This window comes from Strix uralensis, chromosome 12, assembly GCF_047716275.1.
Source record: "Strix uralensis isolate ZFMK-TIS-50842 chromosome 12, bStrUra1, whole genome shotgun sequence".
NCBI lineage: Eukaryota > Metazoa > Chordata > Aves > Strigiformes > Strigidae > Strix > Strix uralensis.
Window position 1 is genome coordinate 13,460,524 of NC_133983.1, and position 72,089 is coordinate 13,532,612.

A 72,089-nucleotide genomic window follows, 5' to 3' on the forward strand; every position below is an offset into this window, starting at 1 on the left:
TGCTTTGGAGGGTACTGCTGGCTCTATCCTGCTGTTTTTCAGTAGAAGGTGGGGCCTGAATTATTTTGTGTTGACAGAGATTTACTCGCTTGGAAATCTTTGTGTGTATCGAAGAGAACTGGACAGACTTTGGTCATCCAGCTTTATCGATAGCTACGAAGGATGAGAGGGCACAGCTTGATGCAGAGGGATGATACCTCTTAACCTAGTAGAAAGAGTGTTTGCTTTGCTTCATCATGAAGTGCTGATTCAGCTGTGATGATAATGGCACAGGCAGTGATACTACAAACCATACCTTGGTGTAAGTGAGGCCGAGTATAGCCCATAAAATGGAAATGGAGCAATAAATGATACCTGTGCACTTGCAGCAGAGTTTGTAGACAGCCTCTCCAGTGTAATAGATATGACAAACCAAGGAGCTAACTTGAATAGCTTTGAGGGAATGATGTATTTTTTAATCAGACCTTTCTCTGAGAGGGAGAACTGCTTTTACTTATTTAGGATTTTTGGTCTTTGCAGGAAACTGATTTTTAATCTCGCAGGTAGGTGTTAGGATTTAAAGTCCAGTACAAATGGCTATGTGCCTGTGACCTCTACTCCTAGGTAGCAAACCTCATCTCTTGTCACTCCGTTACCCTAGCAAACTGTTCAAGAAGCCATCCTCCCCTTCTCAGATTCTGGCTCTTGTGTTCTTGGCTAGAGGGATTAAATGGTGACCCAGGCTGATGTGAGTGGTAGAGGTTTATGTTTTATTCCCTTTTCATTCTTTGTTTCATGCCTTATGATGCTGTCTAGGTCTTCCTCCCTTCTATTGCTATCTCTTACCGTAGGACTTTTAAAACAAATTTATTTTTGGCCTCTCAGCATCTCTAGACCAGTTTCTAATCCTTTTCCTTGGATTTTCCTTTTTCGTATGTCCAAGCGCAGAAGCTTCTTGCTGAAGTTAGAGCACCAGTGAAAAGTGTCAAGGAACGAGGAGGGGAGGTTTAAACAAAGAAAGAGGCTTTTCTTATATTTTCCACTGGGGACAGAGGTGGTGATCCAGGCGGGTGCATCCTTCCAAGACAGGACACACCTGTCTGAGCTCTAAAGCTTTAGAAAATGATGAATTCCAGCAAGGTTTACCCTCTGTTTTGTTTTTTACATTTTAATTTATGACATGCACTTCAATATGTCTCTTAAAACTCCCCAACAGCTGAATAATTGCTAATTTCTTGTTATTCAGTGCTTGGTATGAAGGGGCTGGAAAGCAAATGGGTTTTGGGTTTGAGGTTTCAAGAATTCACAAGTAAGAGAGTGAAAAATGAGAAATACCTTGATGAAGGCCTCTGAAAACTAAGCGTGGGACAGCATGTTTGCTGGGGGTTGTTTGTTTGTTTGTTTTCCCCTCAAAGATGAGTCATTTTATTTAGCTTCAGCTCTTTGGCGTGGAGAGGCGTGTTTGCTTTCACAGCATTAGCTTGTTCACAGGAAGGAAACGGGAGTGGGCTTTGTCCTGGGCTTCCCAACCCACCACAGTTCCTCACCAGGCGATGGTGGTGCTCTTCTGGAGCCACCAGCTCTAGTCCCATGGTCAAAGTTGTGTTTTCGGAAATGATTGAGCATGGCTAATGAAATCTTGTCTGCATATTTTTAGATAAATTTTTTTGTAAAGATGCTTCCAACTCAAATGTATTGTTAAATACACAGTGACTCATCAATCCTTTCTGAGTTGGATGAAAGCTCAGACCTAACACAGGTCTCTTACCTTGACCCTGCTGAGATCAAACTCTTCTGATTTATGTACTAATGTGAACTGAAAACAACCAATTCCTTTATTAAGTTGGTGAAAACACTTGAGAGTGGCCCAACCAGCTGCAGCAACTCTGTCTTGTTCTCCCTGTGCTTCCCATGGGTGCCCGCCCAGCTCCTACTTCCTGTTGAACATCGTCTTATTTGGGAGAGGGACTATCTTCCCACTCCCTGTTTTGCACAGCATATAGCACAGTGACATAGTGATCTGTTGCTGCTTTTCTTGATAGTGTGATAATGCAGATAAGAATAATCCAATACATCTTTTATTGACTTTGCAGGCTGTAAAACTGACCTACAGGTGATACTCTTGTTAATACTTGTATTATCTTGTTTTCCCTCTGAAATTCGCTGAATGCCAGTGCTAAAAGAGTAAACAGCACAGAGGACTTTTTTGCATTGCGGCCTCTAATGCTTTATGCTACATAAATATAATATATAGTCTTATATAGTATTGCATTGCTTTTAAAGCTTTGTTCAAACTCTTTTCTTTTGGAAACAACTTGCTTTTCTGTATCAAGTATCACAATGCTTGTCGTGTCAGCTGTCTCAGGGATTTTCTTTTTTTCAGTGGGCTTTAAAATACTAGCAATTACGTCTCCTTTGGGCCTGTTGCTTCATCTTTTGGAAAAATCACCCTTAGACAGGGTTGAGCATGTTGCTAAATTTCATTTAGCATATGAATTTCTTTCTAGTTCTGTCCCTTGATTTCTATGGTTAGAAATTGTACACATTAGGATATAACTTTTGCAAAGTCCTTTAAAAATATGTGATGTTGGGAGCGCAGATAAAGCTGTTCCTAAAAATGAAATGAGACGTTGTGGAACACCTTTTGGGGACTGGTATGTTATTTGAAGATGAGCTCTACTAAACCATCCTGTTCTAAATTCACCCTTCTGATTTAAGGCCAAATGCTGATTGTTTTAAAGCATGGCAGTATAATCAGGAAAAATTTGAGCCAAACCCAGTTAACACCTATGAGGCAATTGGTCCTTTAATTTTGCTTTTGATTTCCTTAAACAATAGCCAAGGAAAGCCTTGGTAACAGTTACAGCACATTATTATTATTATTATTATTATTATTATTACTACTACTACTACCTTTCTAATTACCATACAGACTTGTTTTCTCAAGAGCTGCAAAGTTTCTGTGCTGGCTGATTTCCATACCTTAATTATTTAAACAAACAAAAATAAAACCACACCAAAACTTAGCAGTTCTGAAAGCAATCATTATTGCTGGTGCTAGAATACATTTAGTTTGCCCACTAGATAATAAAGTTATTGAAAAAAATTAATCTGTTGGAAATTATACCACAGAAAGCGGATTTTGAACTATGGAAAATGAGATTTAGCGATGAGAGCCTCTGACACGGATTAAGTACTTGAGTACTGCTTAGCCAGAATAAATAGGGGAGGTGTACTGTGAATTAAAAAAAAAAAAAGGCAAGCTGAATATATATGATTTTCATTAGCAAACTTTATATATTCATAACATTATTTAAAATGTGGAATCTCTTTACAAGTGTGCATATGTACACACAAAACCACACCTTTCTCTAAATATATAATCTTATGATTAACAGCTTTATACAAAGAGAATAGTGTAAGTTGTGTTTCTTTCTAGTGTCTACCATCTGATCTGAAAGTCTGGAGAGAGATGGATAGATATTTAAAAATAAAAATACTTCTGAATAATGCATTGTGTTGGAAAGATACGTGCCTTGAGCTCGCTCCATATTTTGAGTCTATTCTTAAATTTTGTAGAGTGTGGTACTTGATACACTAAGAGATTAATGAATCTTAATTTTTATACCAGGGCCTGTAACACATAGAAAGATACTTTTAAAATTAAATTCACGTGGCTGTTACCAAGGCTACTGAACGTGATAGTTTTTGTTTTCAAAAGTTGCAAAAGAATAGTAGTGATTCAAAATATTGCTCAGAGCTGTTTTTGTATTTTGCATTTTCAAAAGATTCTTTGGTGTGAAAGTGGCCATATTGCTACAGCAACAAACCTCTATATATTAATTAAATACATGAACTAGATATTTTTTTCTAATGTTTGCCACAAATAAAATATGCAAAACACCTTCTAAAGAGCATCTGATGTGAGAATGATTTAGGCTTGTAACTTGGCTGAGCATAGTGGAAATGACGGATTTGTCTTTGAAGCAATGTGACATCACCTGATGCTTCAGTAAAAAGGAGGAACGTTGGGCTTTGTTGCCATGTCTCCCTCGAGTTCCCACTGCTGAGCCCACTGCAAACCCCTCCACATCCTCATCCTCCCCTGTCGGCACCCAGATCATGCTGAGCTTCGTGCAGCAGTTCCCGGGCGGTGCAATGAGCTCCAGAATCCCATCAGGGATACAGGAATCCAGCTCTGCCTTTGCAAAAATGCTTCAAAATTGAGATACTTGAGATTTTTATCGCTACTTCTGTACACTTCTTTTTTTTTGTGTCACCAAATGGTACCTGAACAGTCAGCAGACTGTTGGTTTTGTACCTTTTGCTCTGAGGTCCACCCAGGCTGGTTAGTGTTCAGCAGGATGACCCTGTCCCTGGTGGGGCTGGCCGCGCTGGTGCTTGGCTGCTCGGGCGGACGCGCTGTGCTCTTGCAGGTACGTGGAGGGATGATCTTTTGGATTGTAACTGACACCTCGTGTTACGTGGGGATTCACCCCACCCAGGGACATCAATAGGAATTTTCTTGCTGAAATAGGTGTCCCAAGGTCTCCTTGTTTTCTCTTAATTTCTCCCCATTGATTTTGCATCAGGAACTGCCCTACTTTTGAAATGCCTAAATTTGTACATCTCTGATGGACCCTCATGGCTGCTAAAATCAGTATTCCAGAGCTGTATCTGTGCTGCTTTCCCCTGCTGAGCAATTATTATGCTGCCAGAAAAAAAACAACCAGCACCTTATTTTATATTTTATTTTCTTTTTTTTCGCTCTCTCTCTTTTTTTTTTTTTTTTTTTTTTTTTTTTTAGGGAAAAACTAGAAGCTACAGATGCCATAAAGGGTGTAGCTCATTTTATGGGCTTCACTGTTGGAGCTCTAAAAACATTTTTTTTTTCCAGAAAAACTTTTTTGCAAAAATCAACATGTAAACAAGAAGCCACTTCAGCCTCGCAGGCCACGTTGTTATTTCCTCGCGGTGGTCTCGCTTGCCAGTCGTCGAGAGCGGGCCGAGGGTGCCTGCTCCTCCTCGGCAACTGCCCCCTGAGGGTAGACCACAAAACACAGCTTCTGACCCCAGCACGTCATGGACTCTGTGAAGACCAAACGTGCGGGTGGTTAATGGGGATGCTCGAGCTCTTCTAAACAAAAGCGCGATGCTGGGGCGATGCAACGTGTAAACAAACGTGCATCTTCACAGCCGGGGCTGCCCGAGCCTGCTGCACAGCCCCCTCCAGCCCTTTTCATCTCCAGCTCAGCAATAAAATAGTATTTGTGAAGCAGGGGCAGGCCGAGATGGGGCAGCTTTAGGAGTGCCCACCCACAGCCCTTCCCCGGCCTCGGGCAGAGCTGCCCGGCACTGTGCAGGGCAGGCTGGCAGGGCTGGGCTGGGGTAGCTGCCAGCCCTCCTGGCACTGCGTCGGCCCTGTGGCAGCAGTGGGGACCGCTGGTCTTGGGGAACTGCTGGCAGTGGGGCTCCGCCGCAGCCATGGAAACCCTCCAGTCAGAGCAAAGGGCGTCAGTGTGCTCATCTGAAAGTCCTCGCCTCGGAACAAACCAATTAAAAGCCAAACACAACCAAAACATGAAAGACTATGTGCAATTTTAATTTTATGTGAGTGATAATGTAAAGCTTTCTTATCTTTTGAGTACGAAATAATTCATCATGCTGTGTGGGGCTTGTGCAGCAGGATGTGCTGGTGGCACAGTGGGAGGGAAGCAGAGCAAGGGGGAGGCAAAGCTCTTGGCCATTTTTTCCTCCTTTTGTGATAGCTCATTTAGCCTTCATGTGCTTAAAGTTGCACTCCTGTGTATCTGCCCTGGGACAGGCTGCTGTGGGCAAGCTGAGTGGATGGGGAGTTGCATAGGGGCACGAACGTTGGCAAACGTGCCCAGGAATGAGCAAAGCAGCTGCCTAAAGGCAAGCACTCTCTGGCCACTTTGTACCCAGGGGCTGCCTGTGACCAAGAGTGGTGGTCAGGCTCACACGGGCAGTTCCCTGGTTGCTTTAGTGCCGATGTATCAGAGATTAGACAGATCCCATCAGACCCAAGCACAGCCAGCAGCCCTAGGAGTGCAGTGAGGCACCGCGGCGTTGGCTTACCTATTAGCCTATTTACACACTTTGGTTTATTTCTCCAGTAGATTCCAAGGAAAAACACTGGCACTCCAGTTAAAATGATAATGAGTCCAACTCCACAGACGACTGGCTCGGAGTATAAGCTGAAGATCAGCAGAAATGCCCAAAACGCCAGGTAAGTGATGGGGACGAGGAGGTTCACCTACCAGGAGAGAGCAGAGCAGAGCACAACTGTGCAGAGCAACAGCAGCAGCTGACTGGTGCCAGGGGGCTGCAGGCAGTTCTGCAGCTTCAGGACTCCCACCGTGGGTAATGCCCCCCTTCCTTCTGCCACTGTTGTCCTCTCTGCCCATCCCGGTAAAGTCACAAGGGGTGTCTGCCTGTGTATCCCGTTTTTACACTAACGGCACTTTGGGATGTGGTTTGGGACCTTGAAACATTAGCACTACGTCAAAAAATAAACCATTCTTCAAAATGGGAAAATGGATGGCTTGGTGTGCCCGTCCCATCCTTTGCATCACTATTGTAACCAAGAGATTTAGCTTTAACATTGTCACCTTGATAGGTCTGAAGATTTTGGGTTTCTTCCAGCGTAACACAATCAGACCTATAATTGTCACTCCGTAGCAGAGGTAGTTAATAAATGACACGTAGTTGATTAGTGTGTATGTGTCTCCAACAAGCATGATGATAAGAGTGGCCAAACACTGCAAAGAGAGAAGCATAGCTTTACTTGAGTCATTACTAGAAAAGGTAGCTTAAAACCGACAAAACCAAGCAAAAAACCCATTAAAGCAGTTAAACATTTGTTTATGGCCCCCACTGGGCACCTGCTGCCTCCTGTGGTTCGCTGCGTTAGCCCTGAGCTGGGCCGCTGGGGCTGAATGGGGATTTAGGGTTATTTGGGGCATGCTGAAGCCAGAGACCAGCAGGTCTGTTTATAAATACCCCAGGGTGCTGGCAGAGGTGGCTCTGCTGCCTGTGGCCAGGCAGGCAGGGCTGGGAGGAATGGCAGAGCCCTCCATTGCCCCACTCCACCCATTTCTGCTGTGTGTTTTAAAAGCTATTGAACCCTGTGGTGAGGACTTGTAATGAAAGGATTTCTTGCAGACTAACACGTTGTGGCCAGTGCACTACATTGTTGCAGGTGCCCTGTATATTATAAAGAATAAGAGCTTTGCCCTTTGCCCCCACCGGCCCACGGCTCATGCTGCAGATGACCGGCATCATTAATCTTTTGAGCATTACTTGTGTTTGGAAACTGGCAGATAGATGGTGGAAATTTCCACGTCTACGCTTGCTTGTTTGTACTGTATTTATGCATAACTCTGTAAAGCCAGGAGAACTGGCTTGGGGGCCAGGGGTTGTTTCTCAGGTTCTACACCCCTGCATGTGGGTACCCCAGGAGCTGAGCCCCTGCCTGCACCATGTACCAGAGGCTGAGGGAAATGAAGTACCCAAATCTCTCCAGTGAGTGCTCAGCATTTTGGTCTGTGTTACTCCATGCTCTCTTTTTGCTTATGTCCCTTTTTCTTAATTAGCTCTTTCAATAGCAAAGTCCTTTTGGGAGGGAGGGCTTCTGCACCACCGGCACCAGGAATTAAGCACCACCACAATCAAATAACCCTCTGATCCCTTCGTTCCCCTGTTCAAAGCCTCACAGGCTTGTCAGGGGGATTTCAACACCTTGAGCAGTCTCACCACAAAATGGATTTAAAATAAGATAGTGTTTTATATCAGTGTTCCCTGCTTTCCTCTGACAGACACACAGTGTTGTACACACATACGACCCTCTCCTGCCACTAACGGGTTTTTCAGTGACGCTGCTTGGAGCAATGAGATTTCGTGCGTAGGTGACACTGATGTGTCAGATCTGCTCGCAGCGTGGGCGTGATCCCTGAGTGGTACGAAGCTGCAGAGGGGTGTGCTGCTCCCCCCGATCGCCTGGCCACAGTTGCATGGCAGAAGGGAGAGCCAGCCACTCCCCAGGGTCTTGCAAAAAAACCCCAGTCTGTTTATTTTACAGTTAGCTTGGCCCCTTGATTTTTGAAAGGATTAGTAAAAATACAGGTCTTGGAGGTGATGTTAAAAAGGCCTTTCTCCATGTACAAAGAAACCTTTCTCCATGCAAAGTGCTAGGTGTGATTCACTAGAAGAGAAAAAGCAACCTGATGTATTAATTAGGTTTGCCTGAAGTCTGACCCAGTTTGCTATTGTAGCTGCCTACACTGTATTATTTTTATATTTCTATTTGTTAAGAAATTAATATTTCCTAGCAGCATTTGATATACCCCAAGCTGCATTAAAACACCTTCAAATTATGAATTGATATGCAGTGCTGGTTCTGTGATTTGCACTGATTCAAGGGGAATGGTTTGAGCAGAGCGGGGGGCTGGCATACACCTGATGGGTAGGTCGGACAGCTTGGCTCAGGCAGCCCACTTGTGTTGGGGCTGTTTCACACAAAACAGCCTCTGAAACTCAGCGTGTTATTTCAGCTGATGTATTTTTACAGACAAAGGAGTTCTGCTTCATGGGCACCAGCAGAGCGCAGCTGCCTGGTGGGAGCCCATGGTGGGGCCAGCGCTCTCTGGCTGCCTGGGGCAGGGCAGGCTGTGGGCAATTTACACCGAAACCCTGCATGGACAACACACGAGATATTTGTGATGGAGTACTAAGCCCTGGTAATGCCATAAAGCCTCAGCTAGACACATATTTTGTCATAAAAGTGGAATGTGCAGGAGGCTTATTTGGTGAAATTTGGTCTGGGTGTATTGTGCCAGAATTGCTGTTAGAGCCAGGAGATGCATAAATGTGCACCTTCCTAGCGCATCTGGGGTCAAACCCTCGCTGTTTTGATATCAGTGGCAAATCTGCAGTTGGCAGCAGTTGATGCAGCTGGGATTTCAAGCAAATGCCCTTTAGGGAATTCCCTTGCTTGGGCCATGCAGCCGGGGAGGCAGCATCATGATTCATTTTCCTCTTTAATGTCTTCTGTGCTACAGTAAAACCCATTACATATTCTAGCTTCACTATTGGTAAAAGTGTATGAAGCTCTTTGTTTCAAATAGTAACTTCTGTAAGTCATTACTATCGTGGAAATTTATGTATATAAGAAGTGAGAGAAATCTTCTTGCAGGAGCACACCAGAAACATGACCAGCCCCAAACCTTCCCAACACTTGGCCCGTTGGTTTCTGATCTTTGCAGGTGACCTCTTGTCTGCTTGACATACCATTCAACAGATGTGTTATTCAGGGCTGCTGTAATCATTGTCCCTACTTAATTTTTTGGCCCACAAAAAAGCAATACTGGTCCTCAGAGCACTGCCCAATCATCCCTCATAAGACGTCTTGCTCGTTGAGAGTAAGTAACTTCAGGAGCACTTTGTCCTCTCCATGAGACCTACCATGTCTCTGGCTTTGGTGGCAGGATCTAAACCAGCCCTGCCCGAGTGTGATTAGCAGTGACCATGGGGATTTCCATATGTTTGTGGATAGCAGGCAAAATTGGTCAAAAGAGTCATCTTTTCTTAAATGAAGCATCTCTGTTTCAAAAGCCAGTCTCTATCTCTGCTGCGGGTAGGACAAGTGGTAATTGGCTTTAATTGCAGCTCACGTTACACCTGGAGGGAAACCCTCCAGGTGTCAAGGGTAGTTGGCAGTAGGAGGGATCATTTCTGAGGCTGAAATATTTCTGAGACTCCTCTCTGAGTCTGTCAGAGCTGCTCAGCCAGCACCCTCCAGCAGCACTCCAGGCCGACTCGCTTCTCCTCCTCTGGGGTGAAATGGCCTCTCAAGGATTTTTCCAGCTATCCTCTCCATGATACAGTATTTCTAAAAGCAGATTACAGGGTGACAGGGCAGGGTTGGTCAAACTTACGCAGACAAGCAGGGCAGGGATGGGTGTGCAGTGCTTGACGTGGATCATGGCAAGCAAACTCGGCAAGTGGCCTTCTCGGGCACCGGAGAAACATAACCTGGAAATAAGAATAGTAATGCTAAATCCACTGGGTGTACAACAGCCTCTTCAATATCTAGCTGTTTAATGTCTCTAATCTCAACTGACCGCATTGGTCTTGCTGTGGAAGGGAGCTGCGCCCTGCGGCTGCTGGGCTGTGACTAGGGAGATGACTAGAGACTGCCTGCATAACCTGGCATAAGTTATTTAAACAAGGCCCTTCAGTACACAAGGCCTTTAATGGCTAATGTCATCTGTGAAATGACCTGCTCAGAGGTGCTGAATTACCTCTGAGAAGGAGGACCACAATCCGTCCAGTCCCTGTCTGCTGGCCAGCGTTGCCTCCTGGCCCAGGGTGGGATGAATACTGGAAGGTTGTGTGGTGATCAGCCATACACAGCCAAGGCATAAAAACCCTCATAGATAATTCCAGTGTCAAAAGGATTTTGGATAAGGTTTAACATGCCTTAAGATTTCACTTTTAAGTGCATAACCTATTACATATGCACTCAGATTTGTTGCATCTCATTATACTCATGAAAGTGCTGAGATAAATAAATTTCCCAAGGTACTTAAGACTTGAGTCATTTCCTCAAAAAAAAAAAAAATTATAACTTTTTAATTAAGTTCAGAGAGGTCAATTAATATAAATAGACTTTATAGACTACAATATAATAGACTTTACAGATTCTGTCCTCACTATCAGCAGTGTGCATGCAAAGCATCTTGCCTGAAAGGAGGTTTTCCAGCATGAGAATGAAAATGTCTGTAACTGGGAACAGCACCAGGCCCTAAAACTCCTTGTTGAGCAAAGCACAATTTAGCTTGTAGCTACTGGAACTTTACTGATAAAATGACTTTGGTTCCATGCTAAAGCCGTTTGGCTCTTACTGTGAGTTATTCCACATCTGCAGACACTTTCAGTAGCTCATAAGGATTATTTTGCAAGAGATTCCACGATTCAATATTACGTTTGCTGATTCAAAACAGAGTAATTCATAACTGAATGTATCCAATATGCCCAATGACGACCTCATGCTCTACAACAGCCAAAATGTCTAGCTAGCATTTCTTTAGCAAATGAAGTTAAAACAGCCCCTCCCCAAATGAGATAATGTTCATAAAATTGTACTCCATCTAACCTTGATGAGGTAAAAAGGTATCCATTTATTCCTCCAAATGTAGATAGGGCCACTGAGACTGGCATAACCCAGGAAAAATAGCCCAGTAACTTTTCACCAAATGTCTAAAGCAACAGAAGGCAGAGAAACTGAAATAAACTGCAAAGCACAGAACCAAAATCAAAGTGTATTTTAGACATCCAGGGAATGGTTTACTTACTACCGCCACAGCGTTGGAGGACAAGAGCTCTTGGGGTGACATGGCAGTGAAATATGCAATGTTGGTGAACGTATACACAAATGTCACCAATGGGATGGATATGAATATGGCACGAGGTAGGTTCCTAATAAAAGAATTAGGAGGGTAGATAAGAAATTACAGTCATGCACAGCAAGACCACGACAACCGTGTACGGCCTGGCAGAGGTCACCCAGCTGGGTGGGTTCATTGGCTGTTTCTCTAGAGGGGAGCCACGTCAGCTCTTTGACCCACTGCAGGTTGGAGAAGGCTAACAGTGCTATGAAATGCCATGTCTGCAGGGGAGCTCCCCAGGGCAAAAGTATCATGTGCTCCCTTTGGGCTGTTGTTTGGGACTGAGGCAGTGTGTTGCTGAAAAATGAAATAGTCATTTCTCAAAAGCCTGGTGGTGGAATAAAATGCTTGTTTTGCTTTACTTTCATCTGCTCTGAAGGAACGGGATACTGTTGTCCAGGTGACTGCCTTGGCCCATCCCATACCATAAACCTGGTCTGGTCGTCTGGTCATACAACACTGTGGCAACTTAGAGTAGTACAGATGTACTTGACCCCTGATCCTTAGAGGTGGACACCTGAACCATTCTGTATACAACACAATAATGCATTTTTCTTTGTGTGTCAGATTTGGAAAAAGTTTTTAAAAAACGTATTTAACCTTTGCGATTTTGAACAGATTTAGTAAAAATGGGAAGTGTTTTTCATTATCCAAGTATTTTTTTATAGTTTAGTTTCCCCTCAGAGGCTGTAAAAATAATAGGGAAAAAGGCCATTCACTCCTTTTTCTCTTTATTTCTCAACTAAGGCCATATTTGCCTTATTTAAGTCATAACTTTTCATTATTCAGCTTTGAAATTGTGGCAGTCCATTAAAATGTTGATGTTTTATTGAGGGAACATATTACCACACTTTATTCCTGCCAAGATCACTGGACATGCACTTTGCTACTCACTAGTGTGAATGTGTGTGCAGAGCCGCTTGTAAGGCTGCAGCTTTAATTCATTCCCATCTAGGCTGTGTAATAGCTTAAATTTCTCCTTGTTTAATTGCTATGTGCATTGGATGCCCAGAAATAACTATTGCTCCGAGAGCTGCTCTTGGCATTTGTCATTCCACTTCATCAACTCAGAAATGTTGAAACATTTGAGCTTTGCTTTACTAAACTAAAATTCACTTTCCCTCCAGCTTTCCCAGCCTGCTTGTGATAAATAATTTCCAAGCCCCTTCCCATAGCCAGGACCAGCAGCAACCTGATGTCAGTTGCCCCAGCAGGCAGGTGCTCGCAGCCACAGTGGGGCAGGGAGCGCTGCCTTCACCGCGCAACGACTTTCTAAACTTCTCTTTCAGGTGTCTGTGGAAGATCCCCTTTGGGTGGAAAGGCAAAGTGACTTCCAGAATAATTCAACATTTTTCTAACAGAAGTGATTCTCCCTATAGATAATTGTGTGGTATTTCATCAATGGTTAATTTTCTGCTATAGAAGCACTGTATGATTGAATAGTGCCATAAAGATACTGCTTTGTCTATAGGCTGGTTTGCCAGCCTTGTTAATGCCTTGTGCAATATATTTTTAATTTCAGTGTTTCTTTAACTTGCCTGCTATCCATTCTAAACAAAAAACCTCTCTCTCCTTTAGAAAGACCAGTCCCATAGACATGGAAGGACATCGCTGCAGCTTATTAAACGGATAATATTACCAGATGGCTCCAATGTTTCAGCACTTCAGGAAAATGTGGATGACGTGGAAATGGATACTTGCCTGCGGGGATCAACCAGTTCTTCTGTTACATAGTTCAAGAAGTTCCAGCCACTGAACGCAAATGACCCTTGAAGAAAAGCTAATGCTAAATGCCCCACGGATGGAGTCATCCAAAAATTGAATGCTTTGCTTGGTGTCAGCTCTTCGTAGTTTCCTGCACAGAGAGCGCAAGCAAGAGGTTAAGCCACCTCTACCTACCAGAGACACCAGAAAATAGGTAAACTTTTGCTTTTTATTCCTTATTCCTTATTGGATTTGGGACTTCAAGTTCTTCATGTCACCATGGGCTGGCATTGCACTTGCAGTGCTTTCTGTGGGGCGACGTCCTGGGGAGGCAGCTCAGGCTGTAGGCACCGGCAGCCCTCACTGCCATCTGTGCCGCAGCACTGGTGTCACCGCTGCCACTCGGGGGACCTTTTGCCAACCTGCACTGTCTGAGAGATGGCCCTTGTCGGGGTAAATTCCTACCTGTGCTTTATGCAGTTTTCTTTTACAAGAGTTTGGTGGTGTTTAGTACAAATACTGAAAAATAAATTGTCTATGGGGATGGAAGATTTGTCAAGATTGTGGGACTATTACCACTGAGAAAAAAAGTTTTCTGCTCTCTGTAAATTTCGTATTTCATCTTCCTTTATATGACTCATCATATACAGGATAAAAACATTGTGAGTCTTTTGTGTTTTCTGTTTTCCATTAAGTTGGTGAATCAGTGAGACTTATTTTTAATCTTATAAGTGACTTTTTGTGGGAAACTGGACTAGTGCCCAGGGCAAGCCATTGCTTATTCATTTTACACCCAGAGCACTTCAAATTTAAGGAACATACAACAGATTAAAAAATTGCAGTAACTATTTCAAAACATCCTCAGCTGCTCTCCTTTATTCTATCAAAACCGACAAGGCGGGCCTGAAAGGGACTTGTTTAAGGGGAGATAGCTGATTTCTCTGTTATGCCTTCCTTTCCACAGCTGTGTGAATATACAGCCCCACAGCTTGGCTAAACCCAGCACTACTTCGGGCTGGTTTGTAAGGAGGAAACAGTGCAGTAAGTGGGAAAAATCAAATCTATCAACAGTACCATACCCGAGTTAGAGCTGTCTCACAGAGTACCTTTAAAGATCTGTATGAAGCCCACAATAATGATAAGGGCCAGGGCTAAGAGTTTTCCTGCTGTAAATATATCCTGAATGCGTGTTGCCCATCGAACGCTGGAGCTGTTCACCCAGGTCAGGAGGACTGGAGAGCGAAAGACTGAATTCAGTGAAATGAAATTATGTTTATTTAAGAACACACAGTCAAAGCATTGGAAAACACAGACTGACGTACATTTCTGTGGGGAGCTCTAGTGTGGCTGGGAGTGAGGGTGAGGAGGAGCGTTGACTCCCGGCTGCAGGGACATCCCTGGCAGCCAGCAGCCTTCCCCCCTCAGGCACTGCTGGTCAGGGCTCCCCTTAACTCTAGTAACTGTGCCTGAGTAGTGCTCAATGTGCAGGGATCGCTGCCTCCTCACAGAAATGGTGAATGTCTTCAGGCCCTGGAGCTCTGTTTTGCTTTTGCCGGCTCTGTAAGTAATTAATGCAGAGCTGTTGGCATGCTGTGCTTCCTACAAGCTCGCATTTGTGAATGTAAAAGAAGACTAGGAGGGGCTCAAATGGTGGTGGGTAACATGTGTCAGTGGGTAACCCGTGCTGGTGAGTAATCTGTGCTGGTGGATAACCTGTGCCAGGTGCCCATGGCTCTGCAAGGAGCACAGCACTGCCCCATCCCACAAACTCACTTGCTGCCACTCTCCCCGGGACTCGCAGGGATTTGGGCATCAATGTGCCCTGCTCCCGCCCACTGTGCTTGCTGTGGGCAAGTGGGAAGGGACTGAATATCCTGCACCTGTCACAGGGCCTGTCCTGGGACCTCTCTGCTTGCCTTTTGGGTTGTGGCCATGACCCTAGCCTGGCTGGAGCGACCCCTTGAGTGGTCCCATGTAAAACCGAGGCAAGCTTTGTGTGTGCGCGAGAAGCAAATACTCACGTAAACACACCATGGAGAGGATCCTGGAGGCATTATAGGGGGGGATACAGTTAGGGAAGACGGGCTGCAGGACATAGTTTGAGAATGTCAGCGCAATGACAGCCAGACTGGTCGGGTACATGATAAGCACCGCACTCCACAGCAGCAGAAACCTGAAAAGACAAGAAAAAGCACAAGAAAGCAGCGCTGGGAATGTGCTGGAGGAGGTAACACATGCACACTGTGCAGTGCTTCAGGATGGCTCCCGAGGCATCAGGACTGAGCACCTTCATGCCGGTCACACCTAATAGTTACCTACTTGTGCCTCTCCTCATACCTTTTCCGACGTTCCTGGTGCAATCTGGATTTTAAATTAAACATTTTTAAGCAAAGCACAGTTTAGGGACATACAGAAGAGTGAGGATTATGCCCAGTGGGCATGCTTTGATTTAGCTCTGTATGTCAAAGTGAAAGCATCTCTGCAGCAGACAGCAGTCCCTACACTGAAGGGTTTCAGCAGAGCTCCCAGCTGTGGGCCAGCTGCACACTTGGGGCTGCTACCTGCTCCCTGCTGGTTATTGGGGGGTTTCTTGTCACCATTTGGGTTGGCTCCATGACCTGGGCAAGGGCAGTTTAGTGCTGCAGTAGCCTGCAATCACTCAGCTGGGGTTCACCCGGGCTGGTTGTCTGCCTCAGCTGCAGCTGAAGTACCCTTGCAAATATGAAGTGTGAGATATTTTGGTTTCTCACTCTGGGAAAAGGAAAAAAAAACTTATCTTATAGAAGCAGCAGTGGATCTGGTTAGTATTTTAAAATATTTGAAGTATTATTATTTCTGTAGTAAGACATAGTCATTGCATGCAAGTGAAATCCTTCTTGCCATGTATATACACACACAGATATATACACATTAATTCATTCATATACATGCACAAATGTAATATGCAGGGATGCCCAGCACAAAGGAGGATTGGAAATGATGTTTTCAAATAAGACACTATAATTTCTAGATTAAATGGGTTGCTCTTTTAAAGGCTGCTCCCTCCCAGCATGCTGCCTGTTGCCAGCCCTTCAATCTGGCACAGCTGGGGGAGTCCCTCCTGCTGCCATTTACCCGGAGGGAGGGAAGGAAGGAGTGTGTGCTGTTTGCTCCTTGGGCTGAGGTGGTGAGTGTCTTTCAGTCACATCCTTTACCTTGCCTTGTTGTTTCTGAGAAGTATGGGGTGATCTGATGCTTCCTTTTTCTTATTAACTACCAGAGAGTTTATTTGGTAAACTGGTATGATGTAAGAGCTGGTTACTGTCCCAAATAGCACTATTGTTTTTAAAACTCAGGTGTTTTTTCCTTTCTCAGTTTTGTTGTGTGATTTTTTTAATTTTTTTTTTTTTTTTAATTTCTAATGTCTTTCATCATGGTTCAGAGCAGTTTTGTCCAGTAACTGCTTTGTGCTATTTGGTGCTGTGGGTGGTGTACCCAGTTTGGGGTAGCTCTGCAGACCCTGCTTGCTGGGTGGGTTAACACAGCTGGTCCCTACTGAAGAATAAAAAGACTGCAGTAATAATTTGCTGATAGGTTTAGGATGCTGGCAGTGCTGAGCAAGGTCAAGTTCAGCCCTCCTTGCCCCTGCACGAGCCCCAGCTGTGTGTGCCTGACAGCACTGTCTGGGCTCAGGTAGAACCACACCCGTGGGGCCATGGGGTTTGGTGGGCAGAGACCACCAGCTCTTCCCTATCAATCACGTTTATATTAGCCCACACAATTTATGTAGGCCAAGAACTGTTTGCAGCTACAACCATTCAGTGGGGAGAATGACTCTGAAAACAGTATTTCAAACAAAATTGGCCCTTGATTCTATGTTGTAATACAGAGTGCATTACAGTTGATAGTGGGTAGAATACGGTTTAATGGGAATGTGAATAATTCAATAGATTTTTGACAGTCAATTTGTTTCATGCTGAATTGAAATACACGCAGGACTGATAACAGAAATGAAAGTAAATGCAGAATTTTAGCAGAGGGTGGCAAAGTTGTACTGTCAAAAGGGAAGCTCAAACGAGTGATGGCATTAAAATAAGAAGGAAGCTTGCCTAAGATGTAGGCCCACTTTTATCTTGTTCTTCCCAGCAAGTTTTAACCAAAGCCTGGTTCTGAGAAAGATATCCACACTCGTCACTCAGATCATGTTAATGTCCTGAACATCCAGCTGTTGGGGCTGGGGCGGCACTGCTGAGCACTTGCTTTGCTCAGACAGTGCTGTCAGAGGCTGCCAGGGGCAGGTTCAGGAGGCCCAGCCAGCTGGGGATGGCTGTTCTCCAGTTAAATTTCTTGTGGGGGGGTGGTGTTTGCTGTGGCTGGCAGGCAGGAGTTAAGCCCAATATGATTACCCAACACTCTGAATCTTCTAGGAAGTTTTTGCTTTTAAAGCACCACCTTTTTATCATCTGTTGTGTAGGAAGACTTAAGAGTACAATTTTCTTAGCAAAGAACGACTGTTCCAGATCAGCCGTAATTACTTTAAGTGACACAGGGCTGAAATTTCCTGCAGACATAACTGAGTTTCAGATGTCCTTGCTAGCACACTGCACACAATTTGACAAATTGAGGTGCAAGCCAAAGGGCTGGAGGTGCACTTTCTGCCCTGGGCAGTCATGTGGAGGAAACATAACCAGCGCTGGGAGCCCAAAGTCCAGCTGGAAGCAGGAAGATGTCATTGTGGTACACCTGGAGATACTTTGCCAGCCTCTTCAAATGAAAAGTGGGGGAATTACTGCCCTGAGGGATGAGTTGTGGCACTGGGGGTGTCAGGAGCTGATATCTGATATCTATCTGATAGATTTTCACAGTTACTCATTAATTTACAGCACTACAAGAACTTCTCTCTTTGCTGACTAAGAAGTGATCAGACCTTTAGAAACAGGCTCAAGACAGCTGAATGTAGAGAAAAAGGAAGATATAGCTTCTCTTGTGATTTTTTTTTTTTTTCTTTTTTTTTTTTTCCCCCGAGCATTGGCGTTTGCATGTGCTGATGGTGAAAGGGCTGGTAAAATAACCTCCCTGCCTGTATTCTGAGCAAACCATGGTTGTGTGTAACGAGTGTCAATAGCTACTAGCTGGATGGCCTCTGATGTGTTTTTGTTGTTGAATCTGATCCAAAGTCCATTGAAGTTAACAGCTATCTTCCCATCAATGTGCATTAGGTAATGTCTCTAATTAGATTCCTCCCCCCTCTCCCCCCCCCTCCATTTTAGAAACATGGAATAAGTGACAGCCTGTGGTGGGACATGTTGCTTTTGGGAAGGTGTGTGGCATTCGTGTGAAAGTGCCAGTCATCCCTGGATCAAAACTGATATTTTTTGCAGATATCTTTGCATACTAGTTTCCTCACCTGTGGAAAAAAATGAACAGCATGGTTTGATCTGGGTCTCTAATAGTCTAGTGGACTTGGTGAAATTGGTTCTCAAACATTTATTTGGGATGTGCCTGTACTCCAAGAGGATCTCATGTTAGATATAAAATATCATGGAGTCAAAGCAGCCTGTGAAACTAGAAAATTAGAGTGTACCCTACTTGTGTGTCATTAACAAAAGAAAACAGCAGTAGATGCTGTAGTACAGATCACCTTATCTGTAAGCTGAACCTGGTTTAAGAAAGTTGGAGCTAGTTTGAATATTATTAATATTATCCTACATTGCTGGAAGAATTATTGCCTTTGGAAACTTTAGATTTTTGCAGCAACAACAAAGAAGCATAGAAGTATATTTGAAGCATGTTTTACTTGCAGTTTGGAGTGATACTTATCAAAGCTTTGGCGAAGAGCTCTCTGCTGATTTCAGTACTATTGATTTTTAGTAAGGATGTATGTCCGGTCATCAGCTGCTGGTAGAGCACCTGTGTTAGTTGCAACATTATTGCTAAGTACTCAGAAGAAGCTGTATTTATCAGAAACACACTAGTGGGTTTTTCACGAAGCTGAATTTATTCATTGTCTTCTGCAAGAATACATATTAAGCCTATTATTTACTATTTTTGGTAATGTTCTTTTTATGACTTGTACAGACATACAAGCCCATATAGGATGAGCTGTGCTCAGGTGGCTCCAGCAGCACGGGATGCAACACATTCCCTGCAGTTAGTGCGCTCATACACAAATGTTATTTAAAACTAAGATCATTTCTAGATGAAGATGAAAGTGGGAAGTCTGCTCTGTGGTACCAAACCAGAGCCCAGCGCAACAGAAGCCCTCCCTCGCCTCTTCTTTCTCCCCTGGCTGGAGCTGCCAGGAAGTGTCCCTTCTGCAGGGTCATCTCCAGCTGAGTTTTACCATCACCGCTGCTTTCAGCAGCATCTCATGCACTGTCCTTTAGCTGTACTCAGACTTGGAGCAGGGCTGCTGGTCTGCAGCCAGAGATTCTGCCCACTCAGGAGATGGCCCTGTCTTGCCTCTCTCTCTCTTATTCCATTCACCTTCTTGCATCACACCTAGCAGTGTTACATTTTTTTTTTTTTAATTGATGCAACCAACTATCAATACTGCCAGGCACAGCAGCTGGGGCATGTAGTACTCCAGTGGCTGTTAACGATCAAATAGTACTTCTTTGTTCCTTATACCTGTGCAGGAAAACATAATAAACAGGGAAGATTTGGGGGGGCAGAGACAAGACAACAGAAGTGAAGAAGAAGAAATGTTTTGGTCTGGGTGGGTATGGCACGTGCTCCTATAATAAACATCTTCATGTGAATAGACGAAACCATCCAGATTTACCACTGGGAAAATCCTTTGGCAGATGCAGTAAAGCTCTGTGTGCTGAATATGATGTTCCTTGCTGCAGAATGATTAAATCAGAAGAGAAAATTGAACTTTTGGAGAAGCAGTGTTTTTTCCCTCAGGGGAGGCTCCCGAAGGGCTCCTTTCAGCTCAGAGCACTATGTGCAAGTGCCGGGGTGAATGGGCACTCCCAAAGTGGAAAACTGAAGGTGCTTGTGAGTATCCCCAAAGCTGGAGGCTTTAGGTGGTGGCTCAGCAAAGTGCAGCAGGGTGCAAATTCCAGCTCAGCTTTACTGGAAAATATGACTGAACCCCCACCCCTTTTTACACCAAAACCTACCTGGAGGCTTCTTGCCTAAGGCAACCCTTTGTCACACTTACGAAACTGTTTATTTTTTTGGGAGAAAAGGTAAAGTCTCTTTGCAAAGCAAGAACGGAAGCACTGCTTCCCTTCATGCGACAAGGTTGTGCTTTTTGATACTGCTTGTGCATCACAAGCCTGGACACTGAGCGAGCTGCTGCCACAGCAGAGAGCTCCCTGCTTTGGGAACTGAGAGCATTGCTCTGTCCCCAGGTAAATGCTGGGTAGTGACCAATCAACGGGTGTGTGGTGCTTTCTGGTACCATGCAAATTCTCTGAACATGGCACATAGTGAGCTGAGGAACAAGTAAAGCCAGGTTTAGTTGTACCTGATTTCTAATTACTTTCTTTCTCTCACCTACAAAGCATAGTTATTTCAGTTTTGTGAAACTCTGGTGGTTTCTGGCTTCCCTCACAGTGATATTCCAGGGATAGCACTTGTGACCACTTGTGCAGTTTTACGCTCTTTCATTTTCACGGTCCTTGCTTGCAGACCCCATTCCTGGGAACAGGTGATGGAGGAAGCTGCTGACTGCCTGCTCTAGTGTCCCAGGGGAGCAGGGGCTTTGCCATGCAGCTCCTGCCCCCCATGAGAGAACAGACCTCAGTGAAGATGAGTTGAGATTTTGGTTAACCAAGCCGACGTTGTGTTACCTCAATCTGTGCTGCGGTGCCAGTGTAGCTTTCTATGCAAAGTGGGACAGTGTTCAGAGGAGCAATTCCTCTGACTGAAGAAACATGGACTTTCATGAGAATGGCTTAAGTCTGACAAGCATCAGAAAACTACCTTGTCACCTAGCATGTTTTCAGATGCTGGCTGTGCCCAGGCAGTACTCAGCTGAGGCAGGCATGAGCAGGGGGACAGCCCATGGGACAGGGTGACAGCCTGCCCTCTTTACACCTCTGCTGATTTACTCTAGCTCAGCAGCCAGCTCAACTGTTACGAGATTGTTTTCCATCTCAAATGAGAAAGAATATGTTTTTCTTTTTTTCCTTCTTCTTTCTCTAGTTTGCAGTTATGGTGCTTATTTTTCCAAATAAAACACCAACACGTGGCTTGGCCTCTTTACTCACAAATGAGCAAGTTGGCCAGAAAGTTTCAGTGCTTCTTTAGTGAGCTGTGAGTACAGGCTGATGGTTTACTTTTTCTTGTTGAATACACAAAAAAAATATACAGTCAAATATAAATGATGACCTCTTCTCACTTGTCCCTTCCTCCCTTAGCCATGCTACTCTGTTAGTGGTATTTTCAAAGAGAAATAATTCCCTGAGTTTCCCCTCTCTTTGTATTTACAATACTTGTTATTTTGTACCGTTGCAGTAAGTTAAGCAGCGCTGCAAGCAGCTTTGGTTTATGGCCAGTAGCTCCAGCCTGGCTTCCCTGGTGCATGAAGCTCCTCAATACGAGGTACTGATCGCTCATGGCTGGCACACAGGAATGTCAGTTGGACACAGCATCATTTACAGCATCGTTCTTTCCTGTCACAGACTTATATTGAGTGAGAGAGGGAAGGGAAAGCGACCGTCGCATTCCCTTGGAAGGCAGCACTGGGAGCTCTGTGTAGCAGTGATTTGGTATTTCTAATGAGAACAGAAAGAAAGATTTTGCAAAAGCATTTTATTGACAAAAGTTCCCTGTCAGACGTCTTTTCCACACAAAATACTTAATATAAACATGTTTTCAAATTACTTTATAGATATAGGGTACTTACCCAGCTAACCCACCAAAAATCTCTGTGACGTAGGAATAATCCCCTCCCGATTTGGGGATAGTGACTCCCAGTTCAGCGTAACATAGTGAGCCAAGGGCAGCCACCCCGCCGCCAAGCACCCAAATAATGAGAGCGAGTCCCACCGAGCCGGTGTGCTCCAAAACTCCTTTTGGCGAAATAAAGATCCCAGAACCAATGATATTACCTGGAAAGGACAAAAGGTTTTCAGTGAGGTAAAAGAAAGCGAGAAATTCATTTTTCTTATTTAAAAAAAAGACAAACAAACCCACAGCCCCCATCCAACCAAACAAGATACCCCATGCCCCTTCCAGATTTTGTATGATTGTATTTCATCCAATTACGCTCTGGGGAAAGCATTGCCATTTATCAGCAATCAAGGATGGTAAGCATGTGCTCAGCTCTGCTGAGGCCTGGTAAGACTCGCGTGAGCATCTGTGTCTGCAAATAGCGGTTTTGTGGCACAAACTCACACAGCTTGCACAACTGTCTGCTGTTACCTGCCATGCCCAAGTATTTTATCGAAAAGAGTTGGAAGTGTTTGTAATGAAGATTTTCGTTTCCTCCTGAGATGAATCTGAACAAATTAAGGCTCATCTTCAGGGCAGCTGATAGGTCAAAAAAAATTATGTAGTATTATCTATAATGTAGGGGCCAAGAGGTGCTCTTGTCACCAGGACAGATTTAAGATTGTGCTTGAAAAAGTAATCTGAAAGTCTGAAATACTAGAAATCTATTAACATTTTATATTTGCAATAACTGTGCTGCTTAGTCATCACCCATAGATTTTTAAAGGGATATTGTGAGGTAACGGAAATATTGGACAATGTGAATTTTGTCCTATTAATTTTGTTTGATTAGTGTGTGAGCTGAGGCAGTGCTGGGTGTAGAAAGGGAATGCTGGGTATCACAGATGCTCTTTGTTCACGTGGGACCAGGGTATGGTTGTCCTCCCAGGCCAATGGGAACCAATCTGCAAGGTGTGCTTTGCAGCTGCTCAGGGTCTCAAAGGAGAGGTTTTTTGTCAGGCTTGGGATTTTTTGAGCATTATCTAAATAGCACTTTTCCCAAAAGGATGAGAAGACCCTCCTGTTGTAGGACTCTGCTGAGGGCTTTCTTCTTCTATGAGTTGGTATTAAAATCTTCACTTACAAAGTTGACTTTATAAACATTTCTTATCAGTGCAGTTACAAAAATAAAATATTGGTTACTGGTCATTAATGAGGTATTGTCATTTAAACCAGCTTCTCCACAGCATTTGAACCTGTGTGTCATCAGATCTAAGCTTTCTTCCCCCTCTCTGCTTTATAAATGCTTTTTAGCTTGCCATGTATAGTAAGCTCCCTAAATGCATCCAGTTATGCCAAATTTTGCTGCATTTGGCTTCAATTCTGTCCTCGCATTTCTTAAAACAGCTTCTGGAAGTGTGGCTCATCCTGCCGGTCTGTCCTGGTTGTGCTCATGTGTAGCTGTGTGTTTGCAGTATGTGTGTTGAAGCAGATACTCTATCTGTGGTTTGAAATGAAATTAAATTACAAAATAGACAACTCCAGCAACTGATAAGCAGGTGGTCACTTCCCAGCAAGAGTGGAAGGGCCAGAGGCTGTGGGGACAGCCCTGAGGGTGCCAAATCCCTGCCGGATTTCCCAGATGGTTTGGGGATTCTTGGAGCAATGGGCTGCTTGTGGCATGAGGGTCTTGCCACGGGTGAAGCCATTCCCTGAGTATTAAAGTGTTGGTATAGCACTGCAATGGCAAACCAGAGACTCTGGCTAAATACAATAATATGTAATGCAATAAAGACACATTTTTGGGATGGGGTGGTGGGACGTGTGCTGGGCCTTTCCTGTTTGCTGGCATGTCAGCTTGTGAAAGGGCACTGCCGGATATGAGGGCTGTCAGTTGTAAAACCTGGCTTTTCAATATTACAACTGAGCCACATTGCAAAGTGCAGAGTCTGTGGTGTGGCAGCTTCAAGTAAGATTATCCAAGCACAGCAGTAAGGAAATATTGGTACAGATTAAAAAAACTGATGCAGGCCCGGCCCCCCCCCCGCCCCCCCCCCCCCCGCGTTGTAAAATCGGTTTTAAAAGGCATGACATTGAAAAAACATTTTTTTCAACTTTTCATTTTAATTTGAAAGCTTTGTGGCTGGCCATGCTCCCCTGTGTAGGAGTCCTTCCACAGGCACAGGCAGGCTGGAGTGATTTTCTTTTTAGATGAAAGTTGAGAGCCACAACTACCATTTTAGGAAATACACTGAATAGCACCAAAATTTTGATAATGCCTTTAAAGCAATGTTAGTAAATCTTGTATCGTCCCTGAAAGCCTCATAAAAAGAAAAAAGATTTGCTAGTGTATTGTTAAAGGGCTCAGTGAGTGACTTCTGTAGCTATCTGGTCTGGCTCTGCAACCAGTGCTTAAGCAGCTCTTCAGCGCTCTCCCACATAGGACACTTTCTGGAGCATGAGCCACAGGATGCCTCTGTACCAGTGACACGGGGGACCCTCCTGCTATGTCTGACACTATCCTCCGCAGATGGGTGCAGTGCTGTGTGAAGGCTGGGGCTGTCTCAATGGGTCCCACTTAAAAAGTGGCAAAATGCTATGAGGGGCGGGTTTGTATTCAGGAAGGAGTTGTATGTGCAAGGAAACCGATTACAGGTCGACTTGGAGGCTATTTTAAATGCTCCTTTTGGCATGGGGGACAGCCACGCAAATTCCCTCCCTCCAAAGAGAAGCCCTGGGTGCAGGGATGCCCCTTCACCGCATGGCTCACATATGGAGAAACGGGAGGGTGTAAGACGGGTGGGAGCAGGGAGATTTATGAGGGAAAGGGAACAGCCAGCCCTGTCCACCCATGCTCTTCTCTCCTTCCCTTCTGGAGCCTGTGGCCAGGTTGGACTCAGCGGCTCCCAGTCCAGAGACTGTAAAATAGAATGTAAGGGATGTGGGTTTACTCTGGAGAGGAGCTGAACAAGAGAAGATAAGTCTGCAAATATACAGACAATATGTGTAAGGAATACATTTTTTGTGTTCATGGGCTACTTTTTTTAATGTTTGTGATGCACAGATAAGGTTAAGCCAGAAATAAATGGCTTAAATGGTGATGGAGGAGGTCAAGGGTACAGCTCAGGAAAATCTTGATAGTGTTGAGATCTTTAGCCATGGAGGAAGTCCCTGGGAAAGACCAAGATGTCTCCCACCTGCGACTGCCGAGTGCAGCTGGGACGGACAGCCACCAGAACCAAAGGCACTTTCTATGCATTAAAAAAAAAAATAATCAGATGAGGCATGTAGATGTTATCAAAACTGGATCACACTAGAATAACAGTAAAATAGCTATCCCTTAGCTGAACTAGCACAGGGAGCCCTAAGCCCTGCTACAGCATTAATCACAGCAGCTTGCGCTGAAGGAATGGGTTTTGATGTGGACGAGTCGCATAGTATTATTCATAGCACTAATAGATTTGTTCTGGGTCTTCCCTACTGGGAAGCTACACAGCTGGAGTGGAGTGGTGAAATCTTTCAAGAAGATAGACGAGGAGTTAATGTATGGCTAAAGCATACATAATATCTGATAAAATTTATGGGGCTTTTTGGTCATAGCTTCTCCTGCTCACTCAAGCATTGCAACATATTTAAAACAAACAAGCTTTTCTGGAAGACTGCTTGTGCCCTGCTCAGGAACTGTAACAAATCTTGAATTTAAGCTGAAAAAGAAATACCTGCCTTAGGAGTTTAAAAATGGTCTTTATAAAGTCTCTGGCACTCCTGTGTGCTGCAGTTCTAACAGTTATGGATATGGAGGAAGGCCTTAAGTTATAAAGGACCCTTAAAAATGATCTGCTACCTGCCAGAATAGATACCTGTGTGTCTCTATTTTTCACAGATCAATGTACCTGAAAATACTGCAATTTTCAGAGGAGATGGTATTTTGGGGAGCATGCTGAAATTCAGACATACTGCTTTTCACAATAGATCTGTAGGTTTTAATTGCCTCTTTGGGATGGGACAGTATTCCTTTCTAGCAACCCCAGTACTGAACAAACAGGAATTGCCCAAAGACAGAATAACCAGTAGAAGAGTCCCCTGGCTCCTCTCACACCATCTCCTCCTGCTCAGTGCTCTCTTTCACCTTAGCTCAGGTTTGCTGCTATTTTTGGCAGCAAACAGCAGATGCAAATACCTATCCTTCAGCAAGCTCTCAGCGAGAGCTTCCACCCCCACGCTTTGTGTCACCTTTTCATTGTGTCAATATGTGGAGAAAGGATAAAATCCAAACACAGCATGGCATCCCTCAAACTGATAACAGATGAGAAATCCGGAAAATCTCCAAGCTGGTGTGCAATGTTACAGTGCAGTGTCCCTGCAGACCTGTGCTGCATGGGGCTGATAGGGTGATCTCGGAGAGCTGCTATGGTTTTCACGCTGGCGAGGGGGTGAGAGCTGACAGCGTGCCTGGCTTTCTGTACCTGCTCAGCTGCTTTCATGTGATGGGCAGACCTGCTGGCAGGCTGGGAAGGGTGGGGAAATGGGGAGATAAGCAGCAGCAGTGCCGTGGGAAGCAGTGTGATCAGGCCATGCTGTGATGGACTCCAGGAAAAGAGACAAGTCCCAGTGAGGTATAATCGCAGAGGTAAAGTGGCAGCAGTCTGGCATGGCAGTGATAAAGTGCAGTCTAAATGCATAGACAGATAGTCTATGGTGTGTTTTTTAAATGCCTGTGCTTGGCATTGTCAAAGCCCTGAATCTCTCTGTGCTTCAGGTTTCTGCCTCATCCCTGGCTGCCCAGGTGATGGGCAGCGAGGGGCAACTGCAGTGGGGCTGTTACTCAAATCCGAATTGCTGCAGGGAGGAGGTGTCTGTGGCACAGCATGGCTTAGAGTGATGCCCTCCTGTTATGGCAAGACTGCCAAAGCAGTCCTCCCCGTGTGCAAGTCTGTATTGAGCTGGAAATAGCCAGTACTTTTTTTTTATTTAAGGATAATGCTTTCTGGGTGCACCTACCTGAAGGAACAGGACAAGAAGGAACAGGCAACCTTCTGGACGGTCCTTTTATACAAACATTCACAGGATTTTTTTTGTTAAATTAAGTAGCTGTCATATATTAAAAAATCTAATGTCCTTCATGAATGAATATGTGATAAGGCAAAATTCTCTTCCAAACTCATTATGGATTTCCTATTATTTTGCTCTTGCAACATGCGCAAAAGCCATATCAGCAGAAGTGGAAGTGCTACGCCCCTTCCAATAACAAAATGTTCTTATGGAAACCTGCCATGAATGTGGTAAATGTGCCTGGGAAGTACCTTTGCTTCACTTGGCGTAGGATGTGTTTAAAAATAGATATAGTAGAGATGCTGAAAAGCTCCAAGAAAATGAGATGTCAGAAACTGCCTGATGAGAAGCAGAGTTTTCAGAAGGTCTCATGTTCCTTAGCAGAAGTTCTTAGGCCAGAAGGCTTAGCAGTAAGGCAGATACTTTGCCTACAAATAGGTATTTCAAAGCAAGCCTCAGTCAGCAGGAACTGTAAGGAATTCGGTAAGCAACTCTGGGGCAAGAAAGAAATTGGCTGTGCAGTTCAGGGAGACTGTCATTATTGTGCTCACCATGTCGGGGATAATTTGTTTCAGCTTTACTAGTGCTGGTGCTCCTGATACTCACTGCACTTATTTTTTTCTTCTAAGATGTGAAGAAATGGAAAAAATGAATTACTTCCTGTCAAACAGCCACTTTCTCTGCTCCTTCATGGTCTCTACTAGAATTTCTTGCTACAAAAGTATCTCTTTGAACCAAAAGGAAACTAATGTTTGAATTTCATATGTTCATGCCACAGACATATCTTACAAATAAAATACAGAATAGGCTGTCTCAAGTCTCAAACTGTGTGTGTGTATATATCCTTGTTGGTAATAATACAGCCTTAACCCTGCCTGGGAGGTATGAGCCAGTTACTGGAAGTTGTGTCCCAACAAATCAGTACTGAGTAATCACAGTAAACAGCACCTCATCTAAAAATGCTAAATGAGCTTCCCCTGTGGGAGATGTTCTCATCCCCTAATCAAGGCTAAGGAAGTACTGATGCATTCACACAGCACAATTGCTTGAGCAAGGTAGATCCATACTCATGTTGTGGTGCTGTGCGCTCCAAGCCCACTGCAGATGCTGAATGCGTTGCGCTAGCCACAGAAGCGGAGGATGGAAAGCGATGGAGCCATGTGAAATGGGGCACGTGAACTGTGCCAAGGCATGGAGAGCAGGATGATGAGCCTGAGTTTGTCTGCCAGCCCAAGCCTGCTTCCTTAGCATGTGAAAATGTTTCTGCTAATAATAATAGTTAAAGCTACTCACTTGCTCAGGCCTCTCATATTTCTAACCTTAAACAAGTATCAGTTTTCTGCAGGACAGAAGCTGTCTTCAACCCAGTACTGTATTGTGTAGCACTGATGAGCCTTGAACAGACATCCTTCAAAAATACTGACCTCTGGAACAAAATCCTTTCTGCTCTAGTCAGTCAAGAGTTTGTAAAAGAGATATTTGAAAGCCTTGAACTTGACAAATTCTGGGAATTTAGTTATTTATTTGCTTATTCACAATAACAATGGTCTGTGATGGAGGTGAGGAGAAAGACAGAGTTCACAGCTACATCTACTTGATGTTAAAGAAAAGCATTTTTGCTCTTAACTTAGGGAAACTGGCCCATAAAATTGCTCAGGAGCTGCTCGTTGCTGTGAAAAGATGACCCCGGCAGGACTGCCAGAGTCAGTGAGACCAGCTGATCTGCTCCCACACTGCTAGTTGCACACATTTGCTGAGATCCTGGGATGCTCTCAGCCACGCAGTGCTGCTGGATGTATTACTTGACTGGAGAGGTGAAAAGACATAGCCATTTCTTCCCTTTTTTTTCTTTTCTCAATGCCCCCCTGCATTTTTCTAGGATGTGGAAATCACTATCAATACTGTCCAAAAAAAAAAAAAAAAAAAAAATCATGACACTGGATAAGACCTTAGAAGTGATATATTTCAGGCTATTTTACTTGCCTTCTGTGTTTTGTAATTATTTTTTTTTTAAGGCTTCATGGTTCAGATTTTGACAATTTTCTAAAACAACTCATGAGGGTTAGGAACACAATTTTTAAACAGAAGTTGAGGTTCTCATGGAATAATATCACTTCAAGAGTTATTGTGAAGGGGGAAAAAAAGGCAACAGACACTTAGATATGACAAAACATCGTGCTGTATATGGGAAAGAGTGCATATTGCATCAGCTGACTACGGTGAGACTATAGGATGCAGATAATAAACGAAAAAAGGTTCTCTGTTATAGGAATTTATGCTTTTTACATTTTTTTAATACTGAACAAATCTTCTCCCAGCTGCACTTCGTACGCCATGCTGTAACCTGCTGCTGGGGAGTTTCATCCAAGACTGGAGCTCAGCCTGTCCTCTGTGAGCCACACTCACAGCCCGAACAGCCGGGGCAGCTGGAGACCAGGCAGACTCAAAACAGCTATTATAACATGGCAGTGAACTGGGTGTGAAGCAAGTTCAGACTCTCCCATCAGCCATGCTCTCTGTCTCCACTGACTTAGTGGCAGTGGGTCCCACACCAACATTTTGCTGAACAGAATGCCAAACCCCCCACCCTTTCCAGTTTCCAGTCCTTTATCTAATTACATTTGGGTCCTTTTGTGTTTGTAATTTTGACACCAAGACCTGGCCCTGGGACGGGTGTCCCAGACCAGTTGCTCACACATGCAACATATGGTTTTGCTCGTAGGTCAGCGCCTCGTGTAGAGCTAAACCATTCAGGAATCATGTACTGACCTGAAAATTAGGGCATGGGGCTTTACTGAAAAATCCAGTGTTTTCAGGTCACCTCTGGCTTTTGAACTATGAGAGTGCGTTTGGGGTCAGGTTTTGATGTTTTTCAATATAACCATGGGAGTTGAAACTCATCTTTTAAACAAAAGCTGAATTCTTATTAAAACACTTCAAGAACTGCACTTTGAAGGAAAACACTGAATATCACTGTGCTTGTGAGAAAATAAAGGGACCTGGTAATACTCTGCGTATTCACTTAGCATGCAAAGTCCTTAGGGCATCTTTTATTTAGCTGCAGCACACAATCCATGCGGACTGTAAAAATAATGGATCTTGCAGCCTGCTGAAAGTATTTGACAGTTCTTTAGGAATGGCCTTACTGATTGTATTTAGGGAACAAATTTCTGATAAAACTATGCAATTTCCTGTGTGGTTAGGAAAGAAAAATATCACTCATGCCTTTTTACTGGTTGTGCATTTCTTTAAAGATCTGTTGTACATCTGAAATTCTGAATGGGTCTGTAATATGGACTAGAAATTTGTCTAAGCAGGTCTTTCCCCTACAAAGTGAAATATTGACAACAAAGAAATTCTGTGCTTTTTTTGCTGCTCTCATGTAAATCACTTTGACTAGTTGTTCAGTGAAGGATTACACCAGGCAACATTCCTGAAAAACTGTGTATGGTTTATGAGCATAAATCCTGCCAGACTCCTGCTTTCATCGAGTGCTGTTTATTGTCCTCGGGAGATGGCACTCCAAAGCTCAACGCGGGTCACGCAGCACTGGGTGGCTGCAGGTAATGATGCGGGGAGATGCGATGTTCAAAGGCAGCCTGTGGCAGGTAGCGCTGGCAGAGGGAAAGCCTGCATCACCTGGGTGTCCTGCTTCCTTCAGCACCATTAGGGAGGTGCATCCCATGTTTATTTGATCAGAGTAGGAATTAGTAAAACAGTAGTCAAACACAGTAGTCAGCATCATCAAGGAGTATATCCCCAACAGTATATTGGGTGTTTCATTGCTACAGTTGTAACAGATGGTCTGAATATGTGTCTGGGTATCTCGGCTATGAAGGGCAAGTTCAGCATCATTTCTTGATGTCAATGTGGGGAACATAAGCCATTGCTTCTCACTTTTTTATGAAGCTGTAAGAAATGAGATTTTAATTTGTTTTTTAAATGAAATGTTTGAGACCAGCCTGGTTTCAGTTACAATATACCAATATATCAAAAGAAAACTGTATCCTCAATAGCAGACACAAACAGTTTTCACTGATAGCTGTGAACAGAAGAATAATCAAATGGCTACCCATCCTCTCAGGACTCCCACATCTAAGTAGACATTGTTCAGGCCAACAGGATGACAGTCTGTGTCACTGCTTAAAATAGCTTTCTTATAAACAAATGCTGAAACTTTGCATCTTGACTTGGAGTTAATAAATAAATATATCGTATTTGAGTATGAAATATTGTAAAGATTCGAGGTCACTGTTTGACTAAACTTTTTATATTATTGTTAAAAGGAATCATGTTTTACAAATTGTTTAAATCCAAATTAAATATGAGGTGGATTATGTCAATAATAGTGATGATGTAACTCACTGTGGATACTTATTTATATATTTACTAGGCAGAAAACTGCTAAATTAAGCAGCCTCCAGTCCAGCTGTCTAATTGGTTCTCAGGAGTTAAGCACTCCTAATTGAGGACATTAGTGACCAGTTGTGATTGTCACTGCCTGTTTGTGAACTCAGGGCATGACACGCCTACAAAACCAGCCAAGAAGTAACATGCGTAGCTTGTAATTTTGGTGCTAACCAGAAATCTTGTGGCAGCACAGGCAGTCCCAATGGCTCTATTTATTTACAGTAAATAAACCTGTCACTCTCTGCCCTGGCTGACCTCGGGCTCTGCCCTGGCCCACGTGCCAGCAGGTCCGGCAGCGTGATGGCTGCTGCGCACCAAAGTTGTGCCATGGCACTTAACGGGATGGAGGGGCACAAAGTGCTGCTCAGCCTTTGCTCTGCTCCTCTCTAGCCTATTAACAGAAGTGTAGCATTTAATACAAGAGATTATAAGTGCCTCCCTTCCAATAATATACAAAGTGTAAATGAAGTTCTGAATCAACAAAGCACTCAGGCCTGAAAAATTACTAGGCTATAGGGACTGTGCTGAATTAAAATCAGCAAACACTCCAACTGTGTTTTCTTAACCTCTAGTCAAGCATGAATTTAGGCTAAGTAGCAGTGTTTTAGATATTTCATGTAGTGGTCTTGAATTTCTTTGCTTTTAAATAGCATTCAGAAAACTCTTAATGAAGAATGGATGAAGAATAAAAGAATCTATAGAGCTTGGCATTAAAATAATAGCCATTTAACTTCATAAGTGAGTAAAAAAGGTAACTACTGTAGCAGTGGAAAATGAATTATGGTTCCTCTGCTAATACACTTGCAAAAGAAAAACTGAAAAATGCCTATAAAAGTAACAGTGACAATTTAATGTCTACAGGGATTGGTATTTAACAAAATTAAATGATCTTAAAATCTGACTTCAGTTCAAATATTTATGTTAAAATTCCTAGCAAGTAAGAACATGACCAGTCATTATAAACTGCAATTCCAGCATTCCAAGTGGATTTTACTGGGTTAAGAATTTATAATCTGATTATGCTACACTCAACTTTAAAGATTTTAAAAATCAGGCTACTTAAAATACTGACAAAAGCGTTTTCTTTAACTTGTCATAGATTTATAAAGAAGATATTTGCCTTTTGAGCACTAAAATACAGGTGTAGTCCATGAAGACTTGAGGAACCAAGTTTTTCTAACAGTGAAGGCGTGAGTAGCACAGAATACTGAGTATAGAAAAGTAAATATGTCAGGCATACTTCATATTTAACAACTGATGCGGCCTTACAGAGGGCTAGATAATCTGTTTTAGTACTAGGGTTAGATTTTGCTATTGCATAAGGCACTACCGAGATTTGTCAATCATTTTAATATTTCTATATTAAAAATGTAATACCTATATATAAAAATGAGCTGCAGCATCCTCCAAAGGATGTTTGCAGTTTCTCATATTGCCTTTTACTGACTAGAATATTTAATAAGCCAGGCTCATTTTCCTGCAAAACTGTTTCACTTGAGAAAAACAAAACTCCTTTAGTGAATATAGAACCCCAGAGAAACACGGTCGGTTTTCCCTTCCCTTCTCCCTGGTAAGCGGGGTGTAGGGGTGCGGGGGGCAGCCCCGCCCCTCCCGGCCAGGCCCCGCCCCTCCCGGCCGCCCCCTCCGCCCTGGCCTCCCCACCCGCCACGCCCCGGCTGGTCCTCGCTGGACCGAGCTCACAAATGGCAGCAAAAAGGTGAAATTAAGCAGTGCCATCCGTTGGGAAACCAGGGACTGATTGAAAGCGACTCTTATTGGGCTAACTTGGGGAGCTGCAGCGAGGACGGGATATCATTCTTAACCCGAATTTTGGGTAATATTATTGTGGCTGTCACATTTCTGGCTTGCAGTTTTCCTCAGTGTTACTGTAATCATCCTGTTTTTAAGACGATTGCATGTATCCTTCCCTTGAGAGAAAAGAACCTCTGTTTTCTTGTCTTTGGTATTTCAAGAAAACGTTGAGAGTGATCTAATTGCAAAGAGCACTGATGAGCAGAACTAGCAAATGGATATTACTTGTACGTGCAGGCTGCATGGTGGTGATTTTGTGGTGTTAGGCAGCTGTGTTGCAATCAGATGAAAAACTCACAATCTAGAGAAGAGCAATCAAAGCAAATTGCAAATTGCTAACCTTAGTCTTCCTGGGACCTTTAATATATCCAGGGCCACTTGAAAAGTTCTTTAAAAGTAGTAAACCGCACATCTGGGTCTGGCTTAAGGTGTATAAACTGTGTAGTAACGACTGTTGGTTTGTAATCACTTTCCACTAGCAGTGGAAAGCAGCCTTAGAGGAAAGCAGTACTTGCAAAAACCTGCAAGGTGTGTTTATGGGACTGCACTACTTTGCTGTTTAGCTGAAGCCTGCTGCTTGTCTTATGAGGCTGACCATGCTCAGACTGTAGCCCAGCCTCTGCCAACATACCCAGCAGCTTAAAACCAGAAAATGTGGTGGTTTAAAACTTCTACCTTTCTGAAAGGGGATGTTCTTTTACCTCCTCTTTGTAAACTTAGTGATAATTTATCACTTGCTTTTCTTCTACAGAAGGCAGCTAACCAAGAGAAGCTTCATCAAGAAAGCTTTTAAGCCTCTGTTTTGGTAACGTGATCATCACGAGATGATCTGCCACTTGAATAGCATTCAAAGGAAGTTACATTGGCAGGTGCTGACTGTACTTGTAGGAAGTGCACATCTGTACTGTAGAGACCTCACTGCAACAGATATGACGTGGGATATTATCAATGTAGTACTTAAGAGTTAAAATGAAAACGCTTGCTTAACCAAAAACAGCACTGGAAACTGATCCGATGCTACGGCTTGCAGGCATCGTTCAAGATGTCTCCTGAGTACGCACATGGGCATACACTGGGTATGACAGATTAATTTACAAATCTGTGTTCAAAATTGCAGGGCCCAGTTGAGCACCTGGAAGGAGGCCTGGTCCCTGTGCTGGAGACCAAACATTTAGATGATGTGGAGGACAGACCTACAGTAAGGTAGATAAATGGTGAGTAATAAATGGTGAGTAAATAATAAATAGATAAATGGTCACTTTATTATCTACAGTAAGGTAGATAAATGGTGGGGAGATGCTGGGCATCAGGCCTCTTTGGAGCATGTGAAATAATAAAGGAGAAGTCGGATGTCTGCTAGTGCATGGTTTTATTCTGTTTTATTTGAGTAATGCTGCTGCAATGTGTTTATATCAAAGGAGAAGTTAAAGCCTGTATGATAGCATTTTTGTTGTTGCTCTAAACTGAAAACTCCTCTTTTATTCTGCTAATCCTTTCACCGGCTGCAGGCTCTTTTCAGGCACACAGTCCACTGCTTTATTTCCTGCTCCTCTGTTCTGACTCTTGTACTTGGTCTGATTTCTCTACTTCCTCAACTTCTGACTTGTTCTCCTCTTCTCTTGCCAGTGTTGGGATATGTGGGCTGCATTTCATTACCACAGAGACCAAACCTCAGCCTCCTGTACCCTTCTCTATATGCTACAATGAATACCACAGATAAGGCAAAAATATTGGGAAAGGCCTTCTCCTAGGGACTAGGAGGCATTTTCCTTGGGATTTTCTCAAAGGAGTAACACTAAGTGAGCTCTAGCACACTGCCACACTGAAAGCAGCATATGTAGTGGTAGTAAGGCTGTGTGTCCAGGTGGGGATTACTACCAGTCACCTTTGCTGAGCTTCATATTGCACCTTCCTTTTCTGCTTTCTTCCCTGGCAGCAGGGACCTTGAGTAGGGTTTATGACAGGGCAGTGCTGCCAGGTGAAGATGAGGGGGTCCTACAGAGAGCTGTGGAGCAGTCCTTTTTGGTGGGTCCCACTGCATCGCCACTGACAGTGGCACAAGGGGCTGTGGGGAACAGGGGCTCAAACTACCCTCTCAACTGTGGGACTTCAGCACATAAAGGAGCTATTGTGACCCTTGAAGCCAAGCTCTCCTGTGGTGTTAGAAAGCTTTGATCCTTCCACTAATTTCCAAAGAGAAATTGAATGCCAAACCTACCTTGGTGCTGTAAGAGGGATGTAGATGAAACCCCTCTAATGTTCCTAAAAACCCTGGGTTGCCCTGGTAAGAAAGTGCAGCACTGCACACTGCTCTCTATAAATAGTGCAGCTTTATGCTGTATTAGCCCTAGTTATCTGTATGACATTTGTTTTCTGTGCTCTCTGGACCTCAGTATCCTGACTTGGAATTTTACCTGCAAACAGCAGAAATGTGTCGTTAAATCCCCTGATGTAGAAACGGGCAGTTCCTAATGCCTTGCCCTGCATGCATGCTGGAGGAGGTAGGGGTCTTCTCTAGGGCTCTGTGTGACTTATTACTACCATATAAATCCTGAAAAGCAACTGATAGTGGAGCAAGGTCCCCCCCACAGTGGCTTAAGAAGCAAATGCCAGCCCATGCAGCTGATTTAATGTTTGTCCTTTGGCTGAGAAATCCCACAAGTGACAGCTGTGCCTCTGGGATGGCTCTCATGGTGCCCACTGCACCTGCAATGGTTTTCAGTATTTATCAAGGAGAAAAGCAATTACAAAACACTGCTCTAAAGCTCCCCAACCTCGCTTTAATAACAGCCAAAGAGTTCAGCTGTGTTGGGGAATGCTGTGGGTCAGACAAGGACAGTATGACAGATACAGCTTTATGCCAGCCCAGACTCTTCAGTCCTACTCATTCCAGTGGCAGGGACACTTGCACCACCTCTGAAGCATAATTTGTTTCATGGAAAATGCTGTGGGTTTTTTTTCTTTTTTTGTTTTCTCCCCCTACCTCTATTCTTTTTGTGACTGAGCATGGTAAACAGATTACTTGAATAGTCTGGAAAGTTTATCAGCAACTGCTGTCCAGTCAGAAAGCCTCTTGTCCATTCCTGAAAGCTGTCAGTCCTCATGGAAGTATCATCGTTTGTCTAATTAGAAAGATGCAATAAAAGGGCAGTATGCAATTTCAAAAGTCACACAGTACACTAATACAAGTGCACAGAAGGATCTTTTCTGTTAGACGAATAGGCTCTAGCAGAAGAAACCAGCCTGGAAGCTGGCACCATCTCCCTGACCCCCACCCTACTTCCCAGCCTCTGCAGCACCTCCCTGCTTACCTTACACAGCATCATCCTGCAGCTTTTTGCTGGGAAAAATGTTCCTCCTTGAGAATTAAAAACTTTGCATGCATTGGAGCCCTTTCAACTCTCAGCTGTGGCCACCAGAACCCACACATGAGCTGTGTTTGCCCCAGGGCTCCGCAGCAGCAAAGGGACATGAAGGGACTACAGGGCAGCATTACAGGAATGAGCAGGTCTGGAGAAAAGACACAGCTTGAACCGATTTGCTCAACTGTCAATAAGGCAAAACTTAATTCCCACTCTCATCCCTGGTTTTCTCTCAAATTATTGAGTTTTTACACCTCCTGCTCTGACCCACAAAGATGAGCCCTGCAAAAGTGTGCTCAAACTCAGGCCAATTGGTCAATTTTTTGGCTGTGCTTATGTAGCTTCTTCAAACCTGTGACAACATTGTAACCTTGGATCCATTAAGAAAAGCATCTCTAAACTAGACATCACTTGATCCTTAATCTCTGAATGGGTATCATGGGAATTTAAGCATGTTAAACTTTATGGTAAAGCTTAGTTTTCAATATTGTCCTGAACGGTAAAGGAGTTAAATGCTGACAGTGCCTTCCTGAATTGAAATTCCGGGCCATACTTATTTAAAACAAAGCAATATGAAACTATAAGTTCTACTGCCACTGACTGGGATCCTACACAAACCTTACTTTGGATGTAGACGTAAACAAGACATGAGCTCTTTAGCAAAGTTTGCTGCTCTTGCAGGTTTCACAGCTCCTTGATCGGAAATCATTCAGGCTCTCAAGTTTACATTCTGATTGTAAATCTGTGTGTTAGCAAATTCTGGTGTAGTTTGTTTTACCTGTATCAGCATGGTGTCATTACATCTCTACATGGCTCTGTCTCTTTTTTAGCAAGAATACAAAGATATGCTTATGGTTCGCTATGGTCAAAAAACTGAGGTGGAATTTAAAAGCAAAAAAGGATATTTATGCTTTCTGGGGTGTGCACAACTATTGCACAATGATATTTGATTTAAAGCTCACATCTGATTTTAAGTGCACTTTAATAACTATCTCAACCTGAGTTTAAATGAGATTTACAAATATTTACCAGCTTAGTATACACTTCTACAGGCATCACTTACAATGCTGTGTTGCTATTCTCATGGATTTAGAAATTGATGCTGACCTATATCTTGACTTTATTTATTTTAAAATACTTTATCTTTTTAAAGAATACATTTAGATAATTTTACCAACAAGAACTAGAAACGTCTTTATTTCCAAAAGAAATGGCAGCTTTTCTTGAAACTCTTAAATATCTATGATCTGGGAATTTAAGGCAAATGCCAGACATGTTGTAATACAATCTCAAGATTTAGCAATATTACTATATAATTTTCTTTTGTGTATATGAACCCTGTATTAGCAAATACCACAACTACTTCTTGAAATTAAGTATCTTTGGAATTAGCAGACTTCATGTTGTTCACTGATGTCTTGATATATCAGGTTTGTCTAAGCAGTTGACCAGTTGTATAAAAATTTAATCCAAAAAATGTCACTCCTTCCTCTCAGATGGAAAAACTTGTTTATGGAGTATCTTGAGTACACAGAAACATGGAGTTAAATTAGCTAATCCTGCAAAATACAGATTAACGCAGACCTGAACATCCCTGCCATCACAATGTATAGGGCTCTAATGATACACTCTCTATTCCACTCCTGCCACAGATTGGAGATGTTTGATTTGTCTTGGTTTTCTTCTTTCTCAGTTACCTGAAACAATAGACTTCTGCTTGAAGTAGGTTCTTTATAAATGTCACTTTACAGAAGTTTTGTCATTGGTTTGAGTGTTTTTCAGTTCTGGTGCTTTTGAGCAGCTAAATCTCAGCTGAGAAGTCCTCAGACTATCTCAGAAGGCCACAAAGGGAAAGGTAGATTTCAAATGGTGTTTTAAGAGACCTGTCTTCAGGGAGGTCTTGTGAGTTGCTGGCTGGAATTGAATTTACTCCTCTTGGCCTCTGTGTGCCATTTTTCCTGTCTCTGAAATTGAGAGGACAATCCCCACCCCTCTGCAAGGGGCAGCTGGTCTGCCCGAGAAGCTTCTGTGCCTTGACCACGTTTGGTCAATGACAAGTGTTTTTGTTATTAGATTTGTATTAAAAGGAGCATGTGAGACAGGTGCCTGTAACTTTAAATAATGAGAACAGATTACACTTGTCCCCATCACTCTCTACTGCGCTGTACAGCCTGAACACAGTACAGTCCACTCACACCCAACTTCCCTGTGGTACGACTGCCAGCCTCACTGTGTTATGTGGGTAATAACAGACTAATGTGCTTCATACCTAGCTGCTTTAATGTAATTTAGGGCCTGATCCTATGAGGCAGTGAAGTCCTCTGCTCCTGTTGACTTCAGTAGGAAGTGGGACCGGTTAAGAAAACGATCTTTAATGTTCTGTTGGGAGCCCAAGCGTGCGAAGGGGAGCTATTCCTTCTGTACGCACTTGTAATATGTACAGGATTTGGGTACCTTTTGTAATAGTCCGCTTAAATCTTAATGCGTTGCTAGGGAACTGACCGTGTCCACAACCAACAAACATGTAGACCTTGTGTCCTACTGGTCTCTGGCAGAGTTTACTGTAAGAAATGGCTTTATTGCAACAAGATCTACTAGCAGTAGTTTGTCAGCTTTTTTTAATTACAAATATTTTAATTCTATCATACAAATAGAAATCCCTTCCAAGCTGAAGGCTAGGCATGTGAGGATACCACCCAGAATCAAATACTTCTTTCCCTTATTCTTTAACATATTGATTCAGCTATTTTTTAATTTACTTGAGTCTAAGTACAGTGTTTGGAAGCTTAACAAGCTTGGAAACTTTCTGCTCTCTTGTACTAACTAATGCTATTACTATTTTCAAGACACTTATAAAAAGAGCCGATTATTTATGTTTCCAAAGTGTATGGCTTTTCAAGTTTTCAGACTGCATTTAAGAGTATCAGAAACAATGAAACTTTTGTCTTTATGGAGTCCTAGATGCTGTTTCTGAAATGGTTTCATCTCCTTTTCATGGACATCAAAATTGTTTGCATTGTTTTAAATTAGTGATAAAACAAGGCTTGAAACCCCAACTACCAAAGATGTAAGTCTGCCATCAAAACACAACAAAATCTGGGCAGAGAAAAAAAGTCACAGGGAAATGAAAATGAAATATAGTCTGAGATGACCTCCCTAAAAAGCAAACACTGTTCTATTAAGCTCTCAGGAGAGCTGCTAAAGAATTTTAAAATAATCCAGAGAAGGAACTCAACCCCTCATTTTCATTCTTCTCAGTCCATTCCTTGCAACTCCCTAAGAAAAACTGATCCCTTGGGTGTTTTGTACAAAAGTATGATTTTTTATGATATAAAAGCACACAGCTTAAAGCTGTAAGTTCTCAAATTCCTTGGCAGTCTTCATCTTCAGGTTTATGGAGAACCACACATTGATCCTTTCCAAGGCATGGGTTGGCAGGCAAGGAACACTCTTCTGGATTCATCAACTTTCCTCATGGGGCCTGAGCAGGAGCGACCTCACAGCACAATATGGGACCATTAAAAACCCATAATATATGACAACTGCTAATAGTTTTTTCTCCTTGCATCATTGTGGTTGCTCAATGTAACAGCAAAAAGATGGAAGACACTTAGGAACTACAAGAGACCAGCCAACTAATGATGCTTTTTCTTGTCAGACCTGTAGCTTATTATGTCATGCACATGTATTCAAGTGCACTGACCTTTTTGCAAAACTGATTAAGTTATAGAGAAAGTGTTTCAGCATTCAGAGCTCAACTTCTGTCCTCTCGTGTCTGAATACATCTCTATACTTAGCAACTTGTTCTAGCCTGACTGCTCATCCCTATGTGATTAGCTGACCCAGAGTTAATGTAGCACAATTAACTCATCTGTGAGTTGTCCAGTGCCACAGGTGAACTAGAGGGTTTATGATGGGCAGCCTTGTGACATTCACTGTCATAGATCATACAATATTGTGGATTTTAGTTCTCTGTGTATTCAATAGAATGAGATTTTTCCTTAACTCGATTTTTCCTGGCTTTTGTGACTCTAAATAAGGTCCTTATATTGTTCAAACATAATTTTCATGGTATATTATATTAAGATGTTTGGCCTGATCTAGATTATATGGCTTCATGTAACTGATGAAAGAGCTATTGTTTTTCACAGCAGAAAAACTGCCACCCATCCAGATCACTGACCTATTTTTTGGAGTCAAAAGTAACCTTTCTGAAATCTTACTAATTTTTAATGCTATGTTTTACGCTATTGATATTGATGTATTGCCCCGTGTTTGAAGTGTGATTACAACAGTATTTAAGGATCAGATAAAAATTTTCAACTTAATTTTCAGATGCAGAAAGATTTTATTTTTCCATAAGTTTTGGTACTATTCTAAAGAAAGCATTAAATGAATTGGATCAATTCAGCCATGGGGGTTATTCCATTACTCAATGATACAAAAATTCCTCAGGCTTAAATATCACCATATATTCCTCTCCCCCTTTCCTTCTCTGAGATCCAGTAGAATTTGTGTCTATTGTCTGAAAGAGATGATGAACCATATCCAGGATCAAGAATTTAACTGACTCACCCTAACAGTAGATTGGGCCGTTCATTACCCTGAAATCAGAAAAAACAGAATCTACAAGTTCCTGAAGATGGGAACAATTTGTAGACAGCGACTCCTCTAATCTTGCTTTTCAGTCCTGATTTGCAGAGGCCAGCGCCAGAACAACATATCAGGAGAATAAACTAATACTGCATAAAGAGATTTTGTGGAGGCTGGCATGTGAAGAAATGTATTTACCATTATATATGGCTTTCCCCTTCAGGAGAACAGGGCTTGCATATTGTCTATGCTTTCTCACTACACAGAGAGGGATACAGGCACATTTAAAAAGGAATTAGGATGCTGAGATGTTCAGTCCGTGCTGGATTGCTGGCTCCCTGCTCTTCGCCATGGAACATCTGCTAAAGAACTCTTTGGGAGACTTCTGGTTTTTTTCAGGACCAGGAGAAAAAACAACACTGTTAAGATGTTTTATATTTGGGGCACTTCGGTACTGACAAATGCCTTCTCATTTTATCATGCTGCAATCAAGATGACAAAAAAGTGTGGCAGCTAGTAGAAACTCCCCCCACAGCCCAACAAAAAAACGGGGTCTTGAAAGGAAAAGTTTGGCACACAAAAAGCTCCAAACACAAAAAAGCTAAACCTCTACCAAACCATTTCTGCTTGTTGTGAGCCTGCCAAAGCAGAACAGACTTTCTCAACAGAAAAGGCTACATTATGCTAGAAGGAAATGAGCTGCAAGGCACAGGAAAAGGGAACGCGAGTAGAGATTTATGGCACTACTAAAAGCAGACACTGTACTGCCAGATCAGGAGTAAGACACTACCAAAGGATGCTACCTTTGTTTTTTCATCTATCAAGGAAGGAGGAGAGTTTCTGCTGCACGCTACCTAAACTACTGATGCCCGCTGCAGAAAGCCCATTGCTTCAGCCTTCTGATCACAGACATTATGTCCCAATCAGAATTTTCTACTTTTTTAGAAGGTAAGAAGGAAAAAAAAAAACCAACTAGCAAAACCCACCCAAACTAAAACCACCCAAACCAAGACCAGGAGTCAATGAATACCTGAAAGTTAATAACCTGGAAACAGAATTGTGTTACAAATGTTGCAAGTTTTCCTCAAGTATCACTGACTTATAAACTACAAATTGAAGTTGTTTTGTAAAAGATCTTCATTATGCCCTACTGCTGTTCCTGAAGATCATATGGGAACGGTTTGTTCATGTTGACATTTTTTACTCTGGTGGTGGGGTTTTTTTGCTGCTGTTTTGGCTTTTGCTCTCTGTATTGTACATGAAGGACTTCACGTGCTGAATTCTCCTGGATACAGACTGCAGCAGAAAGGCATATCTGTGAACAAACAAAACCGTTTTCTATGTCCAGAAAGACTCAATTAAGAAAAATATAAAGTTAAGGCTTTTTTCTTTTTCTTTCTTTTTTTTTTTTTTTTTTTTCCTGCCAGGAATTTCTAATTAGAGCTCTTTTTTGCCTCCTTCTGTACATTCAGCCTCGGAGGTAAGCCGCTAGCCCAGAGAAGCTGCAGGATCTCCCTGGATTTTTACCAAGCTTAATTTGAACTTTGCCATGGTTTTTACTTGCAAGTGAAACTGCAGCTTGTTTTCAGCTCCCTAAACTCAGGTGAAAGGCTACCCCAAATAATTCTGATGGATAACTGTATGTTGGAGCAGCCTTGAAGAACATGAGAACACACTATCACCCCTAAAACATATCATGCCAGAAATGTAACTTGCATGATGCATTTCAGATGGGCATCCCTAGGTTTCTTTGTTTCAAAATTTAGGTCTGATCTTTCTCAGTAGTATGCACCTCTCTTTCATACTGGGTGTTATGGACACCTATCATCTTTAATGTACCTATGGAACCTGGATATGTAATTTTCAGTAGTTTTGAATCTGAGCCTAAGCCTCTGGACTGTATGGAAAAAACCCTTCACAAGTGACTCTAAAGTGTCTTTGTGGTTTCTCACTAGTAAGGAAGATGTGCCATTTATCTTGAAAAAAAACTGACCACTGCCTTTATTTAACCATAATTTGCATTTATAAGAGGACAAGATGTTGAATTACATTTCTTTACAGTCCAGAGCTAGATCCTGAACTATTGCCCTGAAATCAGTCATGTATGTGTAAATCCTCGTGTGTTATGTCAGCAAGTGCCATGTGGAACTGAATGCTCAAAATATTAGTTAGTAAGTGTGTAACAGAGATAAGGAAGGCTCTTTCTTTTTAGAAACACTTTTTTTTTTCAGAGAGAGAAAACCACTGAAGTAATCTGTATTACTCTCACAAGTCAGCGAACAAAAGTGTGTCCTGAAACTTAAGCTAGCTATAAAAGTGAAATGGTCTCACACAGATTCAGAAAGGGAGAAGATTCTTGCTGCAATACCACTGTTTTCTGTGATGCCACGTAGGATCACAGAAATCGGGAGAAATCACCTAGAGATGTGGGTGCTTTTCTTCTTTCTCATACATCTTTCTGCTGCAGTCCTGTAACTTGGGTGCTACGCCACTAAAGTCTGCTGGGCCTGACTAGGAATGATCTAATAATTTGATATGTTACTTGATAAAGAGATAGATCTGATGAGTGCCAGTTGATTCAATGACCAATAACCAGTCTCCTTAAGCAATGGTGGCATATGAAACATGATTGGAGAGGATTCATCAAGCACCTGGCATTTCCTATCCATTTCCACTTAAGTTCTTGTATGTTATGAAAAAGATGAGTATGAAGGTTATTCTCATTTCCATCTGTTCTCCTTCCCTGGTGTTAAGCTAGCAGCTTGATGAATCCTGTACTAGGTTTCTGCCTATAAAGACTGTCTGTGGGATTCAGGGCATGTTAGAACGGCAAGAGACATAGTGGCAAGGACAGAGCAAATTGACATGCAGGAAGCCTAGTAAATACTTTTCTGTTAATGGTAAGGAGGAAAAATCACATCCAGTGCAATTATACCTCTGAACTCGGTGTTATCTCAGAGCACTGCCCTTGGAAGTGATATTTATGCAAATGAAAACTTCCCTGTAGATGCAGTTGTTAGTAAATAAGTACAATTCCAGGCAGATATAATGACAACAAAAGAAACTTATTTGGTCATTCCCTTGGTGGATTATCATGATATGGACAGTAGTTTGCACTACATACCAGGACAACCCTTACATGAGGAAGCATCTCCAATGTAAGGGGGCTTTTCAGCTTGTATGCATTCTGCTAAGACCATCCATAAGGTACCTGACTGACATCAGCTATGGAAGGAAGCGAGTGTGTGCTGTTTTCTGGGTGATGTGGACAGATAAATTCCAGAAAGCTACATCCAGAAATAGCAACAACTGAACGTATTGCTCACTGGCCAGCTGAACAGTTTTGATAGTATCACTGGACTTGAGTTGGGAACCAGTTTATAAGTGATCTTATACCAAGCTTGTGTGTGAGTAGAATAAGCACTGCAAGCATTTTTTAAGCAACGCCAAGTCAGCTGATGCAGATAACTTGACCGCCTGTGCTCAGCAAAATAAGGAGATGTATTTAGTTTCAGCTGACATTTTATTATGGATCATTTGTAGGTCTTCTAATGGGTCTTATATAGCCTGACATAAAATCATTCATGTGTATAGAACAGACTTCACCATAATGTGAGTATGACCCTATGGCTACTTTCATGAAGTTTTACAAGCCACATAAACACATGTTTTAAGAGATGTTTATCTGTTTGTTTTATATAAAGCTACTCAACCTGTATTAAACAAACATCTCCTGTTAAATGTCTTATACATACAATTTGTGTATACAGTTAAATGTATATTTGTAATGTAAGAATTTGTTATTCAAATCAAAAGAACCAGGCTGGTATCAGACGTTAATCAGGCTGCTGTTTCTAAATCTTGTACTTTTTTAAAGAACAGTGGAATGTGGTAGAAACTACACAGGGCCAACTCATGGAGCTTCTGTCATTGAAGGCACTGAGTAAGTTTCTCTGTGCTCATAGAAAAGATACACATGCATTAATCTTAATTACACAGAGCTCTACAAATGAGATATAAAGCCAGCTATGTAGACAGTGCATAAAATAACTGTTGAATTAAACACAGCATAGATTTCTGTGTCTGCTAAATAAATACTAATTCAGGTTTCAAGCAATTATATAGAATCTGTAAATTATTATCTACTAGATAATAAAGGACATATGTTACTACCTTTTAAGCTGTATCACCTCATCTGAGTATTGGCAAGCTTAATTTGCAGTGTAATTGAGTACATTAGAAGATTATTAATAGCTGAAGCCCGTGAGAGATTTGTTTTCACTGTATGTAACCACATTTGAGAGAGTGTGGTTTGGGTACTCCTACAGCAAGTCTCAGGCACTTTCCAAAATTCTGTGGCAGAGATGAGTTGCCAGAAAGATTTGTTACAACTACTAAACTCTGTGTTCACTTTTACAGTCATTAAGTATCAGTCTCTTTTTAGTATTAAAACAAAAAGTTTTTGTATTTAGTACCTACATTTACATTAGGATACTCCAAAGAGGTGTCTTCTGCCTAAACATGAAACAACCTTTAGAAACAGCTTTCTTCTCTAATTAGGCTTGTTTGTATGCAAATTAAAATATAAATAATGCAGTAATGAAGGATAGTCTTACGTGTTGTGAGAAAGCTAGGCTCCTGGGAGAAATCAGGAGACCGTCCTATGGGGCAGATATAGGACAGACATATTATATTCCTAGTTTGATGTACTTTGTTCTGCTATTTTTCTGAATATTTTCTGTCAGATGAAGTGGTATGTCTTACAGCAAAGCCTTCCAAGCCTCCATAAAGAGAGGATGAAAATTTTGAAAGGATGAGTTTTGTGAGTGTATTAAGATAGCATAGTAATTTATTATGTTGACAAGTATCTCAGCTGTAAAAGTAGTACGAAAATTGTCCTATAATTTAAAACATGGAAAGAAGATTGAAAAGGAACACCTGTTTTGCAGGGAATCAGCACAGGCTACGGGAGCTGCAGGGCAGCTGGCAGATGAGGGCTGGCTCTGCCCTACTGTAACAGTCACTGCTCCCCACACCAGTACATGCCCGGTGTTCACTGGGCAGGCTGAGCTCTAACAGCCAGAAGCCTGTAATGTTTAAACTGAATGAAGTAATGTACTTGCATCTAGAGGTAGTTTTTATTTCCTCAGATGCAACTGTGAAATTTCATGGAGTCCTAAAGGACTACAAAATATTTGAGAATACTCTCAAATATACCAGATAATGGTGCTCCCACCTCCAAGCCTTCTCTTTCACCTCATTTCATTGTGCTAGGAAGCACTCAAAAAACAATCTCATTTTTTTCCCCCTCCAATTGCAAATCATATAACGCTTTATTTTAAACAAGCAGAATTAGTGTAGAAGGCAACCACAAGCTTATTAATCACATATTTATAGGCTCATATTTACAGTATTTTCCAAATACTCCCTGATGTTTCCTCTTCCTGTTACTAATTACTAGGAGATTATAATTCTCTATAACCACCCTGCAGCTGATTAGAATTGTAGAGCAGTCAGCTAAAACAGAACATTTGCTCTAATGCTGGCAGATCATAGCATCAAACTTCTATTTTATAATGCAAAAATATCCTCTTAAATTTTCTGTATCTACAGCACTTTTATACACTATTTGAATAATCTACAAGAACATTTAAAGAATAGTTGAGAGCATAATCTTCTTCTAGATCCATGCAGAGCAAGGAGCGGTCTTTTTCAAAGGTGATTTCTTTTTTCTTGGTGTTCTCAAGCAATATGACTTTGCCACGGGACACATCAGAGTTTGATGTCTAAATCCTTGAAGAGAAAAGGGTTTCCCTCCCCCGCTCAGAAATGGGAAATTCATTATGATGGCTGACATAAGAGTCCTGGTCTGCCATCAGTTCAAAAGGCTATGACACTGACTGCACCTCTTTTTTCCCCCCACATTCAATCATTGGAAAGAAGTCTTCTCCCTACGTTAAATTTTATCATACAGTAAATTTATGAGCTAACTGGTTGCCTAATACCAATTCAGATCAAGTAGTGTAGTTTTTTGCTGAAAGAGAACTCTTAAATAAGATTTCTCTTATTTAACTCCACTAATGGCTTGCAAGCTGATCCGGTGTAATTTACAGTGTCCTCTGATTAAGAGCTGTCATGTTTTCTATAGTGACATCTACAAAGCTATACTATACTCTTACTGTATATCACTTCGTTACTGATGACTTTGTGATGCATGATGTAATTTCACACACCTGCACACAAACAACTCAAACCCAAAACCAGGATCCTAGAGTTGCTTTTCAAACTTCTTTTATCAAAATATGGGGGAATTTGCAGCAGAATTTTTAGGCTTTATTTGGCAATGCAGATAACCTTCTCTAATACTTAAACCACTTGACAGTACTAGACTTTACCATAAATGTCAATATTTTTCCCTACTCAGATGTCTTTGATTAGATGAGAGGCTGTTTCACAAGATTTATTTTGTACAAGAGTTATATATATGTATTCTGCTTGCAATGTGTTGCAAATGAGTCAGGTTGATGAAAGGTTGACTGGGAAAGGATCTGGGAGAGCAGGGGAGCAGTCTTGAGATACAATTATCTAATACTAGGACTAACAAATGACACAGATGCCATAAATCTTCCCTGTGACCAGCAGCAACTCAGGTGATATCTAACCCTGGAAGTGCCTTACAGCACTGTGCCTCGTTGAATACTCACAAGTACCCCACTCTTACGCAAGGTCATTTGTGCTCCACTGAGATCCAGAAGCTAGTTTTTTCCCCTGAAATATGCCAAGGGATTCAATGTCAAGGTAGGTCTGTATACCTGGAACACATCCTCCCACAAACTGCAGTTATAGCTGCCCATTAGATTTTAGTATTTCACTATGGGAACGGAATGAAATATTTTCCTTTTATATAATAGCCTCACCTGCAATGCAAGAGATCTTGTTCAATGGCATTAAAATGTCTTTTTTTTTTTTTGCAAGACCCAATCCACCTAAACAGGGCATAAAGGGATACAGGGCTAACAGCACAAAATTGCAGTAGGATAGTATGACAACCTATAGGAAGTATGCAGTGAAGTCCTCTTCCTCAAGCTTGGGGACATCGTTCACGCGGACACAACGGGGTGTCCCGACCAATCCTGCTACCGCACAGCGTATTCCCGCGGCTGCGGCGGCTCCCGTGGTGCCCGCTGCCATCTCGCCGTGCTGCCATGGCCCTTGCCCCAACGGGCGCTGCGAGTCTTTCCAACAGCTCCCGGTGGAGAAGGTAGGGGCTGGGTCTTCCCCCGGGGTGTTGAGGCTCACTGGGTTTGCACGGGCTCCTGTATTCGACTGGGAAACTGCTCCTTCCCCAGGCCTGCCCCCACTTCTCCAGCCCAAACGCCGCAGGGACGGAGCAAGCTGAGGGATGGTGCTGAGCACAGCCTTGCCCCGATTTCTCAGTTTTGTCTCTGTTATGGGAGAAGCAGGCTCAGCCCCGCTGGCTGGCAGCTCTGACACACGAACCAGAACGTCTGTCGGGAAAGGCGCTGTCCGGCCGCGGCTCCGCCAGCCCGCAGCCGGCGCGGGAAGCGGGACTGAGCACCGCCCGGGCCGCCAGCCCCGCACACCCACCGCGGGGCCAGGGATAAGCTGGTGGCTTTCGGAAAGCCCAAGCTGCCACCTTCATCTCTGAAAAACCCCGAGCTCAAATAAAAGCAGCAACTTTTGGTTTAGCCTTAGAAATAAGAGCCGCAGAAGCCTTAACAACTCGAAAGGCCATTGGGAAAACACTTTAGAAAATCTCACGGGTTTGCGGTCCGCTGAGCGCCTGGGGTAGAGGGGGCTTTTGCTCCTACTTTGTGGGTACCTCGGAAGGACCGTGCCTTACAGGCGACAACGAAACGCCGTCCCGACCGCCGCTCTCTCCCTCCGCCCAGCTCACCGCTGGCCGAGACGCGCTGTCACATGCAACATCGCCCGGTAACCTTCCCGGTGCCGGCAGCGGGCGGGGAGCTGGCGCCGCGGTACACCTGCCCGCGGGTGCCGCGCCGGCCGGCCCCCAGCCCCCGCCCCGGCGCGGGGCTCAGCCGAGCGGGACGCGTTGCCGCCGCTGCCCCGCGGGGCGGGGGGGGGGGGGCACGGCACCGGGCGGCGGCGGTAGCGGCGCGGGCCCTTACCGATGATGATGGCACAGGCGCTGACCAGCCCGATCTCCTTCTTCAGCGCCACCCGCTCGGGGCCGCCGGGCGCGCCGCGCTGCTCCCCGCCGGCCATCGCTGCCCGCGCCGCTCTGCCCCGCTGCCGCCGCCGCGCGCATGCGCCGCCCCCGGCCGGGGGCGGGAGGGGGTGTCCGCGCGGGGGGCGCGCGGCGGTGGCAGGAAGGTGCGGGGGGCTGCGGCCGCCGCTCTGAGGCGAGGCAGCCGCGGGGAGTGGCGGCGGTGCCCCCGGGGCTGTGCGGGACGGGCGCCACAGCCACCCCGGAGCAACCTGCAAGCAGGTCCTCCGGAGGGTGGGGGGGAACAACCGCAGTAACGCCAAAGTCAGCACAGCTCGGTGAGCACCAGGCGTCGAGCGACTGGTTTGGCCAATTGGTCTGTCAGCGGCAGGGTCTGCCCCAGCGCCCGGGCAGCCTGCGTGCCCACAGCTCCTTCTGGATGGCTTTTATGACCAGCCAACCTAACTCCGTGTAGCGCTGTCTCCACATGAATCTTTTCAGTGGTGGTCCACCTACTCTTGGTACTTTGTTAGTTGTGGTAGTGTTATAATTTAAAGGAAAAACAATTTTACTGCTTGTAATCAGTACTGACAGCGTGTGGCTAAGTTAAAATCAAGGTAATGCCCAAACGCTGACTGCTTGGTTTCTGCTTTTACTTCTCTTGTGTCTTCTCTCCTCCTTCCCACTTTGTTCCAAACCTGTCTGAAGGGAGTTAAACCCCCTCAGCCGGGCGTGCTCTGGCTCCTTTTGGACCTGTTGGTGCTGAGGGGCCTGCAGCTGCGGGCGTCCCCCCACCAGTCCTCCCAGCTGCCTTGCTGGGCAGGCAGCGAGCTGTTGGTCAGCTGCAGCTGGAGTCATCTGTTGGCAAGGTTAAGGAAATAAATATTTCCTTTCTTCACACAGGGGATGGAGCTTAAATGTTGGGGTACTTCATTGCAGCAAGAACATAGGAATACCAAGGTAAATATAAGGAAATAACATCATGTAGTAATTCACAAATCTTTTGCTCTGTGAGCAAACTGCCTTCATAAGAGTGTCAATGGATGATGTCTCCTCTGCTCTCAGATGAAATCAGTAAAGTTAAATCATAGCTTGGGAACCTGGGGTCTTCCCTCAAGCTGTAACACCCAGGGGTTAATTGACAGAAATCCCTGATTCATTCCTTTTTTGTAAGTCAAGATGGACACCTTCCTGAGAGAGGTTCTGCATTCAGAGAGGATCCTCATGTGGGTGACCTATTCTGAAAGTGCATAGGTTAGAAAATTTTCATAGAAGATGATACGGTATCTAGGAGGTGTGGGAAGGAGGTAGTATGTGTCAGTGGGGCAACCAACACAGTAATGGAAATTGGATGTGGTGGGGTGGTATCAATGGGAGAAGAAAGGTCTAGTTCTTTACCTCAGTGAAGGAAAGTCAGAAGTTTCTGTGGTGACATCAGTCTGATTTTGTTTGACTTCAGAATGAAAAGTATGACCTGAAAACTGGTGAATCGTTTGAGGAAATCAGTGGACTATTCTTACAAAGCTGATAATCGTAAGTGATTTTACTATATAAAGCTGCTTTATGCTGCTGCTGTTACAGAAAGGCTTATTGATTTTCAGAGGCTGAGACTTGTTTCCTAAATTGATCTATCACTCTGTGGAATTGTTGTTTCTAAATGAACTGCCTCACTAACTACTTCTAAAATGTCCTTTTATTGAATTACTATGTAGTTTTTATAAGGAAACATTTTACAAGAAGAATTACTTTCTGAACTATGTAAACAGTACTACTGTTCCCCTTTAAAAGACAGGGAAATGCAAAGACTAGAAATGAAGTTTCAGATGTTCAAAAGTAACCTAATGTTTTAGGTATTTCTTCTAGGTGGTTTAAATGATTGCTTCAGAGCTATGTTTTCCCCTGATAGCAACTCAAGTAATTTCTGGTGCCTCTGAAATTCTCTACATGCTAGTCTTACATGGACGTTATGATTTGCTCTGTAAAAGTTGTTGATCACAGTCTATTTATTTTGTAAAAGCTAAAAAACCAGATTGAACTTCATCAGAAAAGTACAAAAATCAAGAAATATGGAATGAATGGTGTTGCTAACTGTATTGCTGAGTTGTAAGAGCCCAATGAAGTTTAGGATCAGTTAACCTTTACAGAACAACCACAGAATCTGTTAAATGAATGATCACTTAGAAGGATAACACTGCACTTGGTTTCTTTTGCTGTGGTAGAAATGTTGGTTTGCTCTGAAATATGTGTGTAATCTTTGTGGTATTGTGTGGAAGATAAAAATCCCAGTCAGCCCTCTTATGCTGATTAGCGAGGAACAGTGCATGCTGACTGTGGGATGATGAAAACGATACTAGAATTCAATTAACTCTAATAATCTTCTTCAACTCAACTGTGCAGTGGTTGCAGGATTTTTTTTTTTTTTAAACATTCTGGCCAGTTTAGGGGGCTTTGCCAAGGAAAATGCTAAGTATTCATATGTGTGTGCACTCTGCGTGCTGATACAAATACTTTGTTCTGTAATTGTTCCTCCTTACCGAAATCCATGAGGCACAACTGGGTGACTTTACCGATATGTTTTCAAGTATTTTACTGGTAATAAGAAAGGAAAAACCTATCAGAAAAGCACCAGAAAACTCTCCTTAGGAGAGGTAGCCAACAAGCCATTAAAACTGAGAAAAGCAGGGGAATGTTAAGAGCATTGTGTCTTCCTATCCAGTTTCACATTGGGTGCATTTTGAACAAGGCTAAAAGAACAGAACTGGCACAGGAGAACCGTAGGGTGAAATCTCATTTTTGTCCCAAGAAAACCTTTTGCAGCAGAAACATTAATAAATGGGCATATCTGATGGTGGCTCAGCAAGGCCAGGATATTGTGTGTTACACCTTACAGTTTCGGCACCAGGTCCTGGTTTGTGAGTTTCATCCTTGAGGGCAGCGTCCATGCCCTTGCCTTGGTGTTGGGCTGGTCCCAGTGGGAACAGGCAGCCTTTGTGGCTGGGCAGTGTGTGCTCTCATGGCAGCTGTGCTTCCGTGGGCCATGAGAGAGGCCTCTGATAGGGGAGACCCAACCCCCTGGCTGCCCACCCAAGTAGGGATTTTACAAATGCCCGTTTGAAGGGACCTGTGCCCTTGCCCTGGGAGATGAAGATAAAGATGCACATCTTTTTCTCTAGATGCACAGCATTATTTTGGTAGGTGCTTATTTGTGGTATCTCTGCCACAATGTACTTCCTAGTGCAGGCAATAAGCTTGTAAGCAGTTTAGCCTAGTTACCCCACAGGTAGTGTGGGTGATAGGGTGGGCAAACTGGGTGCAGCTGTGTTGGTGATGGAGGAGGATGGTGATTGTGCAGCAGCAGCTCAGTTTCTCCCTGCCACATGAGACTGAGTACATGGTGTAAGGGATAAGGGTTATGGGTGAGGGCACACAGCCAGGAAATCTATGTTGGTAATTTAATTTAGGATTGTAGTCTGGACCCCTGTAGAGTACTTCATTTTCCTCATTTGTCCTTGGAAAGAAGAGAAATTATTTACCTAGATTCGTATGAAGAACATTGATTTACTGATTCTTTTCCCACTGTGTGCATAATAAATGATTTCCCTTTTTGAAGTTTTAAGTGTTTTACTATTGCTGAAGGAGTAAGCAGGTGGCTGTTTACAACAAGAGCTTTCGATATGCTCACATCCATAGCAAAACACAGGAGTGTAAAACAGCAGTGGGCCAGAAACCTGTTGGAAAAGACAGCAGTGACAAAGGTTGCCCACATTCACTGCCAAAAATGCTCTTTTTTTTTTTTTTTTAGGCTGGGTGCCTGCCTGCTTCACTGTGTTTTTTGCATGAGGGTGAAGAGAGGACTTTTCTCTTTGTGGTAGTGTTGGCTGCTTATTTAGGTTGTATATTCTGTCCTATTGTTAATGTAGTTCCAAAATGAGCAAGTCAGAGGGCATGTACATTCTAATTATTAGTTATCTGAGACAGCTCTCAGAGCAAAGACTTCTTTTAAATTGTTTTGGATCTGAACATACTGTATCTACTTGAATGACGAAATGTTAGTAAGCAAAAAAGCCAAAGTTCTTTGTAGGAAGGCAATTGCTGCATAGCAACTGCACAGAGAGGATGCAATGAAGCTTGCGTGTGTTCTCTTTTGTTGCTATTTTTGTCCTCGTTTTCTCCATGTTCTGAAATGTACAAAAATTATTAAAGTTCTTGGAATCAGTTATTTCATTCATTGCTACTTATGCTCTAAAAAAAAGAGAAGTAAACAATGCAGTTTGGGTTTTGTATTTTGGGAAGAAATAATAAAGGTGATTTAATATGTCATTTACTAAGGGATGCTGTGACTGAGTTTTCAAACGAATCTGGTCTTTAATGTATATGAAGTGTATGAAAAGAGAGCAAGGTTAAAGAAATATAAAGCCTCTCCATGACAGCAGATGTTCTTTCCAGTCTCACTCCATTTTTGTATCCATCTAAACAAATTTCTATTGTCTTAAAAGATAACCAACACTACAAACCCAAAACATACTATAGTTGTTAAAACATAATTCAACTTTGAATTTAATGGGGTCACCATAAACAGCTGGGAAATAGTTACTTGGAAGGATAAGTCATCTTGTAGTGTACCATCAAAGCAGTGGGCTGACTGGTTTAGCAAAAGGAAATTTGGGGAGTAACGGGATTGTAAAGTGATTCTTAACTGCTAATAAACTTGAGAGTAAGGTTTGCTGTATTGAATAGTGTCTGTGGAAAGCCTGTTAAGCCCATACAAAATATGGGAGGCTCTAGTCTGAACTGTCTTTATGGATGTGCCCTACACCAAGCCCACGTTAGGGGATTTCACCAGCCTCACAGCTGACTTGGGATTGTGAGGTCCCACTGCAACAGAATCGATGTTACTCTGTGCTTCATCACTTTTCCGTAGTAGGACAGACACTTGCAGGGCATTAGGATTAAGAGCAGGAATACAAGCAGGAAGGAGGCCCATTTACTGGGAGGTGACATCAGTGGGAGGGGAACCATATGAAGCCTTTCCACTTTAATGTGAATGAGTCCCAGCAGTCAACCCTAAATGTAGCCAGGTGCAGGTGGATCAGTTACTTGTTAAAAACATCCTATTCTCCATCAACTTGCTCTATCATGTTCAGTCTCTATATGATAAAGGAGGAAAAAATGGTGTTCTTTGTATTTCTAGTAACATGATACTGTACCTCCGTGTTTTCAGAAAGCTGTAGTAGAGGAAGCTGCATTAGTATGTGACTCCTCAGTAGCTAAAGAAGAAAATGGGGAATGCATATTTGAAAAGGGAAGGCAGAATCTTTTCCTCTAGTCCAATAAAGGAGGAAATTGTGCAGAGTGGCCTTTTTTGGGTAGCTACTCTTCTCTGCAGTAATGGCAACAGTAAAAAGGTTCCTCCAAGTGTTTAACAGTTCTGGAATAGGTTGAAGAGGCTAATTAGCTGGTGCAAACTAGCTAAGCATCTGAACCAGGTAAAAGTAATTCCTATGATTAAATATAATCCTAATAATTTGTTGCTTATGTTTCTGTCATCTGCCTTGATTATTACAAATTTCATTCACAACAACTGTTATTTATAAACAATGTCCTTTTACGTATGAACCTTGCCAAATGATAATGTGAGAGCTGAGTAACCAGAATGTGTGAGCTGTTATCTGTCAACGGGTATGAAGATCCTTCACACCCTCCTTGCCCTAGCAAAGCACTGCCCTCCAGGACAATTTAAACGTGGTGTGCCAAGGGGTAAATGGAGTTCTGCTTCACTGATCCATAAGGGCTGTACATTGAAATACAGCAGCCGTCTTTAACCAAAAATGTCCTGTGGCATGCAGTAAGGCAGTGAGAAGTCTGTGTTTATAATAAACCATTGGATTCTCTCTTCCTCTTGTTTCAAGTTTTTGGGAAGACTCCCTTTCATGTCATTAAGGGGCAAGAATGTAACTAAGAGCTGGGGTTAGCAAATACATGATCTTCAGGCTTACAACAGTGGCTTCTGAGTGGGCTGAGCTTCAAGAGAGTGTTCCAGGCTTGCTGAATGGGGATCTGGATGAGATAATTAGAAAAGCAGGCTGAGAAACAGGTCTTCTGCGAAGCTCTCTGATCTGAGTTATTTCTGACAATGAAGTAGATCTTTGGAATTCTGTAATGTATTGCATTCATTGGGCATTGGGAAGAGCCTTATTAGGTAAGGCTGACTGTTTGGGCTGACTGATGCCACTATTTCATGGTCCTCTGTAAGATCTGTGAACTTTAATCCCTTGATTTAGGTAGCTCAGGAGATTCTTCAGGCAGTATCACTGTGTTTTGAGCTCCTGTAGGAGGAATGTGGGTCTTGTACACAGCAGAGGCTCACCTAGTGTTCATAACTCCCTCCACAGCCTCTATAACGGGCAGTATTTTGGCGATGTACAGAAAAGTCAGGGCCAGATACTTCACTGCACTTACAGGTCCCTTTAAGCACCAGGCTTTTATCCATTTGGATGACCAGAATGTTTGCTGTTTTTTAGGTAAATTATTCATCAGGTATGAACTGTGAACACTGATATCTGTGTAAAAACTTTATTTCTAAATTTCTACCTATACGAAGTGGGCTGTTGTATGTTCAAATTGTACCACCCCTTCAAAGATATTTCATGACAGCTCATAAGTAGATGGGAGTAAGTAGGTTATGTAAAGAGCTATTTGTAAGTTGTTGATGAATGAGGTTTCTAGAGCCAGGGTTATTGAAAGAACCTAGTTTCAGTTAAGCACTGGTTCATTTGGTGTGTTATCAGAGTACACTGAAATGCAGTGGTGAAAGGAACCAGAAAGGATGATCAGTTTCAGAACAAGCATTTCTTTTACGCATTTTTTTAAAGATCTCTGACAACACTGTAGTATTTCAACATTTCACCACTATAACAACTTTTCTTAAATCACCAATCTAAATCTTCTTTGTTGTGACTAACATAATTCTATCTTTTCTTCCTCAGTAGTCACTGGGAAACTGTCTCTTTCTATACTATGCTTTGGTTTATCAGTTTGCTAGACACTTCTTTTAGTCTCCTCTTTTATAGATTGCAAACACCCCTGATTTCTTCATTTTTTTCCTCAGAGGACATGCTTTCTAAACCCTGTTTTTACTGCTGTCATCAGGACTGGCTTTAGTTTCTGAATATGGTGTCTTAAGTTGAACATAGTATTAAAGCTAATGCATCACAACTGCTAACTGGCTTGGAATAGTCGCCTCCATTTCTTACAAGCGACGTTTGTCCCAGCTTTGGACTTTTTTTTTGTGTGTGTGTGTGCGACACGGTTGTGCTGCTGACTTAGGCTTTTAGCTTGAGGTTCTCCATAACCTGTTTCACATCCTTTTCAGAAGGAAGAGTGCTACCAGATCCTTTTCCTTCTGCATTGCTACTTACTCTGTCCTTTCCTATTCTGCATCTGGGTGCTAGATCCCTTCTTCTTGCACCACTTGTTCAGCTGAATATCAGCACCCTGACTTTACACCATTTCACCAGTCAGCTGTTGTCATTCTGATTATTCCTCACTTCTGCATCTGTAATTGCTCTCAGCTTGGTGCACCCATCGATTCTTAATCACCATTTGGTCACTCAAAATGAATAATTTTGGTCCCTGGATAGATTCCAGGGATCCCACCTTGAAATTTCTTTCTGGTTTGTCAGTGCATTCTGAATAATTACCTCAAGAGGGATTAAAGCAGTTACACAGGTAACATGAAAATTGTCATTTGGCTCTCATTCGTATTATCTTGCTTATGAACATGACACGTTGGGCAGAGTTTAAAGGAAATTAGTTCATATCTACCGCTTCCCCTTTATCTACTGAAACAAGTTCCCTATCCGAGACGAAAACCACGACTCGAATCATCCTTCATTTCTGTGAACTCTTGTCATCCCCCGAGAAACCCAGTAGATGGCACCCTGGATCTGCAAGTCAGTATATTAAGGTAAAAGTGATCACAACTGCCTCCTGTGCAGATTATTTTAAGTACTTGTTTCTCAAAGTTAGACATCCAATTTTAAGATTAAAATTACCGTAGTAGTAAAAGTCTTGTTGAAGTGGGCTTGGGTTCATGTTATCATTAAAAAAATTCTAATAATCCTTCAGTGTATATTTGCAAAGCACTATTTTCTACACTATGCCGTCGAGGGAGTGAGCCATCTCTGTGAGAGTGGCTGGAACACCTTCCAGCGCTGGCCATGCAATACACTTGTGTATCGGTGCCCGATGCATGAAGAAGCAAAATAGTAAGGACAGAGGACCAGGGGTCGTTCCGCCCTGTGTTCTTTCAGTCTGAGTATGGCCCAACTGTAATTTAGATGAAGGGATGGAGGTTGTTCTCAGATCAGGCCAACCATGATTCATAGGCCATAAAAAAGGTATAGTCTGTTCTAAAGACTTCAGGTAACATTAGTTCTGCTGATGTCATTAGCTCTGGAATTCTGTTTCTGATTGTGTTTAAGTTTCCTGAAACCATACATACTGCTTCATTTTGGTAGCATCATGTGGCTGCAGTTGGGATCTGCTGGCTATGCTCTTGCTGAGTTCTCTGTAGGCTCCTGCAGTGGTTTGGGGAATGGAGCCTGGACCCTGCTTTCTCTGGGGGCCCAAGGCATGGCTGTGTGGCTGTGGCAGTGAGCTCAGGGCCTGCACTGAGGCAGAGCAGCTCTCTGCTTTTAGCGGGTAAGTCAGCTGCCAGAGGAAATCTCCAGGCTGCCAATCCAAAGATTTACCACTGAGATACAATGGAGCAGGCTGCTGCCTCCTGCCTTTTTGAATACTGTCTTCCTGATAATTGATTGTGGCAAGGCAAAATCAGTGGTGTTTAACCTAACCTGTCTTGGCTTTCCTTCAAAGGGATCAATGCTTAGAATGCCAGTTAGCTCCATTCATCCAGGATTTTGGAGCTCCTTCTCAACTCTTCCTGACCTGTGAGCACTTCTGAGTCTTTCAGGACAAAATAAAACAAGTTAGCTGAGCCACCTGGCAGTGGTTTGAACCGACTTGTTTGACTTTGCCCTAGAACTGACTAGAAGTGCTTACACAGCCAGTTACTGGGTCTCAGCTGGAAGGTGTTAGCTAACAGCTGAGAAACAGAAAGGAACAGCTTTCTAAATGGCCTGTGAACTGTATGCCCTGGGTGAGAGGCTTTATTTTAGCCTATTGGCTTTCCCTGGAAGAGGCAAGGTGTGCTCCTATGGCCTGTTCCAGTGGAGGGGTGCTGTAAGAAGCTGTCATGTCTCAGCTGCCAGCTAGTGTATTTTCCTGCAAAGGTGTGTTCCCTGCCTGTGCAGCACAGATGGGATTGCTGTGCCTGAAGGTGTCCAACTGAGCCACACAATGTTGTTTGCAGGGGTGCTGCAAGTAGCTCAGGGTGGAGACTCCGTTGTAGAACCTTATGTTGTTGTGTACTTCGGAGAATGGGGAAGCCAGTTTGGCACACCAGGTTGTCTAACAGTCTTTGAAATACAAAGCCCTTTTTTCCCTTTTCCTGTTAGGAAGCTGGTATATTTATTGTATCATGGAATAAGGAAATGATAGCATTTCTTACCTGTAGAATATTATTGTTTTTGAGAAGAATAACAAAGTTGGAACATGCATTGTGCTCTTCACTTAATGTATTTCTGAATATCTGCACAGAGAACCACAAATAAAATAGCTTATCCTATTATCATTTATATGCAAGATGAAGAGCTGTCTTACAGACAGAAATGTATATTTGGTTTAAGTGCATTGTGCTCAGAGTTCATACACATCCCCTCCAGTACTCACCTATTAAAAGAGTTCACAGAAACTACACTGTAAACCCGCTGGAATAATTTTTATTAAATAATTTTCTCTGGTAAACAGGGAAAACAGAGCTGCAAGGAGGTTAAAATCTGGGCTTGGCTTCCCCACTAATGACAAACTCAGGCCCCAAAATTTGCTGAGACAGAGATGACAGGCTCTCGCAAGTACATTGGGTCATCTACCCACCCCTCCTTTCTGGTTGCTGCAGGGTACAGGTGCACTCAGACAGAAAGGACTGGGTTGCTTTTGAGCTTTGCTCACACACAAGGCAGAGCAAGAGGCAGGTGTGAATAGTGCTGTACACCTGTCCCACTCAAATGCACCAGACCAGCAGCACCAAACCTTTCTTTCCTCTCACTGCTTGAAGAATATGGACTGCAAAAGTACTGCAGCACTATTGGTGGTTTTCTTTCAGTACTGGGTGACCATTTATAACCTGCCAGCCTTGAATGGTTCCCAGTCAAAACAATTTGTGTTTAAAGAAAAGCTACATGGGAGCAGGGATGTTACAGGTAGGTAAGATTGCCTGTGAGCCCATTCACCCACATCTGCTATGTGCCCCAGCCCAGGAAACAGTGACTGATACTCAGACAGTGGCACTTGATGTGATCTTGGACAAATTTCTTACCTCTCTGGACTTGGTCACCTATCTCTAAAAGAGATGTTTCCTTCTCAATTGTAATCTGCCTGGACACTTGTAGTCTTATGTATTGTATTATCACTGGTGGGCTTTTTCAAGTGGAGGAGGAACCAGGATGCCTTTTCCTTATGCTAGGCTTTGACGCTATCATCACAGGGGTAGGGCCTTTGCTGCGCAGTGCATCATCCTGAGCATTTTTGATGATAGCATCAGATTTTTCTCCTACTTGCCCTTTTCCCTGGAAAGGGGTTAGGCTCCTTGGGTGTTGCCTGACAAAATTCAGGAGGTGGGTGGGTGCAGTGAGATTTTCTGGCTGCACCTCTTTGTAGGGTTACTGAGAGTGCAAAGGGCCCTCAATCCAAACAGGGAACAGCCTGCACAAATGCAAGTAGAAGCAGAAGATACTCCAAGGCAGCATGTTTCTTCTTTCTGGAGAACTTGCCAATAGAAAGGAGATTATGTTGGAAAGCAGCTGGGCTATCCTCTGTGTGGGTGCATTTGGCCAATCATTCTTCATGTGAACACATCAACCTCTTGGAAAGGCGCAGTTTAAGCCAGGTGTTGGTATTCACTTGCTGTCTGCACATCACAATAAGGAAATGCAAGGGGAATTTGTAAGCTAGGGAAAGGCTGTGTCTCTAACAGGAGGACCAGAATCTAGAGCTCAGTCTTTGCTTGTAATCTCAGTGATCTCTCTTCCAGTAGTATTCTGTGTGTTCACACAACAAATGTTGCGGCAGGATGCCTTCATGTCCTGCAGCTCACCCTAACTTCAGTGGCTTCTTCCTGCCTCTCTTCAGTACTTTGCCCAATTTCCTTTCTTGACCCTCTGCATATGTGCTTACATGCTCCCTGACCATCTTCATCCTCCTTTCAAACTTGGAAGATGTGGACAGGCAGACATTCCTATAGCATGACTGCAAACCCTCATTTTCTTGGGAAATCTTGCTCAAAGGAGCAAAGCGTCCAACTGCAGCAAGTTCTAAAGCACTGAGGTGCAGAAGTCCAGCAGTACATGGCATGTAGTGTTGAAAATAGTGGTAATCTAGATATTGTATCACCTGTGGAACTATAGGACAGCAGACTGTTTGGTAAGTGCTCTTAATGAAATGTGCTTAAGTGCTTTGTTGAACTGGAACCACAGTCAGCCTGTGGCACATGGAATATTTTCAGCTGGAAAATCTCAAATTGTTGAGTCAAGTCCTTTAGTGCTTCAGGAACAGCTCAGGGAGCTGCTGACAGCTCAGACAAATTGGTGTTTTTCTACCTGAGTTGTTGGCCATTCAAGCTGAGCTCAAAGCAAATCTTTGGGGCTTTGGGGAAGCCAGTGACAAATCAAAGAATCTTGTTTAACTTGGCTATGGCTGAATGCTGCACTTCCTTATGAGGCTTGGTATACTCCTCCGATTCACAAACAACATCTGCTTCTCTTCACTGACAATTCCAAAGATGACCTCTTGAAGGAAAGGGAGCAAGCATAATTTTCTGAAATGCTGGTGATTCTCAGTGGAGCAATTGCAGGTGTGTACAGAAGGCCAGAGCCAAGCGTGCTGGATGAACACCTGCATGCTGCCATGGCTGAATACATCTGCTTTACCTATTTCTCTTTGCTTACCCAGCACTGATGGCTGATGGCACTGTGTGGATTTCAGGGTGCTCAGCCTCCTAAAGTCTAAAGGGCATGGCTAAATACTCTGCGAAGATTAAAACCCAACATATATCTAGGTCTTCTTTCTGGTACTTAATGTTAAGTACTACCAATGCTTAACAGCATCTAAAGGCTAGCACTTTCACTTCTGCTGGTCTGTAGTCACAGTATTTTCTATCCTCATATACCCATCTTCTGTCTGTTCCTTGCAGTGTACCCACCGTGCCTCATGCACGTTTTACCTTATGTGGACAAAGCATATGTGGACCTGGTTAGTAGTTTTGTTTGACTAGGGGCTTCCTGTAAATGGCAACCAGAGGGCCTAGCCCACCCCTGTGGCACAAGCTTTTAAAGTCCCATTATTCTCTGAATCACACCTTCGTCTCCACACCCTGAGTCATATATTAAAATAAAACTGTGGGAAATAATAAAACCCAGTTATATGAATGTGTTTTTTATTATAAGAGTTCTTAAATTTTTTTTTATTACTGCTTTGAGGCCAACTCATCATCTTTTGTTATGTTCATTACAAAAGGCTTTGCTCCAATCCCTGTTGACTTGAAGGGAAAGGAACACAGTGCACAGGGAGAAGAGCAGCTCCTTGCTGGCATCCATTCCCTTGTCCTCAGCATGCCTCACAGTCTTTACCACAGCTGCTCTACAAGAGCCCTCTGGGGTAGGTGGTGTTACAGGGGAGGTTGACCAGGCAAGTTTGCAGAAGACGACTCGCAGAACAGGGGGTCAGACTGAGTTCTCTTTAAGTCTCATACTTAGCACTCTAGCTCATGGCCTGTATTGTTCCAGGTACTCCTGATATGAGCTGCTGTCCTTTGTCAAGCAAATATGAAATAGTTTTCAGCTTTGCTGATGTCTTGTCTGCTTTATCCTCAGCAGGGTGAGAAGTCTTTCTCAGTCACAAAGAGGTAGAAGATGAGATTGGAGTGGAGCGGGGTGGGGGGAGAGCGAGGAGTAAGTAGGAGGTGGAAGGCTTATTTATATTTGCTAATTAGAAAAGTAGATTGTTCCCACTTAAAAAGGCATAACCTGCAAGACCATGTTTTTGTGAAGTATTTAGGCTCTGTAGATTGGGGAATGGGGGGAGCCCTTTTCTTCCTAGGACTCTTTGTAAAGGAAAGTGTTTGTGTCTTGACTGAAGCTTGGGAAGTTCCTTTCATCTTCAGTTTTAGATCATACTTGTTGACCACACCAGTACCAGAACTCCTTGTTCAAAAACTAGCACATCATCCAAGCCATTTTCTCTCACCCTAAAAAGTAGCTGAATGTACAGAAACTGAGTCTTGGACCAACGCTCCACTGGAGCCTGGCATCATACCAAAATAAAATAATTTCTCCATGCACCTCTGGCTACAGTTTCCAACCCCCCTTTTTTTTTTTCCTTTTCATGTGTCTCTGCTTTCTCAGATAGTAGCACAAGCCTTAGCCTGTGCTCTAGGAATAGTCTGATATTCAAGGTCTTCCTCTATTGCAGGGCATGCTACTTTCTGCCATCCTTGTCACGCACTTATCTAGGTCATCTGAATTTCTGTTGGCTTTTAGAAGAGCAGGTGCTTCTGAGACTACAGCCTGAAGCTCTGATGGAGCAGGTGAGTCAGAAGTTGGCTTCCTACTTACTCTATGGCGAGAGGGTGCTAAAGTCTTCATTACAGATTTGCTATAGCTTTTTTTCTGAAGCTTCTTCTCATAGAGGCACTATTCAAAAGGATTTTTTTTATGATGCGGGCTTCTGATCATCTAAAATTCTGCTGCCACTGAACTTACAGTTCATAGGGCACCCAACAACTCTCTGGTGTTGAGGACTTGCGGTGGTGAATGACTTCCCAGTACTCTTTTTATATATCTACTTCTGTCTGTTTCTGGACATGTATTAAATAATTCTCCATCATCAGAAATGCATTAAATGTTCCCTGACTGACCATCCACAAATCATTTAAATAGCATTCTTCTGGTTTATTGAATATCTTCTGTGACATGTATTATTCTCTGCTTAATAAACCATACAGGATCTAAAATTGTGGCAAGTCCACTTGATCTCTGAGGATGGCATGTATTTTAAAATGATTTTTACCTGTAGACTCATTAAATCATGAAACATTTTCTGCTTCATTGCTAGGAAATAAACAGAAATTCCTGTCAGGTAATCAGAAACCCAACAGACCAAGAAACTGGCTCTTGAAAGACACAATAGATCAACAGGATAGCCCCATGTGGACCAAATGCTTGGAAACTGGGCATAGTCTGAAAATAATGTATACAATGGTTGAAACCTCTGGGCACAGCTATGAAATCCCTGCAGTTATTTTATTCCCTGTTCTTCAGTAATTCAGGTGACTTTTGTAAGGCTAATGCCTGGAGAGCTCCCATGGAAACGAGAACTAATGATAGGTAGAAATAGAGCTGGGAGAAGCATATTACAAAGGCTTCACAAAAGCTTCTAATCCATGAGATCTAGCATATACTATTGAGGATATTGAATAATGGATTTGCTCACTGTACAAATATAAAGCTCGTTACAGGCACCTTTCACTAACTGTGGCATTCTGAAACTGTTCATCCAGGCTCTAATGTCCACCCTTTTTGGTACTGAGTTATTGTACTAGTATATATTATCAAACTGAAATACTGGCTGCTTCACTCTTTCTGTTTCTGTGGTTTTTCAGAGCTTCTGCATTTCTGAAAAGGAGTGTATTTTTAAGGGAAGAAAATGATAGCTTTGAACCTGGGTGTTTCCCCACAGGGTAGCTGTTCATGGTCCTTTTGGTTTTGTGAGTAATCAGTCTGGTCCTGGGCACTCAGTATCTAACATTTTGCATACAGTGAGTGGGTGAATGACTTATATCCATGGCATTGGTGCCTGTGGGTAGGTAGAACAACTGGGAAATTCAGTTCTTATAAATCTATAAAAATAGCTAAGAGGTGTAATGTACTGTAAAGCTGCCACATTAGCATGCACTGGGCTGTCTTTTCATTGTTTTGATATGCAGCAACAGTTTTATGGCTCTCTCAGAAGGTGTTATAAAGCTTTGTTTCAACATGGATTCCAAATCCAAATTTTGCTTCATTTTTATGTGGTTTCACAAAACTGAAATTAACTAGAGTGCATTTGCATTTACCCTGCTTGTCACAATTACAAGGCAGGTGCAGAAATAATGGGAGTTGTTTCATTTAATAGCAAAGGTTCTGCAGTGTTTGTCCTATTCAACTGTCTATTTTTTTTTCCTTGTGAGTGAACTGAGAACCAGAGCTTGAGATGTACAACTACTGGCTTCAGATGCTTGGCCTTTCTTTGCGTCTCTTTCCCCATGTCTCCACAGGGTATCTCAGGAGAGCTCATCAAAGTCAACTAGCATGGAGAAGCACACATGCAAAAGTGTGTCAATCCCCAAAGCAAATGGGAGCAAGGTGGCCAGGTGTGTGTTGTAAGGTGACAAACACCAGTGCTGCTTTACTCCTGAGACAGCACCCCAAGAGGCATTTGAGAGTCAGTGATGTCTGTGCTCTGACTCTCCCCTTTTAGTTCACCTTTGTTCCCCTGCAAACAACCTCTTGGACTGCTCCTTCCACCCCCAGGCTGTCTTTTCCTTCCTCCTCCTCCATCCCTTTCAATAGAAGGGACTCTTTTGTTGACTTCATGACTTATAGTCATTATTCTCTTCTTCATGCTTTCCATCCTCTTCCTGGAGAGGAGGAGGACATGGAAAAACCCTGAGGGGACTGAAGCCGTGATGAACTCAGGTTCAGTATGAGGAATTGCACAGCTTTTCCCCTCCTAATGGCCATGGTATGACAACTGTCAGGGCCTTTCTTGTGTTACTTGGCTATCTTGTAAAGCAATGAGCATTTTTTTGCAACAGTTCCTAGGGAAGAGGTAGCTCAGAACCGAACAGAGAAGCCCTGTGGTGTGACAGGTTCTTACTTGGACCTGTTGCTCATCTGCATGATGCCTAGACTAGAGAAAAAAGCAGCCCAAAAAGGGAGCCAAGAGCAGAACAGCATCCACTCTAATAATGACTTATTCTACTGTGTTTGCTGTCTGGAAGGTGAAACAGCTTTGAGTGATAAACTTGCCCCACGGTGTTCCCATGAGAAAGCATCCTGACCTCTCCTCCTGTGTGTTTTTTGGTGGCGTGTGTGTTCTGCTGTGGTCAGAAGAATGAAGTTCTGTTCTGTGGCCCAGAAAGCCTGACCAGCACCCAGTGGCTACGTGGCAGCTTTCTTGGATTTGTGCTGATGTCATGTGCAGTTTCTCATCTTAGGCTATCTCCATGCTAGCATCTGTCTGCCATCCTCAGCATATCACAAGGTGTCACTTGAAGGAGTGGGATTTTCAGGGTGGGGTCTCAATCCTTCCCTGGAGTTTCAGTTACTTAGTTCACATCAGTGAAGAAGGGTTTGGTTTATTTTACACTGTATAACTGAGAACTGATGACCAGATACGGCTCATGCTCTTATGAAGGAGAAGTCCCGAGAGGACAGCTATAAGGAATGTTTCCAGAAAGAATTCTTGCTATGTGTTCTGGAAATACCATATACATATCTTTCCTTAGTGGTTTAGGCTTGTGTCTGTCCAGCTGATACTGGCTGATCCTGTCCTGGGGCTCAGACCTTCAAAGCAATGAACATTCAGGTTATCATGAAGAACTCCCTAACATAGAGGTTAAGAGAATATAGGTTCCAGCAGACAGTTGGCTTAACATTATGCATGTATTTCTTGTCTTCATGTACTGTGTTTATTGTCAGACATATTTCTGGTGCGTAAAATAATATGAAGTTTACCTTTCAGGTAGGAAATGCCTTCTGAGGTACAGTTTTTGTATGACAGGTTGTATGCGAACCAAATAAATTCAGTGTCCAAAACAAACTATGCTCAGTGTTTTAGTTCCAAAGATGGCAAATGTTTATGTGCATTTAGCCTGTACTTTAGCTTGTTAGAGAAATAAAACTGAGGAGGTGTGGATCTGCATGTAGCTGGTTGTTAAAGGGAATTGCTCTAATGGTAGTAATGGAGTCCAGGAACTTTACCCGATTTCTGTTCATTCTCTTTCTGGTTACTGGAAATCTGCACAGCTGTCTTTCTCAGCATTAAAATGGGGATCATATTATGCCATTATTTTCTTGTGGGGAATGTGACATCTGTGCCAAGGTGATTCTGGAAAGACAGATGAAAATGAGCAAACCACCTGCAGGTGATGCAAGCTGATATGGTGTCAGTTATGGCTGTTTGGTGCATCTGCACTGTAAGAGCTTGTTACATCAGAAAATATCAAGCAAAATACTTCTGAGATTGAGATTATATTGTCTTCTCTGTCATGCCTTTTAACTCTCTGCTTTACATTGGTACGGTGTATATATAACTGATAATTTTGCTTTTACACTACTAACAGACTGCAACTCCAGCTAAGTATCATCAAGACAGTATTAATGTGGAGAAGAGGGATGAGTTCTGAACAGAGATTTTAAGTGATGGGCATTAGAAATTAGTCTTAAATTCTTTTACAGTATAGGTAGTCCTAATTAATAACTGCATTTCAATCTTAGTGGTAATAACAAATAGATCACCCTGATTATCTGGAGGGATAATACACAAATAGGCATATTTTGCCAGAACTCTGGAACTGTGATGACAGGAACCATAAAAGTCTCTTTGTAGATGGAGTGAATTTGAGTCTATGTGCTGGGATCTGCTCCTTGCAATGCTTCTGTGCATCTTCTCCTGGGATGGAGAGAGAAGGGATGGCCTATTCCTCTCTTCTGGCTGCCTATACCACAAACTGAGGAGAAAATTAGTAGGAGAGGCAGAAGAGACATTGCACACATTCTTTTCCCTCTACTCAGAAGTGAGCTAAGGTCAGTGCTTTTCTCTGTGAGACAGCTTGCATTCTTTTCCTGCACTCTTCCAAGGATGTCTTTAAAACAAACAAACAAACCAACCCCAAACAAAAAAGCAATCCTCCCCCCCCATTTGCCTAAAGCAGGACTATTTCTATTCTCTTTGTATATGAAACAGTGGTTTCATTGTTGATAATGCAGCTGAATAAAGTCTACTTGCTTTCCGTTAGGGTAATAAAGTATTTGTTCCTTCCTGGTAACCCAGAACCCTAGTGGGATTTCATCTGCTTTTGCACCACTCTTCACCAGAATCAACCTCTCTCTTGTATTTTCCTTGGAGAGGGGATAATATGGGGAAAGCACATTCAAGTAGTAGTTTCTATCTTTTTTTTTTTTTTTCTGCAAGCATTGTTTTGAATCTGATTCTCATACAGGAGCACACAGTAGTCAGAAAATTTGCTTTGCTTAAAAGGCAAATGCAGATAAAGTTTGCTTATAGGAGAGACATTTTCACTCTTCTAGTACTGGCCCTAGTACATGATTTGCAGAGGAGAATATAGACCTTCAGTGTCTTAATTTTTTCAAAGCTTTAGTGTTATAAGAGAGTTGAAAACATTTTCAGCTCAGTTTGCTTGAATTTACTTTCACTTTTGAGATTTCTCAGTTATTGTGGATCACATGTACTGGTTTTGTTTCTTCCTTGTCAGCAACACCTCTGAAGGGAAGATCAGCATGCAAAAAGTTTTAAATGCTAGAAGAAATTCCAATAAAGAATCCGTAGGTGAATGTAAACATGAGTGGAAGAGTTATTGCCAAGAATTTTGAAGTATTAAAAAAAAAACATAGATGTGATTAACTTGAAACTGTTTTGAGACCAATGGATGCCAGTGAAGGCAGTAAATAGTACTTAATGCTGGGAGATGCTGGCAAACTAAGCATTAAAATCAGTAAGATGTGTTTGGAGGATTGCGCCCCAAATATGATTCTCTGGTTTCATCTTGAGCTGTGTATGAGTAGGTGTATACTGTATGACAGGAAGGTTGCTGTAGTAATTATTCATTAGCTTTAAATAACAGGGTAATTATGAAGTTAAAATTCATATACCCCAACACACCCTTTTTTGCTAGCTTTTCAATTTCTGAAGAATGCCTACAGCCCTCTGCTTTGTGTTGTAAAAGAGGGCACTGCCTCTAGTTGTACATGGTTGTTTCTTTGCTTTTTGCATGCTCCTTGCAAGAACGTGAACTGGGGTGAAAAGGTAACATGAATCAGGGAGGCAGGCCCTTGCAGAGAGTAAAAACTCAGTTTCTCTTATGCCACCAAGGATAATGAAGGTCACTCTGGTGCCCATAAACATATGTATAGTGCACACAGGGCTGGTTTCTCCATGACAATTCTTCAGTTATCTGTTTTTTCAATTTCTGTTCACTTCTATTCCGGGACAAAAAGCAGCTAGCCGAACAGAGATGAAAAGAACAAATGGCAATATTTGGGGAGGACAGGACCCAGTCTGGTAATCTATATCCTAGATATTTAACCATCAGGTGCTTTTGGGTGACATGACATGACCAGTGAACTTGTGTTACACAGGCAAAATAGGCAGAGTTTCAATGCTTCTGGATGAAAGTTCAGATCCAGGAATCAGTTTCTCTCACATGGATTGAACCTAATTCACTATATTCAGAATCTCGGAATGAAGTCCATAAAAATTACTCTGTCTTTTTACCTGTAGTTGGGGACTGTTGCACATGATATGCTGTGGTTATGCTCCACACATTTTGCGTAGCAGCTCTGATTTAGTGCATTTGTGAAGGGCTGCTACAGTGCATGGTGCAGGGTGCTGTACAGCACTGCGACCTGTACACACAGCTGGTGAAAGGTCCTCTGCACCCTTGTGGTCCTGTGCATAACCACAGATTAACACAGCCTCATTTTACACTTCCTGTGCTGCAAACCCCATAACGCCGCATTAGACGCTGGGGCCATCACCTAGTGAAAGGGGTGGACGATTTGGCAAGGGCAATGTGCTCAGCAGTGCTCTCCCAGCTAACTTGTCAAGGACAGGCTGCTGCTGCCAGTTTCTTTTACTGAAGTTTTTTGGTTTTGCTGTCCTTCACCCAGCTGAGTGCTGCAACCATTGGCTAAGAGTTCATACTCTGTTTCTTGCACTATGAGCATCATATTGTGAATGCCCAGTGGAGCATAATAGCGCTTACACCTAGGAAGGCATACGCAGTTCAGGTCCTCACACGGGGTATGATGCATATGCCAGATGTCTTACTTTGCAGATAAATTCTCAGTGCACTGGACTATTTGGATGACTGTTGGTCACCAACAGTACCATACTTCTCTGTCTTCAGATGTGCTTTCTTCAAGGTCCAATCTGGTAGGTGTGCCCTGGGATCTGTGACCCTACTGAATGAGATCAACAAGAAGACACCGAGTTCGTGATCCCAGGTATATCTTAGACATGAGACTAAGCCTAATGCTTAGTGCCCTTGCAAATGAGACTTTTTTTCACCATCTGATAATATTCATAATTCAGTAGCAGTGGTGAGGAACAAAGTACTAATAATGAATAAGTGCTAACAGATTTTGGGTCAGTCACCTGATGTGTTAGGCAAGCCCCTAAGATCTTGTGTGGGAATCGCCTATCATGTTTTTCTGTTCTAGTGGAGAGGATGTGAGCAAAGACTGTAGTCTAAAAAGACCTGTGTGGACCACGTCTGAACTCAAGAGTTGATATAGTTCTAGTGTGGTAACAGGCTGGTGCAATTTCTATAGGAACTGAAATGCTGAGGAGACTGGAGAGGTGCACAGACTTGTGGTAAGGGAAGAAATAAATTGTCAGAAACTCGAACTTTTGGAAGAAAACTGTCACTATCCTGGGAAGTACGGAGTGCAGATCTGTGAGACCAATCATTTGAAAATAAAAAGGGTTACTAGAGAGCTAATTCTTGGAGCTTAATGGAGGCTTTACAACAGTGAGCTCATTGCTGTGGTGTCTGGGTGCTCTAGCCCTTCACTAGGGGCCCCTTTTATTATTCTGAGGTATCCTGTTATGTTGTAAAATCTGATTTGAAGAAAAAGCTGAAAAAGAAAGAGTGATATGTAAGCTGTTGGATATCTTTATAGGCAGCAAATGGTCTTCATGTTAAAAAAGCCCAAAACGTATCCACCCCGCCCACCCCAATCCCCGGCAAAAAGTCCCTTTGCATTGCCACTGAATTAAAAAATTAACAGTAAGAGTCTAGGTCTATAAGGAAAGGGAGATCTATCCAAGCAGCCTGGACAGGGTGACTCTTTTTTCAAATCTTGAGTATTCAGTTAGTGGAGCCCTGTCTTTGCCTGCTTCTGTACCTCCTCTTGCTCTTTATCCTCAAAGCAGCACTGTTATTTTTAAACACCCTGGCAGCTTGGAAAAAAAATCTTATTAGGCTCTTCCAGTAACTATCCCACTCTGTCCACTTGCTCCACTGTGCCCTCCAGCAGAAATGGAGCACACTCGACCATGCAGCGTGACGTGTAGATGTGTGCAGGGCTGGGCAACAACTTGGTGTTTGATATTACAGAAGTATTTGAGACCTTATTGAAAAGAAGTTGGGATCTCTGTAAGAAATACACTAAATAAACAGTGCTTTACACAATAGGAAAATCAAGACTGATACAGAAAAGATAATCTGTGGTAGTGTAGTTGTTTGAGTAAGACCAAATATAGTAGCTAAGCTGTACACAAAATACTATGAGGAAAAACAGAAGGTCAAAACCACATACACCCTTTTATTGCACAATACTGTAAGCTGTATGCATGTGTGAGATATACATAAATATACACATTGCTCTCTTATGTGTATTCCTTGGAACTCACACTGTATCATTGCATAAATAGAATCTATAAGTGCCTATTGTATTGAGCCTTTGGTTATTTTTATTTCATAACACTAACATTGTATTTTTTCAATAGTATTCACCTGAGAACATCTGAGAGCAGGGCAGCTGTTTAAAGGAAGTGTGTTTACCTGTATTAGTGGATTACTTAGCCAATGGCCTCTGGTTCCATCACAAATTTTGCATCCTAGCATCACAGAAACACTAAATCATATTGAGAGGCACGTAAACACTTCAAACAAAACTTCTGAGTTCTAGAGACTGAGGCTTTTACACTTGCAAAGTAAATCTTCAAAATTTGGATGCCTAGCTTTGGATGCTGATGACCATGGTGAACAATCACAAATGCAGTCTTCTTCACAGGAAGTATTAGTGCTCAGCATCTCTGAAAGATTGAGAGGTTAGGTATCTCAGGCAGGATACCATGAACTAACACTTCTGTGGATCTTAGCCTCAAATTGATCAAATTTAGCCCTCATTCTTACAGACTGTTGATGTATCAGGCAGGAACAGGACCTTTTCTTGTTGCCTTTCAGTGCTCTGTGTTAACCACAGAGTCATTCTTCTTGTGTTGCTCTAATGAAATGGTTGACATGTCAATCCATTACTTCAGAGGTTAATGGCTACGTGGAAAGTAATATAGCAGGCCCTTGTGGCAAAGCAGAAACTCTATCATGATATTTCCTTTCTGATCCCCTCAGTTTTGACAACTGTTGTGGAAAAGAAAAAAAAAAAAGGCTTTTTTTGTCTTGATTTCTCTAAATGACATTGGCCAGTGAACCTAGGATTTTTCCAATGGAGTCAATCCATTTTGTTCCTT

General features: G+C 42.9%; 1 protein-coding gene across 1 annotated transcript; it reads right to left on the reverse strand.

Annotated features, from left to right (window-relative positions):
• Window positions 1-4,715: 4,715 nt before the first annotated feature.
• SLC7A10 (solute carrier family 7 member 10) lies at window positions 4,716-49,538 on the reverse strand. Its single transcript, XM_074881769.1, is given in 12 exon segments — window positions 4,716-5,068; window positions 6,079-6,256; window positions 6,612-6,761; window positions 9,936-10,032; window positions 11,156-11,259; window positions 11,355-11,478; window positions 13,149-13,302; window positions 14,258-14,383; window positions 15,173-15,324; window positions 21,991-22,195; window positions 49,399-49,495; window positions 49,497-49,538. Coding segments are annotated over 12 exon segments (1,557 nt in total). The 3' UTR covers window positions 4,716-4,940.
• Window positions 49,539-72,089: the final 22,551 nt, after the last annotated feature.